This window comes from Caretta caretta, chromosome 11 (genome assembly GCF_965140235.1).
Source record: "Caretta caretta isolate rCarCar2 chromosome 11, rCarCar1.hap1, whole genome shotgun sequence".
Classification (NCBI taxonomy): Eukaryota; Metazoa; Chordata; order Testudines; family Cheloniidae; genus Caretta; species Caretta caretta.
Genome location: NC_134216.1, coordinates 33,947,183 through 34,008,130, shown reverse-complemented (window position 1 = coordinate 34,008,130; position 60,948 = coordinate 33,947,183). Strand labels below are relative to the sequence as shown.

At 37.4% G+C, this 60,948-nt stretch overlaps 1 protein-coding gene across 1 annotated transcript; it reads right to left on the bottom strand.

Annotated features, from left to right (window-relative positions):
* Positions 1-241: 241 nt before the first annotated feature.
* Positions 242-58,620, bottom strand: PSMD14 (proteasome 26S subunit, non-ATPase 14). The gene is made up of 12 exons (XM_048869569.2): positions 58,489-58,620; positions 50,368-50,481; positions 47,520-47,571; positions 30,642-30,713; positions 30,135-30,254; positions 28,837-28,907; positions 27,668-27,818; positions 12,568-12,675; positions 8,900-8,974; positions 5,082-5,207; positions 3,585-3,647; positions 242-663 (listed from the first exon to the last, which is right to left on the bottom strand). The coding sequence occupies exons 3-12, from the start codon at positions 47,565-47,567 to the stop codon at positions 565-567; spliced, it is 933 nt and encodes a 310-aa protein (XP_048725526.1). The 5' UTR covers positions 47,568-47,571; positions 50,368-50,481; positions 58,489-58,620; the 3' UTR covers positions 242-564.
* Between the last annotated feature and the right edge of the window lie 2,328 nt (positions 58,621-60,948).

Genomic DNA, 60,948 nt, shown 5'->3' with positions numbered 1-60,948 from the left:
GCATTATAAAAAAAATTGTATGTCAATGTTCTTTTGTACTCATCACTATTTATGAAAAAAGTATGTTTTCTAGGATACCTCATGATTAATGGAAGTCATATTTCATTTGTGAAGTTCTGCTAGCTCATCGATGTTTCACTTAATATGCACTAAAAATGCAAAGGAAACCAGATTTATCTGCATGAGTTTTCTACAATGTTGTCCATTCCGTATATTGACAAAAAACCTTAAACAAACGAGAGACTGTAAATGTATTTTTATTATGTAGCAACAATCAAAATATATATGTACTACTGATTTCCCCCCAAATATTAAATGAAAACTTAATACAATTTGCCCACTCTGTGTTCTTGAACTGCTTTGGAATCTGCAAAGACCCTGACATAAAGAAACAGAAGTAATTGCACAACAGAGACTGAAAGGTGTTATAGTGCTGCTCTTAGACTGCAAATGATGCCAGATGTCTTCCATTTTACCAAATATACTTTCAGCAGTCTCTGGTTTCCAAGTGTTAAAAACAATAGAAGAATATACACAGAAAGCACCACATTAACAGTAAATGCATTATTTAAATACAACTGTATCCAACATAGCTGCTAAACACTGGACAATATTTGAGGTCATCAGCACATCCACATGTTCTTCTAAATGACGTTTGGGGTCCTGAAAAATAAATATTAAAGTAGGCTATTAGAGGAATGACAGATTTCAACTATTTGAGAACACAGTGAATTAATAGACACTGAGAGCCTATTAAAGCCCCCAAATTTTCCTTCCTTCAAGATACTGCATGTAACTTTGATTCTAATTTTCTAAGACCCTATAGCTCTTCATATTATTCATAGATGTTATATGTAGGCTAATAAGCAAATCGGTCTCTTCAAATTCTTGATGGATACAGTGACAGCAAATGTTTTTATGCAGTTCCACACACAGGTGAAATCCGGGCTCCAATGAAGTCAATGACAAAACTCCTCCCTGACTTCAACGGGGCCAGGATTTCACTCACAGTATCGTAGTTGCCTCAGATTTTAGAAGCTAGGTCAATAAAAACTATACTGTAGTCAAACACTACTTTAGAACTAACCATGAAACCTATACATTGGAGAGAGAGCGAGAAAGCACGTGTGCGCGCATGTTCTGGTGGCATGCAGCAGGGTTCAGGGCAGGGCATCTAAACCTGGTAGAAATGGGGGTGTCATGTACACCCTCCCTTCCCACGCGTTACCTTTGATTATTATTCTGTAAACTCAGCTACAGCCAAACAGAATATGCTAGGAATGCAATTTTAGTCATGGCTTTAACCTTCTTGTTTTTGCAAGGTTAAGACAGACCTTCAAATTTATTTTTGTGGTTATCCTCATTCCCCATATTAAAAAGAAAAACCTGAGGGAAGTCTGTAAAAGTTGAGAGTAGGACAACTTCTTTTGAAGCTATTTTAGCCTATTACTTAAATAGACATTTATATCACTCAAATACCCATTTTTGAAACTATTTTTGTGGAAGTGAGATTCATACTATTTAAAATGAAAAACAGGGTGTTTTGTCAGACTTCAACAAGGCCAGGATTCCACCTTAGCAATACAAATGTGGTGCTCTGTATTTTCAAAGCTGTATATAATCTTGGGTCCCCAATCCTGTAAAGATTTATACATATGCTTAATTTTACACTTGTGAGTAGTCTCAGTGGCTTCAAGAATATTACACAGTGTTTAACTCTTGCTGAGTTCCCAGACTTCAAGGGAATTACTTAGTGTATAAAGTTAAGCATGTTCTCAAGTCTCCGCAGAATTGGAGCTTAAGTCTGTACAGTGCTTTGAAAATATTAAATACTACATAAGTGCCAAGTATTATTAAATTACCTACATAAAATGGATCCATTTCATGCATTCACACAAGTTCACTCTCAGTGGTAAAGCTAAGCACATACATAAACTTCTGCAGCATTGGGGCTAACTAAATTATCCTCACATTATGCCATAAAGAGCACATTTGCTCAATCTATTATGTCATTTGGTTGTGCAGAGCCCACTATACAGATATTACAATAGTGGAGACAAATTTAAAAAAAAGAAAAAGCATTTGCACACAGTAAAGGATCAATTTAAAATATTTATTGATCCTATTCCACATACAAAATAGTTCTGATGGCCACAGATGTCACAAGTCTAAGCTGCTCTTTTGTATAATCCATTTACAAAGTCCTGTAGTTCTTTAAGATTTCTCCATTCAAACTAAGGACCTTTCCAAACAGAGGACAAATATTCACATCAGCAGCTGTGTGTCTACAGAACTTGGTGTATAAATGACAGAGGAAAAAAAACCTGAAAATAAAACTATTTCATTTAATGATTTTACAAGATACCTTTGACAGTTTCTTTTAGAAAAAAAGTTGGATGTGTGAGGAAAAAAATCTGACTTTTTAACTCTGTATTAACTTAAAAAATCTGCACCAGCTTTTAAAGAATTGTTTAGATTGTAGATTACACTTGGGTTCAGGCTCACAAGAAGGGATATTTACTACTGTTTTAGATCTTTGAAAAAGATGGTTCTTCCTATATATTTATTTTTGATTGTTTCCTGCTACAGATTGGAATGCTACAAAAGTGTACGACTCGAAGAAAATTACAGATAAGTTATAACATCAGTTTGTTGGAAGTTGAAACAAAAATATTCCATAATCCTCTGAAATACAGTTCAGGTTCTACTACAGCCAGCCATATGAATAAATCCTGCCTCTCCTTTAAGGGAAAATAGTTTGGAGGTTTTTTAAAGCTATCCATTGTTCCTATTGCCCCCCGAGTCTACTGAACTCTGAGAACAATATGTTTTCTTAACAATTTTAATCTTTTTCCATTTCAACACTTTTCTTTCTTTGGCTTTTAGGCTAAAATAAAACATATCGCTAATTTAATATCTGTCAAGTCCTCAGTCAGAAGATTACATCCTGCCATGACAGAAGGATGGACTTCATTTAATAGCCTCCCCTCCGCCCCCCAAAATATTAATTATGGTCCTAAACTGTTTTTCTTATGGAGCAGAAGGGAACACGAAGGTGTTTAGTGTACTTATGTGTGTATTGGCATCAAGCATCAATTTTTTCTGAATAGTGGGTGAACTTACTCCCCTTCTACTGGCTCGTCAGCCACAGTGTAATGCACCAGACTGACTGACGGACTTGCCTCTTTAAAAAAAACAACATAGTATAACTCCTTCAGAATGCAATAGTGTATTTAGTTTTTTTGTTTGTTTCTTTTTAAAAAGAGGAAAGATGCAGAAATTACAGGATATTCCTCAGTAGATTAGAACAATTTATCCACAATATACCTTTAAACTTCATTATAAAAATGTTGTGGCAGACCCTTGCTACCAAAGGACAATTTTGTAACCACTCTGCAGATTACCTAAAATCAGAGGCCTAAATAATATTCTCCATTAGGTGTAAATTCAACTCCTGTAGGGAATTCAGGACAGCCAGACTATAGCACAGAAATCACCTACAATGCATGTGACTAAAATAATATTAAAATATATTTTAAAAAAAATCAGGTTATTTCACCTCACAATAATTCATTACATCTCACCTGCTTGCCAACATTTTTTATTGCCAGCTGTTCAGGTGTCATCTTATCTTCTTCTTCCACAGCCTGTGAAAAATACAAAAAAGGTCGGTGTTTCAGATTTTGTTTACTTTTTTCTAGAGCCACAAGATTATAAAAATATAATTTCTTCTTAAAAATCAAAAGGACAGCAGTGTTTCAGAAGCCTGTATTAAGTCAAAAGGAAAGGCACTTCAATTGCTCAGCAAAGGTGGCACAAATTTGTTAAAATGTCAGTGCAAAAGATTAAGGGGAGGATTCATGAACAGCTTTATTGTCAGATATTTTAGATTTACTCAAACTATATTAAAGAAAAATACACTTAGAACTGATAAAATGTTACACAAGGGTGGAATTTTGCACCTAATAATCACATCAACAGCTAGATAAAACAGGTTAAAAATATAATGTTCAAAGTACAGCATTAACCTTGTTGTTTCTAACAAAGGGAAGTTTGATTTTTTACTATGCATTTTTGTATTCTAGTTTAAACAACTTCTATATATTTCTTTAAATAGGTTTTTTTGTATGTAAAGTTCCCTGTTTATTTATGTTTAATGTTAAAATGTCTGATCTGGAGGGTTTATGTCCTTGACAAACTATTAAATAAAATATTCACGTTTAATATTTTGGGACTTCCAATAAGCAAGTTAAAAATAGACTTTTTAAAACAGTATGTTTAATACATACAGTACATTTTCCTAGTAAGTATCTTCACAAGTAGAGCAAGTCTCAATCATTCTTTTATTTAGGAATGTCATTATTACAGGTTATGAATAAGTGTGAGCCTGATACTTTTTCTGCCAATGTAATGGAGTGAAGAATCAGGCTGTATATATTTAAAAAAGAGAGTTCCAAATACACACTACAATAGAAGTATATATTTTTTTAAATCTTTGATCTAGTAGTCTTTGATGGCAGCAATGAAATGAGAAATCAAATTAAATCCAAAATATTCTGAATTAAGGTGCAACTACAGGATTTCAAGACCCATCCACTTCAAAGAGTTAAATACAATCAATGGGACAGATTACACACATCCTTAAAGCTACATATGTTTAGGTGCTTTGCTAAACTGGGGCCAAACTCAGGTGCCCACAGCATTCAGTACGAACAATGGTTAATCTTTAGTTGGTTAGCAATCAGGAACTCAATGCTCACAAAGCTTTGGTCTACAAATTATAGCCAGAGTTATACCTTATTTGCCAAATCCATGGAAGTTACTCTACTCAATATATATATCATACAAAACATGAACATTCCCATACTGCCCCCAAAAGAGAGTGTTAAAATATTAGTGATCACTGAAGCCTCAAAAGTTATTTGCTTGCAATTATTCAGTGTTCTAGTTAGTGTTTATTTTCTAGGACATTACTATAAGCGTATACAAAGAGATCTGTAATCAACTTCTTATCCAATGAAATTTGCTACAGTCAGTTATTTCATAAGAGCAATTTCAACTTTATTGTTGAACGTGAATACCTTGTTATAATTCTTAGCTAACTCCAGCATCTCTTTCACTACTGTTTCATTGAGTTTGCAATGTTCACTATAGTCCTGAAGTGTCAAACCTTCCATCCAACTCTTCTTATGCAAATTTAGCAACATCTGCAAAATAAAGTCATACAGTTTAACATCTACATCAGAACATAAGTTTCCAGCTCTATAAAGGTCCACTTGATACAGAAAGTTAATTTACTAAATGTACTTGTAGAGGTGTAGATAAATGAATTCAAAAAGATTAGAAATGTTCCAAAAGCATTTTTGATCTTGAACAGTTTGAATATGGTAAGTGTACACAGGAGCAGCTTTTAGCTGGTGTTTATACTCAAAATCGCTGGATTCTGTAGCATTCTGCTGCAGCAGACTGGGAATTTTGCAGCAGTTCTTTTAAAATGAAAATCTTTTAAAATGAAATATGAAAATTAATAATACACAATCAGTGCAGTAGCTCGTCTTATTTAATTTTTATAATAATCTATTTTACCCTGTCCCAGATTTTCAGTTTGTTGTAGATTTTGATATTGACAATGCATAACTGCATTATAGAAGTTGTCAGGAGAAAGGAGGCTGTTTTAACAGCTAGGTAGGGGACATATGAAGCTTTTGGCCTCTAGACACACTCAGGAGGAAATTTGGTGTTGTGGACTAAGCACATTAGCTACTTATTCTGCACTCATGATCCCTGTATTGGAGGACAGTAGGCTGTTGTAGTTGAGATGGACTTTACTAGTAACCAAACCAAGTCCTGAGTATGTCTTTTATAAAACAAATTGTCCCAAAAAATGAATGACAGGAACACATGGACTTTTTTGCATTTTACCACATCTTAGCATATCTCCATGTAGCTGTCTTCCTAGGTTTCAAGATAACGTGTTGCACCTTAAAAAGAGCATTCAGGTTCCACATCTAATAAGATGCCAAGATCCATGTTGTAAGATTGAGTGAGTTTGGGTTTGGTTTTGAGTCAATGCCCAGAAGATCCGGGCATTTAAACTGATAAGCCTAAGTAAGTGCTATGAAAATTATCTGAGGCTTGTTTTACTTTTCTGAAAACCTGATGGAGCAGAGGAATTGGAGAAAAGGCATTCCACTATGCAAAGACTGCCTTTATTGGGGAGCCACTGCCCATTACAGATCAGTACAGGAGGTATCTGGTGTTCTAAGCAAATAGATCCATTTTGTCCCCACTTCTTCAATATGAGGTTTACTGCTGAAGTCTTGAAGGCCCCTTATTTTAACTCTAATGCCTGAAATTCACATCTGCAAAGGAGTTGCTTTTCCATGTCAGGTGGCCATGGAAAGAAACGATGAATCATGAATCATTCCCACAGAACCCTCACTTTGGAGGGCAGCTAAAGGAAAGAGACTCATCCCTACAACGATTGATGTCTTTGGTTGTAATGTCTGTCAGGATTTGTACTATTAAGTCCTTAGTGACTGGAAAGTTTTTCATAGTTGCTAAACTACTCTGAAAACTATTGCTTTGCTGTGAAGTCTAGATTAACCAGGCTTCCACAGATCTTAAACTCAGATTGTGTAGATGCACTCCCCAACCCAGGCTTTCACTCCAAAGGGAGATGGTTTGATAAGAGACAAAAGTGGACATTACAGACAACCATATGCAGGATTTTGGAATGAGTGGCTACCTTTATCAGAGACCTGTGAAGAATAGTTAAAGCACTAAGAATGATTGTTTACTTGCTCAGACAAGTTCAGGTATGCTTGCAGGTTTTCCTGCTTTGAGCAGGGGGTTGGACTAGATGACCTCCTGAGGTCCCTTCCAACCCTGATATTCTATGATTCTATGACAGTTTCTAGTATATAATTGATACTTAGTCAAGGTTGCAAAGGTCTCATTCTCAGTCTACCAGTCATTTATGTAAAGGAAGCCCTTAGAGCAAAGATATTTGAACTTTAGGAACAGTTTGATCATGTTACATGGTTGTATTGTAAAGTTTTTTGAATGTCCATAAACATGTCAAAAGGCTAAAAAAGATAATCACCCCTGAAGAATCTAGAATTGCTTTTCTGAAAGTATGCCTTTGCATCAGGATGAAGATAGATCAGACTACCCAAAAGGGAGAGACCTATTGTGGGAATCTGGTTCTGTTGGACCTGTCATCCAAATACAGGTAAACAAACAAACACATTGAGCCGTTGAAAGTGTGATTCTGCTATGAAAAGGGACGCTAGCCCAGATCCACAAAGGTACTTATGTGCCTAAGTCCCAGTTTTAGGCATCACTGCAATCCACAAAACCTCCACTAGGCCGCCACCTAATCTTATAGGCAGCTATACTCACTCCATGGTGCCTAAATTTCTCTCTCTTGGCGTGTGCACTGCTGTCTCACTCTAGGTGTCTGGATGCCTATCTCCCACCTATGCCCCAGTGCAACCCACGAATGGGGGAAAGATAGGCAGAGGAGACCCTCTCCTCCCCACAGGGCCTGTTCCAGTTGGTGTGCTCAGATGCTCCTTCCAGAGCAGGTCCCATTCAAAATCAGAGGCTACTGGATGAGGTGGTAGTGCCCACTTTATGCCTTTTATCCCAGTGGTTAAAGCACTCATCGAGGGTGTGTGAAATTCAGGCTCGACTCATCTGCCTGAAGGGAAGAAAAGACTTGAACAAGAGTCTCCCACCTCCCAGGAGACTGCTTTAACCAGTGAGCTATGGGATAGTCTGAGGTGGGGCTCCTTTACTCTCTCCTGTTGAATCTGTTCCACTTTGGATAAATACTTAGTCACCAGATGAAGAGAGAGAGCGCAAGCGAGAGACACACAGACACACACACACTATGACTCACTGGGAGGAGGGAGACTCAGTCTAGTCACCCTATTGAAAGATTAATTATTTATACACACTGGAACGGCTTCAACAGAAGAGAGTGAGGGGCCCCCACTTCAGAATATTCCATAGCTCAGTGGTTAGAGCACTCTCCAGAGAGGTGGGAGACTCCTGTGCAAATGCTTTCTTCCTCTCGGGAAGAGAGGGAAAGCGGGGGAGGAGAGGAGAGGGAAGGGCAATAGAACCTATCTCCCCCATATCAGGTGACTGAGCTAAAAGGTATAATGAGGACACCACCTCCACCTTCTTCTGTTTTTTGTGGAATGATGCAGGTGCCTAACTTATTCTTGCATGAAAAGTACTTAGGTGCCTAAGCCACCTCCTTCCAGGAGATGAGTTCCTGGCTGTGGATAGCTAGCAGAGATAGGTGCCTCCCTGCAACCTGGATTTTGGCTCTTATCTCCATCAAAGCGGCAGGGCTTAGAATACACCCCTTTCATCAGCGTCTCACACTGGCTAGCTTAGGTGGCTCCTCACGTAGCATGCTGGCTTTTGTGGCCTGCATTCTCAGGCACCTCTCTCACTCCATTCATTGTATAAAGAGTCTAGGTGCTAACTCAGGCTTTGTGGACTGCACTGTTGCTCCTGTGATTTTCTAGGTACCTACTTCCCTTTGAGGTTCTGGGCCTATGTGAATTAGCAGCCTCTATCTCAACAGATACACTTCCTGATCTGCATGTTTTATCATTCTTTAGTGATAAAAAATTACTTTTTATTTCTACTCGCCAAAGAGTCACTAGTTGAGCTGGAGTCTGTTTTGACTCATGCATTATCAGCAGAACCAACTGTAGTTCCAACTGTAGAGTCAAAGTCTGGCTTTAGTTAAACCCAATCAACTCTAATGAAGACAATGAGCATGTACAGATGTAAATGAGGCAGGAATCTGGCCTTGAGAATCTTGACTACTTTTGATTATGAATAAGCCAGGTAGAACTCAACTTGAATTTCTTACCTTCTGTTCTAGTTCATTCTTCCTATAGTTGATGGTAATGGAGTAATAATGCCTGTTTAGTCCATGAATTAGAGCCTATAAAAGTTTATAGAAAAATATTCACACTGAAGTTACTATCATAGATATGAAAAATATTAGTAAGAAAGTGACTATCTAAAGCACTCAACTTGAAATAGTTTTGAAAAAATGTTATAGGTAGTGTCAACCACTATACCTGCTCCTAACAATCTTATTTTCCTATTTTTAAAAAATGTTGCTCTCTCTTCCGTTTCCACATGAAAGGTTCATACAAACAAGGAAACAGTACAACTATTTGTAAACTGCAGACAGATTCGGTAAACAAAAAAATTAATTATTTGCTCTCCAATCTCTTGTTTATGGTAAACTTAAGTCGTACTTAAAACAGGAGGTAAACGTATTTCAGACACAGGTGTGATTTTTATGTTGACACTATCACTTATAAATCTAAAACATGTGGCAAAGGTTTTAATTTTTAATCTTTAATAATTTGAGCTGTATAGCTGTGGTTACAGCTGAAACAGTAATTTACATTTCAGGTGCTGGTTAGACAGGATATTTACAGAATAGACCTTTAGCATTAAGACTGTTTTAAATTTTCAACATTAAATGCAATATTATCTTGCCAGTTACTGGCATGACCTTTATGGATGCAACGTTTTTACACTAGCACCTCACCAACCAATAAGAGGTTTACAAGAAACATATTAGGTTATATGAAACCTTTATATGTATGCTCCATATCTTGCTGCTTTGTTGTAGTATCAAAACAATAATGGGCACTCTTTTGAAATGTACATCTTAAGGTATGGCTTGGATTAAGATGTAGTTTGTAGAAATAATCTGTGTATGAACATAAATCCTTGTCAGATGTTTTGTCCTCGCAATGTAAAAAAGATGTGAAAAATTATACCATGCAACATTTAAGAAGTAGAGAAATATTTGATATTCCAAATTATATTTTGATCATTTCACCTATTTATTGATGTCTATTCCTTAACGCTATTCATGGCTAGCGCTTGTTCCACAAAATGCAAGTACAGCTTTTCATTCTAGTGCTTCAAAATCCTACCACAATTAAAATTTAATAGATATCATAAAGTTGAAAATAGATTTTTTGCATGTATTTGTATGCTATACAAAGAAATACCTAAACAGTTACATTTTTCATGAACTGACTATATGTTCACTAGAGTTTGTTAACTGCTGATTGTCAAAGATACACATTTAGCTTTACTGTAGTCAACAGAATCTCAAAAACAAACACTTGCCTATTTATTGTTATAGTAATTTCAGCCTTAAATTACTGAAAAAAGTTCTGTAGTTTCTTTTGAAATTCTCGCTCTCCCCTCCCCACCCCGAACTGAAAATCTGTATCCTCTTGTTTTAACTTAACTGTAGATAAGCGGAGACTTTTAAGAGCTCCTAAGGGATTTAGGAGTACAAGTCCTAAATAGACTGACTATCTCCCCTGCAATCATTTCCCTTCTAACAGCAACAGTTAATTCAACTTAGGTGTTAGCTGAGCAAAAGTGCAAACCCTTAAAAAAAAAAAAAAATCCTGCTCCACTACTCCTCCCAACTATCTTGAAACTGTACTAATAGTCACTGCAACAGGTTAATTGGAAACCTCTAAAATGTACACCTATTTGCTCTCTATATTTTAAAGACATTGTTCCTCAAGTGTTTTGTTTCACTGAAAGATTAGTGTGTGTCGTGCAATACTTAAGTCCCGTAATATTAAAGTCTTTAATAAGCTTGCCTTATGCTTCACAAAATGACTTTGATAAAATATGGGGGAGGGGACATGTGAAATCCTAATCCCACTGAAGTCAATGGGAGTTTTGCCATCAACTTCAATGAGGTCAGCATTTCACTCAGGGACGTTATAACATGTGTGTATCTACATTTGTTCTCCGTGGAAAGAATAAGTCTTAAGAACTTGTATATGTATACACTTAATTTCAAACTGCAATATTTTAATGTAATAATAAAATATGTAACTGGTCATTGCTGACTTGCAATTAGTGAAAAAAACTTATGTCTGAAATATGCCATGCTACAACAACAATGATCTTCGACTGTGAGATATTACTTAACCTTTTGCAAAAAATAATGAAGCAGTATGATACTATGGGGGTTTACAAGAGAGGTCATTACATAGAGCCTAAAAAAGCCCAGTAATATATTCTCTTGAAACAGGCAAGCATGGGCTTGTCTGTATCCAATCAAAAACATTAGTAGGTTATTTCATACTCATACTTCGCAGTTTTCACAGATTTAAAAATCAAAAGCAAAACACTTCAACCTTTTAAAACTAACTATTTTACTAGTATGAATATTTTTGCTCATTTTTCTTTATAAAAAAGTGTTTTAGTGCATAAAATAATAAAAGCTACCAATGTGTTGAAGGTAGAAGTTTAACAATGGCTAGCTGGCATCTCCCCAAAGATAGCAATCTGATAATAAAAGTTGAAGCATCTAATTTCAGTTCTACTGTGGCTACTATACTGTCTTTCAGTAGGCCGTATTTAGCAACATACATTAGTATTACTGTTCATGTAAATAATCTTCAGAGAAGAAATTAGGCTTCCTGGTAGCAACTATTCATGCCTTTTACAATATATTTAAAAATAAAATACATTTTTCTTCATGGGGGGAAAAACTGAGGAAAAAAAAAGTCAAGGCACAAGAATACGGATAAGGCATTAATCACTCAGGAGGATACTCTTGTTTTAGAACAGAAGAAGCTTTCTGCAATGAAGGTTTGGCTTCACTGAAGACGAGAGTATTGGCCTTAATCGTCAACACCAGAAACCAAATAGAGTAAATATTCAAAAGAGAAATTCAATGTTATAAACTTTATACATTCTTACAAAGATATATAAAAACAATACACTCAAGTAAAGAGGATTATGCTTGAAATGGTCAATTATACATTCAAATGATCTATTCCATTTCCCCCCCCCACACACACACACTTCATCAAATTACAAGGTCACCAATGTAATAACCAGAGTTGGAGATGGAATATTTGTTTAGGACACATTAAAAAGTTGAATATATATATTAAAAAAAAATGTAGCAGTAAAGCAAGTGGAAAGAGACCATAATGATTAATGGGTAGGGCATTTTTCAATGGTTGCTTGAAGAGTAATTTATTCTTTTATCACATATAATTGGGATGCTTACAGTAGATAATAAAACACCATTTACTCATCCTGGCTTTAGGAAAGCTCAAGCATATGTTAACAGGAGCAGTTTTAAAACTGTAATACTGAAAAAGGATACCATTTGCCCTCTCTTGTATCACTGGTCTGATAAAGCTAAAAAAGCTAGAGTATTGTCCTCCTAAATTCACACAAAAGATTTATTTTAAGTTTTTCATTTTATAAATCTGTACCAAATCTTGACAGTATCTACTTAAATTCTGTGTTTACATCTGACGAATTTAGAGCTCAATCCTACACTCATAAATTAGGAGTAGACCTATTCAAATATCAAGTTAATTTTATATGCACATTAAAATATTGCAATGAGGGATAACATACAAATTATAGCTGTAACATTTTAAGATACTTGTCGCATCACTGTGATTAAACACCACTCAATACAAAACAGAGTTTATCATCATCAAATACTGACTTTACCTGGATAGATGGCTTGTTTAAGTGACCCAGATTTGAAGTTGTTTGTCTTGGTTCATGTCCCAAGACCATCATATTAGCATTGATCAATCTGAAGGCATCAATAACAACCTGTAAAAACAAGACGTCAAGTCAATTCTTTTTAGAAAATGCAAGCAATGGTGCCAAGCAACGGTGGACAAGGCATGATCAACTCTCATCTGTTTTTGGCCTTCTTCCAGAAAATCTTTTAATTATAATATTAATAAAAAAGAACCTCCTGCTGACTGTGCCATCAGCACACAATTCTTTACTTTGTATTGTAAGGTGACACCAGAACTACATTTTTCATGGAACTATTAAGTTTTATGTACTTTTTATTTTACAACATTGAAAAGATCACTAGATATACATACTATAAACTTCATAGGTATGTATGTTTGTCACCTAAATCTTATCTAATCAAAATGAATGACAGAGAGAGACAAAAACTGAAAGTGAGCACAAGCTAAGGGACTGTGTCTAAAGCCCAGTCCTGTCACATCAATTACACCACCACAATACTTGAAATGACAACAAAATTATAGCCAGCAAGGAACTTGCCCCATGTATTCCCTTCTAGTCAGATGCTTTTTGCTTCTTGTGACTAAGAAAGGGTCTATAAACTGTCTGATGGATTAAAAAGTCCTTGTCAGTGTCATGCTCAGGAGTAAGAAATAGAGTAAAAGACGACCAAGGTCATTTATGATTTAAGGAACATGGAAGGTAGTATATCCAGTTATTTCATTACAAATGGAAGAAAAAAAAAGTAGAGCTTCCATCTAGCCTATTTCTATGCTTTGCTGTAATTGTTCAAGAAACCTTTGCAAATAAATATTTAGTGGTTTCATATAATAAAAATAATCACCTAACCTGCTGCTAGGTGAGGTGAGATATAACTTAGAACACATCACAGCCATGCAGCACAAAAACTATCCTCGTCACCTCCAACTATCATTATAGATTCATAACTACAAACGAAGATTTTGATTTATTTAGCCCTTAATCCTACAACCAGACCTCGCACCTATGCAGAGCCGCACTGAAGTCAATGGGGTGCCACACTGATGTAGGCATCTGCCCCGCATGGTTTTGATTGAAGTGTTGGGGCCTTATTTTTTAAAGATTCTAATTCTGTCATGTTCTTAAACTGGATTTATGCTTCATAGTTTTAAGAGCTTACATTAAAATGCCCGAGAAATTTCCACCGCAGTTGTATTGTAATCTGTATTTCACACAATACCACATGGCACCAAGACACCAAGGTCTAATATACTGAGAAGCTAAATATCCCATTGTTTTATAATAGCTTATTCCAGGTAAGCAAGAACACAAAAATTGTCCATATTTTAAAAATTAAAAAAAAAATATTTTAAGTGCTTCCCTTCTAGTTAAACAAATTAGGATACTACCCATAAACCTACTTAAGTGGGAATGTAATGCAATTATGATGATATGTTAAAGGGCACAGAGAGGTAACAAATGAACTGGCAGAGATTAATATGGAAATTTTAAAATGTAACAATTTACAGTATTTTAAACTGAAGGCAGACTAATAACGATCTCACATACTGTACATGTCAAAGAAGCTGCTTAAGTCACATCAAGCAAAACACAGCAATGTTTGATATAAGTATCAAAGACAGATAATGATACACAAAGTAGTGGAAGATATTTGTACCGCTAGAAGGACCATATTTTTTTCCACTTGTGCATGTGTGTTGACTGCATGGTCCATATCCAATTTAGGAAGAGTCCATGTCTACTGCTAAATGCATACAGCACCAAGCACAGCAATGATGTTCACTAAATAAGCAGTTATAAGTAGATTGGAAGTTATAAACTTCTTTTAAAGATTAAATTTCTCACATGGTTTATCCATTAAGCAGTTGTAAATTAGTGCCTTGTACAATCCTGGACTCTCAACTGACTGGCCAGATCCTTCTCCAACTTGTCTTTTAAAGTTGCCTTCAGCAAATAGGTCATTGTTCTTCACTTCTTATTAGAATTTCAGTGACCCAATTTATGCCAGATAGCATGGTGATAGATAACAAGAATTTATAAGGTAAAGACAAAAACCCCTAACATTCTCCCCTTCCCTGTGACACACACACACACACACACCCCTTTCTTCTCTCAATTAAACAGATTAACCGGTTTAACACAGAAAGAATTATTATAGCATATGGAATTTTAATCTTGCTAAAGAAGAGTTTAATTCCTTTAATGATTTTTTAAACCATTAAACTTCATTCACCTATAAGACATCAACAATTCTCTAAAAGAGTTCCAACATATCTACCTTTTCGTCCTTGTAATACAAAAAGATCAATTATATTCTTAATGTTCTCATCAGATTTTACTTTAACTCAGACAGTTTTAAGACTCATGTTTGTATATATAAAAGTATATCTTATCAGTTTTCCAACTCCTGAAATTCCATTTTAACCAGATGTCCTAATTTAGAAACATCTGCAAATGCCCAACTATAGTAAGTAAGGAGTACAAATAAAGCAAAGCAAAGCAAAGGGGAGATGGGGGTGGGAAGAAGACACATACTGTAGTCCTCCAGAGACTTCTAGATAGGAAAATCAAGCAAATAAAAATTTACTCTGAGGAGCAAGATACATTAACTTGGCAGGATACCATAACTTAGTGCTTCATCATAATTTAACTTCCTAATGGCTACACTTCTCAACTGCAGTTTAAATGACTGCTCCACTAGAAACCATGGAACTTATCCAAAAATGCAATGGCATTTTTGTCTAATAATTGTTCCAACATTGGATTCCATGTTTACTTTTCAAGGTACATTTTTGAAAGGAAAACTAAAACTCCTAACATATGAGGCATTGCAACACCGCTTTGATAGTAAATCAAATATTTTAACTACTGTTCACAGTGTCATAGTTGGATAACTTTCATAGCAAAATATATTGGACAACTAGCTGCTGAAATATTTAAGAACTCTACTCAATGTGATTTAAAGTTTGCAGTCCTTACTCATGCAAGTAATTTCCATCACTTCAATGGCACTACTCACATTAATAAGGATTACAGGCTCTCTCTGTGCAACTCTGGAGAAACAAAACACAAATATTTGCTAAAACTGTTAGCATCCTTCTTGTTCAAACTCTAATGTGAAATCCTAAACGCACAATACTTATATGTTCAAAAAACAAGGGTAACTAATCTAGACAGAATACAGAAAGTATGAATTGAATGACATTTTTCTTGTTAGTAGCATTATGACAACCAATAAAAACTAAATACTTTAGCTACACCAAGATTAAAGGAATTCATTGCCATCACTATAGCAACTGTCTTAAGGAAACCAACATGCTCAACAACCTGCAATCTAAATTTAGATCTAGTACGCAATAAAAGCATAAATACAGCAATATACCCTACATTTACATTTCTGTGAAATCTTCTAATTGCTTTTTGCACAGTGAGAACAAATCGGTTCCTCCTTTAGAGCATCATATCAAAATAAATAGACTCATTAATGTCCAGTGCACTAATGAGCAATGGGTGAACTAGGTGTTAATTATGCCACAGTAAGATTCAAGGAAAAAGCCCTTGTGAGCACTTGGAGGTGTGCAGAAGCTAAAGTCTTTTTTCTGTGTTTATTTTGAAGTACAGCACGATGCAATCAAATGACAGCAACATGGTCACCTCATATTTAACAATGGAACTTTAGAGAGACTGTAATCCAAGTAGAGAACCTCCCAGGATTAATTAAAGCAGAGGAAAAATCCATTTTTCAGAGTTACTTAAAGAATTTAAGGGATTTACAGTAGTTCCAAATTTATAGTTTTCATTGTACTTATTACCTCACTACAGCATGCACTGTATTAACAAAAATAGTAACAGCTTTGCATGAGGCTTTTAGACTACCTCTCTGAAAGCCCAACTCAAGCCTATGGTAGTAGGATGTTTTCCAGATTATGATGGTAGCAGTTATAAATATGCTTTTCCACACTGCAACTCTTTCACTATCCTGACCATTTAATTTCTTCTGGTACAAAGTGTCTCAAGACTTTTCAGAGGTCACTTCAACATAGACAGCTTATAACAAAACCATTAGCAGTTTGGCTAGTTTAAGAAAACCTCTTACTTTCCTTTTTTTTGTTTATTATCACTGCATGAATCTGCGGCATATGATAGTTTATAATTTCTCAGGCTTGTTAAATTCATGTTAAAGGTCTGTTTTCTTGTTGAATAAATTTTGTTCATATAATGCTGCCTATTTCATACACTAAGTCTTTAATAGCACCTTTGGTCTATGCACAACTCACAGATCAAAACAGAGGACTAAAATAGGGGTTGATGATGCTATTTACATGTGTGATTCCTGCTGTCTTCTTGTTAGTAGCTTTAATATAATAGAAGACCCTGTCTGTTTTGTAATTAACACATCTTTACTGGAGAGATATTTGGAAGTGATTGCTGTGAATATACTGGTTAGTAAAATAAACACAATCACACACCACTTTCTGTTATCAGACAAATTTGTGAATTGTACACATTATACTCCAGATCAACAAACTGTGATATAACAGCCAAGTAGAAGAGACATTTATATAACCCTTTATTTTTCTGAAAATATGTATTCAATCTGACCTTGCAAATATAATTAGCTTGTGGGATGTGTGGATTTCAGTACCATGGATGCTTTACTAATTGCAACTCTTGGAAATAGATACTAAATATTTGGAAGCTGCCAATACAAAATAAAAACTGTATCTTTTTGTACATCTGTCTTAGCTACAAGAACCATAATAATCTGAAAAACAATAAAGATGGCATACTTTTTTGCAAGCATGTCGCTCGGTCAATGACCCACAACAGTTTGAGTAATACATTTTGCATAGTCAAAATTCAAATAATCTCCAAACTCAATGTCGTCTGTAATTTTTTGGCTGTATGTATATAGCTATGCTTAATATGATCCAATATGTTATTCACTTTTTTCATGCTTCTATCCTGTGTCTGGCCAATGAGAGCAAATTTTTGATAATGTTAGTTTAAAAAAATCTGTTGCTTTTTTTACTTTACTTTTGTACACTTATTTGAAAAGAAACTTTAAAAACTAGATTGATTAAGATGTTTGATGTTTAATACAAGGACTTTAATTTACAAAGTACTATATAGTCACATAACTGAATATTTTTTAAAGAAAGACATTTTCTATTGCTAATGACAATGAATCTAGTTTATGCAGTGGGGCCCATTTGAGCACAGCTTTGGGGGGTTGGTTTTTGGGGTGGAATTTTTAGTCAAAAGTTCTATATAAAATATTTTAAAGAATGACATATTTCAATTCTCCAAGGTTTTGCAATAGCAAATCTAAAAACTCATTTTATGAAAGCATACCTGTATTTTACATGCCATTCCACACACAGTGACAAATTGCAGACAGAGATAAATTATCCTTGTTATTCAAACTTAAACTTTCCTGACATCAATATTTGTGCAGGAAAAAAAAAATCTATGCAATATGAAAGCTATCTTTAAAAATGCATTGTTACCCTGAAATTCAAGAATCTTGTTATTGTTTGTGGACAAACCTACCAGTGCATAAGAAAAAACTGCAAAAGATATAATGTGGCTATGCCAGGTGTGGAAAAAGAAGTAATGTCCCATCTAAAATATCTTTTATCACCTGCAACTGACCTGTTATCAACTGCTTAGTTTGTTTCTAGATTCTTTAAAAATTAAATTGAACATGTGACCTTAGAAGTGCAGCTAAGGTTTATGACCATTTCGTTATTTATGCTGCCATGCACTGTTAGACAACCACAAGTGAAGAACATCTTCTGTCCCTTGTAAGCCCACAGCATAAAAAATTCAGAGAAATCTTACTTTTTATGCCATTTCCAATGAAAAGCACTAAGAACTGAAACTGACTCATGCCAAATTCATATCGCTGAATTGCTGTGATTGTGAGTTTGAAGTTTGCAACATGGAAATTATTTATAAAATGTCAATTTTATCTCTGGAAAAGATTCCTAGGAGTATGTGCATTTTCTTTCTTCATCCTTGGAGAATTGCTTACTGTGGTCAAATCTGCTGCACAACTTGAATATCCATATTGGGAGGGGGAGACAACTACGGTATAATACATTTATCTTGACAAGTGAGGGCATGCATCCATAACTCAAGTAGCAAAGCCACAAGTTTTAAAGCTATATGCCTTAATGAAGATAAATGGACTATTCCACATTCACCATGGTAAAAGGTATTTAAACATTTAATACTTTTCAATGAAAAGTATACTTGGAACTTTTTTGTTTCAGGAAAGGGAATGAACTGAAATAACCTATAAAAACAGTTTACTAAGCAAGCATTTATCACCTGATTGAGAGCACAGCATATCCAAAAAAAAATCAGAACACTGACACTCACATTAACAATGAAGGCTGTAAATGCAAGTTTTTGGATTTGTAATATTCTATTCAGAAACGACGTTATTTGTGCAAAATACATGATGCACTAACATGAACAAAAATGTTGAGAATGTATAGTTATAAAATTTTCGCTTGCTTTACAATGAAACAGGAAGGAAAAATGGTGATGAAGTTGGAACAATAATATAATTTGTACTTTGTCTAATATTTTGAAAATTTTATTCTGAACGGAAGTACAAATATTAACACAGGTACCTATATCATAATTAAATATGCAGGATCTACTATTACAAAAATGTGATGCTTAAAAAAAGGTCATTCTCTAATAATTCAAGTTATCTGCTTCCTGCTTTTCTTATAAATCAAAACCAAGACAAATTCCCATTTCCCTGTAAGTCAGAGTTCAAGGCTGAAATTTTGCTTAGCTCAGATTAGGATGCCTCAGCCTTTCACCTGTAGGTCACTGCAATGAATCCGTGTTTCACTCAATAGTGATTGAGTTGCTACCATTTGACAGATCTTTGTTGGTTATTTGGCTATTTGTAAAATAAACTGGTGATCCCATTCTAACTCATAGTGGACGGATATCCACATCACAAAACACTATCACAACTGACATTCTTGCTGACAATTTCACTGGGCTTGGTCAATGATTGATCAGGCATGCAGACTGAACTACTCTGACCTCCAGGGACATCACTCTAGATCAGAGTTGAAGTACATTGGTGTGACACTGTTGGGGAAGCCGGTACCAGGTGTAAATAAATGACTTTAGTTTCAAGTTCTCACAATCTGGCCATTTATGGATCTAAAAAGAAAAAAAAAAAATCACAATTACAGAGCAGCCAAAATCTTGTGCTCTGTTCATTCTTGTGATTATTTACTACAGGATTTAAAATAGTAAAGATCACCTAATAAGCAATGCAAAGGTAACTCAAGAAATACCAAGCTTTTTCTTTGGTTGGTTTATTTCTCAACCATTCAATTTTTCTCTCTTCAATCTCTGCAGCTATAATACATACAAGACCAAAAATACTCAAGATCCCTGCAGATTCTTTTCTTTTCAAAAGGGACTATTAGGTCAATAACCTTGCACCTAGGCACCTCCTTTTCAGTCTGTGTGGTGATGCTTAAAAAAATGGATTAGGCCCACTGAATGTGGCATTTTAAAGTAATTTTTACTGAAGATATAATGGGTCTGACAATACAATATCAACAGAACTAATACATGATCATTGACAATGCATAACACTTCAGTGGAAAGGTCAACAATATTTATACGCCTATCGTGCCCAAAATGTGTTAGGCACCGTACAAACATATTGAAAGGCATAATCCCTGCGCTACTACTTGTAATAGTTTCTACCAAAGTTATACATTATAAGGAGTCCTTAATACTTGAGTGGTATAAATTAAAATTTCTAAACAGCAATGTTAGTAAGTCAAACGTTAATAATGAATATTGCATCAGGAAAAAGTAGTCTTGTCACAAAAACAATCAATAGCATGTATTTTTACAAAGCAACAGAAGAGTAATTTACTGTGGAAGTGGTATCAGCAAAATAATTCACAACAAATAGCCACAGAATTAGTATTACAGCCAAGTTGCTAGTGTTTATGTGTTTGGGTCTTGATTTTACTTGGCTGGTTACTTTTTTAAACTTTGGAGGGCCATGGGCAGAGGGGAAAAAAAACAACAACAGACTGCTAGATTAATACTTCCAAATTATATTTTTAATGGCCCATAAGGGGACCGAGAACATAACATGGATGTATTCTTATTCTTCTCTAAATGCACACATATAGACTACCAAAAACTTATCAGATGACTCCAGACTACTTACCAAAAACCAAAATAAAAAACACAACACCAAAAAACTCCAAGAGGTGATTTTAAAGGGCCAATCTCAATTTCCAGTTTCAGGTACTATACCTGTCCCTCCACCAATTCTAATTTTACAGTCATATTATTCTGACTTCTTAAAAATATTCTCTCTTCCATTGCTGTGTGGACACTCCAAACAAACAAACAAAAGGGAAAGACACTGAATATACATAGGAAATGCTAATCCTTACATAAAATAGTGAGGAGCCCATTGAAAACCCTAAGACAGACAGCTATGGCTAAAAGGATGCAGCCTTTCAGGAAACTAACAAAAACTGAGCCTTTAAATTCAGTTGAAGGAAACTATGTTGGAACGGTCTTCAATGCCCTTATTTTATGTAAGGCATAATTGATAATCATTTGACTCCATTAGAGCACTGGATAATTTTCCCAAGTTATTAAGACTTTTTATCGGGGTGGCCAACCTGTGGCTCCGGAGCTGCATGCCACTCTTCAGAGGTTAATATGTGGCTCCTTACTTAGGCACTGATTTCGGGGCTGGAACTATAGATGCCAACTTTCCAATGTGCTGGGGGGTGCTCACTTGTCAACCCCCTGGCTCTGCCCCAAGCCCTGTCCCCACTCCGCCCCTTCCCCTGAGCCTTGCATGCCCTCATCTGATTGCAGTGGGTGGGGGTGGGGGGTGGGAGGAGTAGGTGCTGATTGGTGGGGGCTGTCGGAAGGCGCTGCAGGCTGGGGAGCGGATGTGGGGCTGCTGACATATTATTGTGACTCTTTGGCGATGTACATTGGTAAATTCTGGCTAGTTCTCAGGCTCAGGTTGGCCACCCCTGCTCTATATGGCTATGGAAGATTTAGACACTGAGCTGTTGATTTGCAGCAGAAAGGACTGTCTTGGAGAGCAGTCCAGCTTTCTTTCTTCTTGTTTGGGAAAGTATGTGTTAAGGAAGTCTAGTCTTAAAATATGAAGTTTGAAAATAGCAAAATAAAGTTATGCTATTCAATGTGCACTGTTCAGTGCTGAGAACGAAACAAAGGAAGACAGTCCTGTGCACCAAAGATCTTAACATCTAAGTCAGAAAGAGGCAAAATAATATAGTTCAGATACATAACAGACAGGTTCAAATCAAGATCTAGAAATATATATATATGGCAGAATCAGAGTTCTAGGACTTGATGCAAGAAATTTGTTTTTTAGGAGAGATCTCCATTAAGAAAGGGAGGTCATTTGGCACACACGCAGATGAAGTTGTGGTTAAAGAGATGACATACCATTAGTTTCTGTGTAGTGTTTTATTTCATTTAGTTCAAACTAACCATGACCATTCTTGAAAAGATTAAATCTCATTTATGCAGGATAAAGCAAGCCAACAAAACTCTAAGGGACACAGTTTAATCCAATGTTTTCTATGATAGCTACAGTATGCTTTATCATTCTAAACTGAAACCTGAATAAGCAAACCAATAACAGAGGGAAATATTATGCTTATGATGATCTTGTGGTTAACGCTCTGCATTAAGACTCAGGATATCCGGGTTCAATTTCCATCTCTGCCACAGACCTCCACTGGCAAGTCACTTACATTCTGTGCCTCAGTTTCTCATCTGGCAAATGAGAATGTTTTCTTTCTCCCAACCTTTATGTATTGAGATTGAAGGATATTCAGGGTAGGGACCATGCCTTTTTTCAGAACCTAGCATAATGGGGTCCTGGTTGAAACTTCTAGGTGCTACTGTAAAATAACAATAGTGCATCTCTTAACTCTACTTTGAAAAGAATATGTATCTGGCCTGTTTCATAGCTAATTTGTATAGATTATCCCTTTTCTATGAAAAGAATCCAAAAAACATGAAAGGACTATGCAATTTAGAGTTCATTAGAAACAAACTGGTTGGATGAAGAGCTTTTTGAAAATGGCAAGCTACCCAACATCCTGGGCACAACTTCTGAGGCATCTAAAACATTCTATTTTTGTATCAATCCAAAAACCAGTTTTTTTTCCCCCCGGGCTCTCTTTAATGAGCAATAAACAACAAAATTGCAGTATCTTTCAAGCTCTCATGAATTATCTCAGGTAAATGACAGAAGCACAAGATACTTTATAATATTTGGTTTACCTGACAAGATGCCTAATAGTTTTGTATAATACATGCAGTTTATTTACAAAAGAAGTTTCCTCTCAAAGAAAAGTTGATCCCTTCTGAAAATGCAGATTGCTCTTCTGTTACAAATTATAGGTATTTTCTGTCAGTCAGTCATTTTGACAGTGTCGTTACTACAAGGACTACTACAATGCAATGGACATTTAAACCACTGTTTTCAGAGAGATTTTTATATGTACCCCTGTTTAATATATGAATAATACAAAAAACCGTATTTTGATTTGAGAAACAGATTTCTCACATCAAATATACACCTAATAACAGAAATACTTGGTAAAATACCCTGGAATAATGTCTTAAAGTATCAATCACAGAAAACCAGTAAAGTGCCTTTGGAAAAAACTCACCAGAACTGTTTTCAGTGGTGCCATGGCTTTTAGGTTGCAATTTAAAAATACACTGCAAGGACTACCTATCTACCAGACTTTGGGGGAAGGAGTGACCTGATAAAGACTGATGTTTGGGGTGGGGGGGAAAAGAGGAATTGATTATGTTGGATTTATTGTAGTTATTTTTTGGTTTAGGGATGAGGAACAGCTGCTGATTTTGTAGTTTTTAAAAAAAAAATCTGACAATTTTTGGCAAACACATAGTGAGCTCCGGAGAGACTTAAAAATGTTAGAAATTGAAACAAAAATGTCAATATTTAGCAATTCTACAGAGCTTTTAATGCATGTATTACAGAATGTTCTACAAAGGTGGTTAATCCCTGTTACCTCATTTTACAGATTGGGAAACTGGGGCAAAGAGAGGTTAAATGACAGGTATACAATCACATAAGCAGATCAGCGGCAACAATTAGGAATAAACCTGCATGAGGTCACTTCTCCCACATCCTATTCTGGTGCCTATGTGGACTAAAATGAATTTATTTTCAAATGAATTCAACCCCAGAAATTAATGTAATACTTTCCAAACTCTGGTAACAGTAATCAGCCAACCTTAACCAGCTAACTCAAGCTTCACTCTTGTGCTTTATGTTATGATAAACCTGCTGGGAATTATTATTTTATAGACAGGATACCATTAGACAATACATTAGAATTGCTGGTACACAGTTATGGGGAAAAGTTGTGATAAACATTTAATGATATAGATTTAAAGTAATGAAAATCCCACCGCACTTTATGAAAGATATGAATAAGTTGGAGAATCAAGAGGATAGCAACAAAAATTATAGGAAGTTTAAAAAAATGTGACCCATAAGGAAAAGTTGTAAGAATTGGCCACGGTTAATCTAAGGAAGAGAAGGCTGAGGCTTCAAATACGTAAAATGTTGTTGTAAAGAAAACAAAGTGATCAATGGTTTTCCATGTCCAAAGGTAGGACAAGAAGTAATCGTCTTAGTTTAGAGCAAAGGAGATTAGGTTAAATATTAGGGGGAAACGGTCTAAATACAGGGATATTTAAAGCACTGGAGCATGTTGCCTAAGGAGGTTGCAGAATCCCTGTTACGGGAAGATTTTTAAGAACTAGTTAGACAAACACATGTCTGGGATGGTCTGGATATACTTAATCCTGCCTCAGCATGGGGAGATTGATTAGATGACCTCTGAGGGTCCAAGCCCTATATTTCTATTATTCTATGTTTTCAAACAGCACCTTTAAAACACACCCTAAAAGTTAAATTTCAATTTAAGCCATGTCTACATTAAAAACTTCTGCTGGGTAGCTGTGTTGGTCAAGGGTATGAGGAGGAATGATCTGTGATCACAGTATGATCACAGCAAAATGGTGGGTTCAGTTGATTTCCATAGGCCAAATATCTTTTAATATGAGCAGCACTGCAAACTTCAACTGTTTAAAAAATCATGAGATAGGTGCCCCCCGCAAAATTATGCAACTGGTTTAAAATAATAATGTGAAGAGTTATTTTTATGTGCCTTCTGGTTTTGCTCCTTTAAAGCACACTCTGGTCATGTTTTCAAGCTTTTTGCCACAACCATGAGGAATAGAACCATTTTTTTTTTTTTAAATGAAGGCTGAGACTTATTTAATCATTTGACTTCAGGAGATGGAGCTTTAAGATAAACAATATTGCAAGACTTGCAATATAAATCACAAGAGTTGGTAACAATGACCTCACTGCATGTTGTGCAGTGGGAATTGTTGTCTGGCTTGTAGGAAAAGGTGTCTCCCCTTTAGAGGCGAAATATCTGAAGAGTGATTTGCTGCAGGAGCTTCAAACCAGATCAGCATGGGGACACGGACCCATGCCCCACACAGGGGACCAGAAGAGAACAGACTATTTAGGTCCATGCCCGTGCAGGAAAAGCCCTCTTTTACCTGGATCAGGGATAGTAGCACCCACACTCCCACCCATGAAAGTAGTTAAATACCAGGTTTCGTCATGATTCACTGTGGGCATAACACTAGTCACGCTCCTTTCTCAAAGATCTGGGGAGGAATTTTTCCCTCAACAGATTGGCAGTTTAGCTGGTGTGAACATGAAACAGGGATTAGGCTATGATGTCGCAACTCATTACGTAAGTGTGGGGCAGATGTCCAGTGCAGGTACTCCGTAGGGAAAAAATGCAGCGATCAGATAAAATAGATTGGTGAAGGATTTAAAGGAGTTATTCTACAAAGGAGAGGAATTTGGGGGTGGAGGGTTCATGCATCTATAACTGGTATGGCAGGGACCCAGCCCTCTCCATCCTTATTCAAAGGGGGAGTGAAGTCCCAGTAGCTGGTTGGCTGGCAACCAGAATGGGTTAAGGGAGAGCGCTTTTAGTATTTTCAAGAGCTCCAGCAGCTCGCACACCACAAGGTATATGTAAATTATTATGGAAATACTGACACTGTACACTTTTACCTGCCAGATACTTCTTGACATTTAGGAATAAAGTTGCATAATAAACCACATCCAGTGTCTCCTATCCTCCCTTCTAGCATAGTCGGACAACGTCATAAGAAAAGTTGTGAACTATTTTTATATTTACAAAAAATACCAGACTACACCTGCACTACCTCATATTCAAGATTAGGAAAAATAAAAAGATAACAGAAAAAGTCAAAGTCTAGTTTCTCCCCCAAAGATGACATTCACAGTTACAGCAAAGAGTAGATAATACACTTGGTCTTAATAAGTGCTGTAGAACAGCAGTGTTATTTACTGTGAAGATAACATATTTAGCAATTAATTTAATATTAACTCTGATCTAATTTAAAAATGCAGCAATAGAATACATGTTATTTGACTTTGATACAATATAAAGCAACCTGTCCTGATTTTTATAACACAGGAAGAAACAAAGAGAAAATACATACTGATGACTAAGGAAATCTTGTACATATTTTATCAAAATATTTCACTTTTCCCTCCAACATATCAGTTATGTAATCAGGAATTTAAGACATTTGGGTCAATTTAATTTCTTTTTAGTATTTTCTAGAGCTCCAGAAGCTTATTTGTTTTTAAATCACTTATATTTTGGTTTGATGAATACTTATATAGGCAAGCTTTTCGCTTTGAAAAAAACTAAGAATAGACCCCAAATTTAGAATGGACCCCAGTTTTGCTCAGTCATAATGATCTGATGTCAAAGAGTTCACATATAATTTTATAACAGATGAGCACTCTGAGGTAATGGTAATATTTAGATGAGCTGGTGGGTAGCTTTAATATAATCTTGCTATATAACTACTGTATTTCATATACAGAAAACAAATATTTTCAAACTATTTATAAAATTATATTAATGTCATACATCTATATTAGGATTTATTTTAAATAATTGGTCTACAGTACAATGGAAGTGCATGCTCAAACAAAACATCTCAGCAGTATTTTAAAGCAGTAACCACCTAGCCAATTTCTGTACGTTCTGTAGTTTTTCTAATCCACTCTCCCTGTGGTTGAGCAAAATCGAATTGCCTCTCACATTTGCAGACAGCTCTGTGAAGGTGATAATAGAGCTGCTCCCTGCTGTCATGAGGCAGGAAATAGGAAAATGGCATATGGGGCTAGAAAGAAATAAAAAAAGAACTAAACAAGAACAAAAGAGATTTCAACAAAGGACAACTATAACCCAATGTACTTTGCAAGTTAATCTTTTCATAATCATTTAACATACTTAATCATTCATCTGCATTTTTACTCAAATATCTAAATGGCTGAGACCAAGTCTTTAGGGAAGTTTTTATTGTCTAAAACATTTGGAATGCAGATACCACCAGAAACTGTCATGTGCAATGCTTATAAAATAAAGCACTATTTCTGCTCATGTTAGGGGCTGAACCCTTCCCAATTTGCGATTAGTAAGCTTTAACTATCTGTCCAAAATTTAATATCTCAAATTTTAAAACACTATAGACCGGGATTATCTGTTTATTCAGAAAAAGGCTCAAATGGTAGAAGTGTTGAATGGTTCTTGAATAGCAAACAGATGACTTGGTTAGAACTGATTATTCCAAATATATAATATGGCTTACGGCTACAGGCTTGCTCAGGGACTTTTGATGCAAGTGTTGGAACAAATGAAAATGGTACACTTTCAGTAGAGTTTTTTGATTCATTTATAACCAGACAGAATATTTAAATGAGTCATTGAGATTTTTTGAAATGTGGGTCCAACATTCAAGAACTAATATGCATTTTATAGCGTTTTTATTTTAAATCTTAGTTAAGTAAATTAAAAAAATTTTAAAAAACCTACTGTACCTTTCCTTTTACGCTCTGGATAGGATCCACCACCACAGCTACAGCTCTTTCCGATAGAGCTTCAAAGCTCTGCTGAGTATTGATATCCACACCAGACAGCCAACAGCCAAAGCCAGGATGACTATGATACCAACCAACAACCATCTCAGGCCTGAAACGAAGAGGGCATTTAGAAATTCCTAGCAATAAAAACCTATGATATGAAAAGAAACATTGAAGTAACAGGGTATCAATTAGGATGAGAAAAGACACACAGGTGTGAAAAAAGCACCATTAGAAACATTTAAATTACTCACCATCGTATGGTGAAAACATGGAAATGAATAAGTGCGACAAAGGAGTGTTATCATTAAGGGATGCACATTAGCAGTGGTAGATCAAGCTTTCAGTTTTTCACCCTGTTACCACACCTTCCCTGAACCAGTTTTTACCCTTTCAGCTCAAGTAAATATCTATTCTTTAACTCCTTGGAGTCAGGAGTTGAATTTTCACGGCAGAAAGTCCATTTCAGACATGGACGGCAGGAACAAACGGCGGGAAAGGATTAATATCAATTAAACCAGCAGTAGAACTAGAAACTCAGTCAAAAAGCAATTTGCACTGTTCTGCTCAGCTGCTGAGCCTTTTGCTAACATTAATTTTGAAGTTTTTTCCACAGTAAAAGAATTTGAGGAAGCAGATGACAACTGTTGAGAGTTAGAGTAAAATAAAAATTTGTTTAAACACGAAGATGCTTTTTATCAAAATGTTTTTTCCCCCTTTCTTTTATATACTAAATGTAACTGTACGCCTGTAAATAAAGCTAAAATACCCAAAGTAATAATGCTTTCCTATTTATAAAGTACAAACATTAGTTCCTTTAAACTGAGTTATTTTCTAGCAACTCCATATACTAACTAGAGGGGCATTCAAACCGAGGCTTACTATTATGATAATAAGAGAAGGAAGTTTATGACACTCATCTGGATCTGAAGTGTATCTCCTGAAAACCATGGGGAGAAGTGGGTTGTATAAGATGCGATATTCATCATAATATTAGGTCAATTATTACTGTTTAACATTAACAAACACCCCACAGATCACAGGTCTTGCATGTAGTATATGGAATGTGAAGCCTAACCCACACAGTACGCCACTTAAACTTTCAGATGTTGCTTTGAAACAGTTACCTTCCTGTCTGTTTCAGCATATCCAACATTTTGGCTTGAAATACAGGATCAACTGCCTCTACACTGACACCCTGATTTTGGAAGAGAGACAGCATTAGTGTATTTACATATAAAGTAATTTAAAAGATAAACATGCATGCAAACAGAAACAAACAAACAAACTCTTACTGCTCTGACATAAAATGATCTAATAGCTTCACTAATGATGAGACATTACTCTTCTCAGTTTTATTCAAGTTTGTCTACTCGGATTTTTTGGAAATTATGTAATTTTTAAATAAATCAAAGTTCTAGCAGAGCATTATTTAAATATAACAAATCTATTCCTGTAGTTCCTTGAAAAAAAAAAAAAATGTTGAGTTTTCTGTTTAGTAGGGTATTTTGGGTGAGCACTACCACCAACCATGCAAAAAAACCAATTCATCTGTTCTCTCCATTTCTAGTTTGTGCACACTGCTTCCTGCTGCTTACTGCCAGCCCAGTTTCAGGTCCGTTGCCACTGGTAAGGGTAAATACCCTCTTGCAGAGCCTGGCAAAGGGCATACACCATCAACAAAGGCAGTGAACTGACTATGTAGAACATGCTAGCCAATGCATAAAATAAACTCAGAAAGAATTCTTTAATATTTCAATTATATGTAATCTTGATGGCAATTAAGGAAACTGCCTCTTTAATTAAGACCAATATTTCATTCAACCTACACACAGTGCCACTATAAATTTCAATTCCAGCTCCCAGTTCATTGCCCTCTTTTAATAAAATTCAATTTCTTAACCTCAAGTAAAACCAATCACCTTTCCACACAAAGGAAATATCATCTAACAGTCGTGCCACTAGAGTACAAATTCTGCCCCAGAGAAGTGATTCAAATTCACAGTTTCAGCAGTGCCACTACAGTTAAGGGCATGGCATCATTTCCATCAAACTCTTACTTTCCAGAGTTTGCAATGTGGCCTTAATACCTCCATCAGTACTGCAACTGGATATACAGGTCTTGAAGTCACCAGTTTACAAACTTTAAACACTGGGGTACTATAGCTATGGACAGCATAAAGGCCTTAGTTAAGGACTTAGTGGGAGCCATAGGTTTGACTTAAACCCCTAACCAAGTTCAACTTAAACATTTTCTTAACAGACTTTAGACATTTAATATGGGCATAATCCAGACACCGATATCATTAGTAGTTTTTCATACCTTATGTGTGTTGGGATGAGGGGAAGGAAAAACATAACATGATGTACAATTATTTAATGTGAGAGAAAACATTTACTCTAGTTCCTACTGAAAAGTACTCACTGTTCCTGATTGTGGCATAGCAAACACATCAATCACTCTGACGGTATAATCATCAACAAATTCTCCAAGCATCAGACCCATAACTTCCATAGGAACACCAGCACGACCATGTTTCAACATCTAGAAGGGAGACCAAAAGTTACAATGACATACTATGGTATTATTTACAAGAGATTCAGGGTTTGATTTGGGATAGTTCTGCCTCTACCAAAATGCCACTGTTCTTATTTTTATTTTACTCATTAGTTAACAGCATGTTGCGTGTTTTGAAAATGTAAAGCTTTGGAATAGTGCTAAGAATAATACAAGCAATAAAGATTGGTGGCAAGAAAATAACTGGAACATTTACAGTAAGATTCTATAACTACATTTAAACAAATAATCCAGTCAAAAACCAAGTTGTCCACACTACAAGTCTATAAACTTTTTACACTTTATGGAATACTAGACAAAGATAATGCTTTATATCTTAAGTGCTATTTTCAGTAAAGACTGTAGAATACTTACTTTCAGCAGTGCAAGGGAAGAGATATAAACCTGTTCTGCTGTATCCACCGCAGGAGCATCTGTAGGTGGCCCCTACAAAACAGAATAAATTATTAACTATTTACTCCACATTTATTGCATCATTTTCCAATTATTTCTATTTTATTTTGCACAAAATTCTAAGACTAAGAACACTGTGCACCTGACTGTGCTTTTATGTACAGTAAATCCATTGGTTGCAGTGTTTACAATGAAAACATACAGCACTTTTTTTACACTAACCTATTTTGCAACTTAGGGGAACTTACCTATGATATCTAGATACCTAGCCAGAAATCAAACAAAATAAACTGGTAAATATTGTGCTGGGTGCAAACCAGTTACAAAACATACGGAATCAGTGACGAGTTTCCATTAGTAAGAGTTAAGTCTTTCAGCAATGCTAACCTTCCTCAGCTGTAAAATATCTCCAATTCACCAATTAACTATGTGTTTCTTACAGTGGTGTGAATGTAAATGCTGCTGGGCTAGCATGATTAACTGGCACCAACACAAACAGCAGTTTCCCTTTGCTTCATCTGTTTTCAGTTAAAGACGACTTGCAGATAAAGGCAACAGGAGCACTTTTCAGATACACTGGTACAGTGAACATAAAATGGATCTCCAATCCCTAGGTGGAAAAGCTGTGAACAAAACACTTCGCTCTTTGCTTTATGAGTTGTTATTCAAAAATTAGCACAATTGTCCCAGGTGTGAATGATTGGTTGAGGAAGGTATTGTGTACTGCTGAAATGGAAAAAAAGCAGGCTATCTGAAGATAAAACTATGCAGTTTTTGGGAAGTGAGGGACAAGATGACCTTCTCTAGACAACCACATCTCATTTTATCCCTTTACCACCCAAGTCATAGTACTTCATTAGTCAAATGTGTTTGTATTACAGTCTTCGTAAAAGGAGACAACAGGGTACATTTACTCTTAGTAATGCTGTGTAAATGTGGAATAACTAGAAAAAATTCCAATGAGGAAAAAAAAAAAAGTCCAGTCCATGATGCGTGAAGGGAAAAGAATTATATGAGACTGTATGTTATAATTTTGGAAGGCATTCCAATGCCAAAGTGATGAGCACTGTTTAAAGACTAGATTTAGACAACTTCATTAAATAACTCCTCACTTTTAGAGTGAAACAGTAATATTGGAACGACATGCTCCCAACACAGATCCAAGTGAGACCTATTGACCAGCCTTATGGGCCATAAAATCTGAAGATAAAGTCAAGAGCTAAAACTACTAGTAAATTCAGTTTGTATAAAAACCACTCACCTATTGTATCTACTTTCATTTGTGTATGTACATCTCTCTCTCTCTCACACACACACACCCCCACCTTGGCATGTTATAAGGTAATTTATACAACAAGAAGGATTTTTTTCTGTGGAACATTTTAATAATAAATCCGGATGACTTCCTCCACTACAAATTAGTTTTCTCCTCTTTACTTCTGCCATCTTTCTGGTCAACCAGCAGTAGTCCTATACTCCTTGATCCCTGCATCCACAATTCTATATACCTATTTGCCACCATTGACTCTTTACTCCAGTTTCCTGTCCTGGCTGGCATTGTTCCCCAGATTAAAAAAGATAAGGTCCTGGCCACACTACTGCACACAGCCAACTATCAAGACTGCTTACTTTACAATTTCATCTCAAAGCCACATCAGAAACACCAGCTAAAGTCAAGACTCTCCTTTTCTGAAACAGTTGAGCTTCTTGGGCAGTATATCAGACACCACTTTTCTAAGGAATAGTAGCAAAAGGTGGTCCAGGACTTCATTTTGGATTGCTGGCGCATTTCTTGAGACAGACAACTCAGATTTATGTTCCCCACTCTCTCCGACTCAGCTCTCACATGCCCCTTAGAACAATCAAAGGGCATAAAGATCCTTCTTCGTTACAACAGGATACGTAATAGTCATGGGTGGTTTAACTTACATTTTTATAGTTGAGCTGCTTAAGCTCCCTGTCTTGCCCTTCTGGAGATCAAGAATAAACAGTGTGCTACCTGGTAATGGACTGCCTTCTTTATCATCTTGACTGTGGATGAATGTGCTTGATGTCTCTGGATGATATTGCCGTGATAGAGTAGCTACATCACTTACCCAACATCTAACTCACTGTTTGTGTGGTGCCACCAGAAGAAGTCTCCTTCCTAAAACTCTCATCCCTCCCTCTTCACTTCTAGCCTGTTAGAGGCTACAGTCAACAGTGTCATTCTTGAAATTTTGTCCTCCATCTTTCACAACTCCATTCTCCCCTCTATTTTTTCCTGTTACCTCTCTGGCCATTCCATCATCTTTCAGTGGGTTTTCCCTAGGTCACCCAGTAAATCTTTAGTCTGAAACTTATAACTGAAATTATGTGAATGGGTGATCTCACTTACAGAGAAGGGTGCTGAGGAAGAAAAGTAGTGGACTAAGATAGGACCTTGTGGGGACCCCCACAGAAAGTGAGGGAGTAGGTATTTTTGGAATTAGCGGGATGAATTTGAGAAAGGGAAAATATAGCTTGAATAAGTCTTTTGCAGTATGATTTATTAGGCTGTGGAATAATAAATATCTAGCTCTTGTATAGTGTTTTCATCAGCAGATCTCAAAGTGTTTTACAAAAGGTCAACATCGTTATCCCCATTTTATAAATAATGAAACTGAAGCACAGGGAGGTTAAGTAATTTGCCCAATAACTGTTCCAACAATACCTTCCCTGTCTCAACCCTCCCACAGGACTAGCCTAAATAATCTGCCTCACCCCAGGTACAAACCTAAATATTATTTACCCTCTCCCCCATAGGCATTACTTGGCCAAGTTGCACATTAACATTCAATCTTTCCCCAGGAAGGTCCCGATTAGCAAGGCATATGCTTAACTTTAAAGTGGGGCTGTCAATTAATCACAGTTAACTCACGCGATTAACTCAAAAAAAAATTAATCGCAGTTTTCATTGCACAGTTAAACAGAATACTAACTGAAATGTATTAAATATTTTTGGATGTTTTTCTACATTTTCAAATATATTAATTACAGCACAGCATACAAAGTGTACGGTGCGCACTTTGTATAAAATGGTGTTGTATAAATGGTATATTATATTAAAATTTTATTAACAGTGCGATTAATTGCACGATCAATTGCAATTAATTTTTTAAATTGTGCGATCAATCACGATTAATTTTGTTAATCACTTGACAGCCCTACTTTAAAATCAATAGGACTTCAGCATGTGCTTAACTTTAAGCACATGCTTAAGTGTGGCCCTGAGTATTGAGGTTTCCTTGAATTAGGGACACAACCAAAAAAAAAAAAATCATTCTGCCAGCCCCTTATCCATTTTCGCTGTTCTTCCCTGATACCTCTTGAATTAGCCTAAGCTTTTGGAAAGGAGTTGGCCAGAAACGAGCACAAGATTCCATGTGTAGTCTCTCACCAGAGCCATATAGGGAGGGATTTTTACATCCTTGCTCTGCAGTGTGAATCCTCTCTGTAAATAGCCCAAATCTGTACTGGACATTTTGCTAATACATTTCATTGCAAACTCATGTCTAATTAGGTTCCCACCATCCCTACATGCTATTCAGCATTATTGCTATTTTCCAGTTATCTGTGTTTTTGCTTTATTTGGCAAAAGATGTTTTACCTTGCATTTTCCCTAGAATGAATCTCATGTTACTTTCTAATCAGCGTTGGTCCCTTTGCACTATTGCTTTGTCCTCCGGTGTTCAGAGCTCCACAAAACATACGATCATTTGTGAATTTCGTTAATATGGTGTTTACTCTCTTCTAGGTCATTAAAAAGATGTTAAACACTGGACCTAATACTGATCCCTGTGGTACCCTACGTGACAAATTGCCATGTATTACTTTCTACATGTGGTTCTTTAACCAATTGACAGTGTTCTGATGCAAGTGATTCAAACTAATTTTGGGAGCAGGAATTAGTGATACAGAATATCAAATACTTTATTAAAGCACAAACATCTACTTTTCTTTCATCCACTAATCTTGTAATTCTATCAGTTTGTCTGGCATAATGTATTCTTAAATCATGCTGCTTTTGCACATAGTTTTTATCCACTAGATGTTGTGGGAGGTTGTTTTTTGTTTTTTAAAATCACTACATACTCAACTACTGCATTAAGAAGAGAAAGGCTTTTGACATGGTGACTGCAAGGAATACTTTAAAAAAAATTGAAATAAACTAAGGAGGTACCAATCCTCTGGAAAAGTAACTCTTCAGTTCACCGACTTTTTCAAAATAGCCTTTAAGGTTTATAATGTTGGTTTTCTAATTCTCTTAATGCTTCCATGTGTTGAAAATTAAGTCAATTCAGACGCCAGAGTGTGATCCACAAGTGGCTGCCATTCTAGCCTGTGCACTTGAATAGTGGTCACAAGTCCATTGCATCTGGTGTCTGGGTGAACAGTTCAGATTCCAAGGAACCCTCCTCTGGCCCATTCACACTGCAGCCTTCCAGAGGCCTGTGTACCCCTTCTGTGAGCTCCAAGACTGAGAGCCTCACGGGAACCTTCATACCAGGTGCAAATGTCACCCTTAGTAAATTTAACTGCCTGCCAGCTTGAGTGAAGGGGCACTATATTGATGAACCTTACTGCTAAATTAAATGGTGCATCAAACCTGAACTTTTAGATATTTACAACTTCATTATATAAGCAGATAATCAGCAAAAGAAAAATGTGCTTTTGCTCCTTTTTGCTGTTTAGAGATAGCCAGAAGAGTCCCCTCCAACACCCTAAAAATTCTTTATTGTATTTCACATGAGAAATAGGAAATATTACCTTCCCCTATTCCTACTGGATAATTTCTTGGGAAAACAGGAGAGTGAATGGGGGTTATAACATCACAGGAGACATATATGTGAGAAATTCCTTCATTTGTTTTTATAAATAAGGACAATACAATCACTATAAAAAGTCAAAGGAAAACAGTTTTTAAAAAAAATCTTTAGCTACCAATACATACGGCAAGCACAAAGCATTCCACAACATTAAAATCAATCGGGGGGGAGGGGGGGAATAGATGCTGCTACCTCTAAACGGAATCAGTGAACTGACTTGCCTTCAAGCCAATCGTCTCATCCATAAGCACAACCAGTCTTTTTTTTTAATAAAAGCTATCACTTAGAGAAATTAGGATTACTGGTAAACTTGCATCATGAATAAGCATTTGTTTGGTCTCTTATTTAAGTGAAGCAAAATTAAGTTTTCAATAAGTGTTCTATGAACAGAACGGGAGGATAAACTAAATGAGGGGTTATTTTTCTTTTACATGTTTAAAATATGATCCAGTATAAGAAGCTGTGACTTTTACTTGGACAGCCTTTGTTGATTAAGTGTTACATAAGGCATTTGCCATTATAACAGCAAGAAAACTAATGCCTCAAAGTGTTATCTATTCAGGCCTTTTAGCAAATTTGTTAACACTTTTAGGTATATTAAACTCCACCTTTCTCTTAGTGTGAACTGGTATCAATTTAGCCTATTTTATTACGTTATTAAAATACCTGCTGATTAAATGTGAAGTGTCATTTTCGAGCACTACCTGTCACTTATACTATTTGTTTTACATTTCTTTAAAATATGTATATAAAAGTGGACTTGAGATCGATAGCAACTGTGAAAGAAATATTTCAGACATTTTCTATTGTTTAATTCTATGTCAATACTGCTCTATTGTCACAATAATTGTATAAAAGTTGGATTTTAAATGTGTCTCATTTCAACAAAGAAGGGATTTCAACAAAAAAGCCCCATTTGACCAAATGGGTACAGCTGTAAAAAGATGCAATGAGGTAAGATCATGATGTACAATATATTTCTTTGAGGTGATATCCAACAACGATGAATTCTTACATAAAATATAATATCTGATGCATACAACACCTCAAATTTTTACAACTGGCACCATTTAAAATACAAAAAACAAGACAAACACACAAATATCCAAAGCTACAGTGTTTATTTCTTAACCAGCAAGGTAAGAAAACCTTTTAATACTTTAATTTTGTGAGTATTAAACAACTAGTGTGAAAAACAAGCGGCATGTAAACTATTTCTACTGCCTCTGCTTCAATGACTAGCTGAGGACACCTGTTATAGGAGGTGTTAATTGGCAATAGGAGTACAAGTCAGAAGCATGTTCCCCATCGTCCTAACCCAGCAAGGCTAGGTCATTAAAGTGGAAATGAATTCTTTCATGCTGACTTAACCCTTTGGAGTACATAACTTCAGCTGTTACACCTAAAGACAATTGAGGGAGATTAATTTAAAATCTGTATTACTTCTGAACGTGGACAAAAGCATTTTCACCACTCGCTCCAAAAGAAATCCTCTGGACAAAAGTCCCTGTGCACGTTATATAGGAGGGAAAAGTCACCAGGGCACAAATGCAACACCTACTACTGTGGAGTAAGAATTATTTTGCTTTTCATATTGAAGAGACTCTTGAAAGAGTAAGCATTTTAAATGACTTGGAACTACTATATTTTCTAAATGTAAATCAAACAGACTAAGGTTCAGAAACAGTGAGTAAAATGTAACACGTTGTAGACCGTTACTTGCCAAAAGTGCATAGGAATATGACAATTTACAGAGAGATGTACTAGTGATAGTACAAAAGCTACATATAATTGGTTAGTTGGACTTCATAAATTCCTTTTAGGTCTGCTAATGTACACTGTACACTCTGATGATCAATTGGCAAAAAAAAGCTAAGACTCCTTTAATGGTGTCATCTCACTTACACAGTAATTCCTAGAATTAAAATATAAATCCAAGAAAAATAAAAATGAAGCTTGAACCCAGGGGTACAATTTTTGCTGTGAAATAATCAGAATATGTATTATATGAAAAGGTAATAGAATATACTTGAATTAAATATAGATGTTTTATTCAGTCCCCATGATAAAGGGTAAAACTTCAGATTTCAACAGTTCCCTTCATATAATGCACCAGAACAAAAAAAAAACAAAAAAAAACATATATTGCAGATCCTGCAGTATAGCAAATTAATAGCCCTCTAACACCAGTGAAGTCATAGAATGAAGACTTCTGGAATGAACAACAAATCAGGAAACACCAGAGGAATTTACAGAGGGAAAACAAATTTTAGAAGTAAAATTAAAATTCATGCTGAACCATCCGCACAGTCTGCATAGTGGGCATTCAGCATATTTCATTTTTACCTCTCTCGTTTCTTGCAAATACTTCTTAATCTACCAGACAACTTCTGCAAGTAAGCACTATGTCTAGAAACATTTTGTACCAAACAAGCAAACAAACATGCTATAGCTATAAAACACTACATATTTATAAACAAACCATGGTCTCTCTAGTTGATTCACATACTATCAGAAAGAGAAAATTATAGAAATGTTTGCAGTTAGTCATTTATCGTATATTGATCCTCCAACTGGAGCACTAATCTTGGGCAAACATCAAGGCCTCTGCTGGTGTTTTAAAGCACGTACTGTGATGAACCCAAAACTAGCTGGGATAAGATAAAACTGCACAAGAAAATCCAGTGTCTCTCAGTACATTTGCCAATTGCCCATCTCCTCTGCAAAAAGATAAACCTCAATAATTCAGGTATACCCCTAGAGCAAAACTAAGGTAACTAAAATTAATAGCAACTCTAGCTGTACTAGGAATAAAAAGTGTCTCATACCATCAGTCTTGCATATAAAGAATGGGGAATATAACATTATGTCAGGAAGCTTTGGCAGGCTTCAAAACATGAGCAGTTAAACTGGCCTGCGACAGTAACTCAAACTCGTAGAAGCTTTGGGTCTAAAAACAGCAGCTTTAAGAATATTAAGTAATTTTTCCAAGTGTGCAGTCTATATCTCTTACGGGGTAACTGCAGAGAGAGAGCCAGGTCAGACTTTTTCCATAACAGAAGTATAAAAAGGTTAAAATGAGCACGAAAAAACATGCAAATTATTTGGTATCAGGTGCTAGCTGATCAATCCAAAGTTTTTAATTTTGACTAGTTTGCACAAAAATTCTTCTTTGCCTCTGCTAATATCTTCTAAATGAGAGTTTTAAGGAATTGGTTGAGCTACCCTTTCAGAAAGGCCTAAGTACAGATTCTATTTCCTATAAACCTTAAGAATTCAATTAGGTTTTGTTCAACTGGTGACCAAGAATTTTTCTTCTTTTGAATAGATGTTAAAAGTTTATCTTACAAAAAATAGTGTTCATATGTCCTGAAGCTGCTAGACAGACAAGATCTAGAAAATGATTTTACTCATGTGCTTTTTATTCTTCATTACAGTTTAAATTACTGCCTCATGCCCTTCTCACTATAGACTAAACACTAGGGGATCCAAAGGTCCAATCAGATTAAGCAATGCCTTTGTGCCTACGGGATCAAAGTTAAGCTTGAAATTTGATCTCAGTACAATTTATTTTAAAGATGACCAGCCAGAATCCCAATTAGCCTGTTTTATTACAAACAAACAGCTTATTTTCAATCATTAAAAATGTATCTATACTGCAGAATTAGTTATACATATACATTACTTTAAGGGAGTCTATAATCCTTAAAAGATATTTTTGAATGTTGTTAACAAAATGTATTCAAATAAAGTATCCACCTGACTGCAGCTATTTCCAGTTTTCTTGTATTGTTCAAATCAAAAACTCAAGTAGTCACTAAAACAGTGTAAGGAAAGTAAGGCCAGACAACGGTACTTGCAGTCATTACTGCCTCCTACTCATTTTCAAAAATGTAAAGCAAATTTCCAGAATATAATAAAACTTCATTAAGATGGAATTAAGGTTGTAAATATCAGAGGAGGGTGGAGGTGGAAAGAACCCCTGAGAATGCCATAATTCTCACACGCACAACACAAGATCATACTCCTCATCCAAAAATGCTAAAAAGCCTGGAAAATTCAGAGTTAAAGTTCTGGATAAAGTTAAGAAAAATACAAACGATTTAACAACTGTTAGAAATTAGTTTTGCAAAGTTCCTGTATTCCTGCCTTCAAGATTCCTCCCTCACTGCCCAAAGGGATTGTGTGTTTATTTCTTGGCTAGAGACCACATCCTCAGTGGGTATGGGGAAGAGAGCCTCAAGGCAAATAATGGAATTTAGTGTGTATAAACTTATATCCACGCAGAATTTCAATAGGTAAACCCAGGTTTTCTTCTACTTTATCTGGACATCACAGCTTAATTAGGGGACTCTAGTGCTCTGTGGGTATTGATATTGGGTACCAAATCACATGCTGTGCAGGGAAACATTTAAAGGGATTTAAGGCAAAATACAGCATTCCTACTCCAAAGAGTTTCCAGTGTGAAAGGACAGGATGCACTTTGAGACTCTGCAAGAATAACTATCAATTTTTTTTTCTGTTTTTACTTTATTTGTTATGACTGAATGCATTGTGGAAGAAGTGCATCTTTAGGAAGAATCTGAATGAAAAGATTCTTCAGGTAGGACATCAAAGCACAAAATAGGTGCACCACATCTCTTTGCAACTTCCAAGCAAAAGAAATTTGTCAGTAGGTATTTGAGGAATGTATAGCAAGGAAAAAGTAGGACTGGATAACATTAAGATGACTGTTTCCTCAAGCACTTCTTATGTGTCCCAACCACCTCTGCTAGCATATCTGGAGAGATAATAACTCAATAGTGCAAAAACAAATATTAATAATTAAATATGGATGAATGCAAGGACACAGAGTAGCACAACCCTTGCCATGAGCATACAGGCCCAGGAAGAGAGGGGTGGAAAAAAGATGAAGCTGCTTAAGTGCCTGTGGATACCAAATCTGAACAGATGGACATTAATCTAAATAGGCAGTGGTGCTCAGTAAAGTTGCAAACTTCCTCCAATTTAACTGAAATGTGTTGTATCCCTAAAGTGTGCTATTAACCAACAAAACTTCCGACAAGGTGTGCCATTACATATGCATAAATATCCAGGAGCATGCAGAAAGGCCAAAGCCAATATGCCGTTTATTTAGAGATGCAGGAATATCTAAAAATCAGTTGCTCTAATTAGTATAAAGGAAACTTGCATTTAATTTGCAAATTGGAAGGGATCTGCACTGAACCTCACCCACCTGTGCCTGCCAGATCACTAACCCCCATTCTGAAGCTCACAAAAGAAACTAGTAACATTGTGTTTAATCCTTGCACTGATTAGATGAGCAGATTATGCAGAATTTTAGATCAGTGGCAGGTCTCCCAAGTTCCCCTGGTGCCACAGATTTCATAAATGGGATCACTGTGTTCTTTTAAAAAAAAATATATATATAAGGAAAAAAGGTTCCACAGCATCAAACAGTGCAATGCATGAAACCTCATAATCAAAGTGACAGTTTTCAAGTGCCATTTATAATGCCCTAATCTGGAAACATCCCAGCTAACCCATCTGATCAACAATTTCACAGATGGAAGCACTTGATGGCTAATTGGCAAGTCCATTATTCAAATAAACTAGCTATCTGCACTTCTATTTTCTTTATTTCAAGTCAAGGTGCAAACACTTTGCATAAGACACAGCTCACCCCCCCAAAAAATTGGATTACTCTCTACCCTCCATCAAATGGATTACTTTAAAGCATCCAGTCAGAATAACGATCGTTTGGTTTACTGCAGTAAAGCACTTACATGCATGAAAAAATAATGAACAGTCAAATAAAACTAAAGTTTTTAAAAATACATTAAAGTAGTGAAGATTGGTTAAGAACAATAAGGTATATTTTTAAAACGATCTCATTGCTCTCTACATCAGAGCTTTGTTAAGTGTAGCACATATATACAACACGAAACGTAGGCCTTTCTTACGTGTTATTGATCACATTTGGGTGGAGAAAAATAACTGGATGGGATGTGTCAGCATGGGTAGAAAACAGCTGGTTTCTTACCATTTTGAAAGCCTCACAGGGAGGACGACACCAACAAAAGCTCTTATTAAATTCATCTTGTGTACCCTCTGGACAACAGGAAGAATAGTGGAGGTAGTAATCAATAGGACTAACTAAAACATGCATATGCAGAATTGACATCACTACACATCCTGTGGCATGGAGGACAATGACTAGTAAAGACAGGTGTAATGGATTCAATTAATATCTCAGCAAATTGTGTGCAAAATGAAAAGGGGTGTTCCTCCAAGTCCCAGTGATACTGATTCTCTTGCTGCCCCAATAAAACCTAAAGCTTGAGTTATACTCCCTAATTTGTCTTTTGCACACAATCTAGGCAGAACAGGGAAGTGGCGTACCAATCAGCTGTGCTGCAGGCACAGCTCTCCAACACTACAGAAAGGGAGGGGGGGAAATAAGCATAGATGGAAGGAAAAGAATAGCGGAAGGAAAACAATGACATGAGTGGTAGGAGAACCAGATGTTAGGACAGACCTCTTTTTTTTTTTTTTAAATTCATTAATCTTTCCACCTCCTGAACACAGAAGTATACTTCACAAAGGTAGCTTTGCTTCTTGTTGGGTCCGATATCACTTTTATTGAAATCATGCTTCCAAAAAAGGATTCATGCCATATATTAGCTGTACACAACGTATAGATTCGTTTAACATATCTAATGTTAGGAACGTCTTCAAATTCTAAATAATCTCCTTGGTATTTAAACAACTAACAGTCATTGACCTGAACTAAATTCTTCAGGGTGGTTCTTTTGCCCTCACAGGCAAATGATGGGAAAAGTAAGATTTAAATATATAAGAGGATTCCTGTAAATCAATTCCTTGGTCTCATTTTTTATCTCAATTCATTATTAACTGACACAGAGAATTACTTATTCCAGATCTCCTGTTTGCACAAAGACCCAATACTGGGAAGATTATTTAATTGTAGTAATTTGTATTATGTAGCACCCAAAGGCCCAACCAGGACTGAGACCCCAACGTGCTGGGTGCAGTACAAATACAAAAGAGACAATCACTGCCATGAACAGTTTACAGTCTAAAATCATGTAGACACAGCAGAGAATGGACATATGACATACAAACACTATATTGAAGAATAGTCAGTTTTGTTAATTACACATACCGTAGTTTGTTTTAAATGCGGGTAGGGAGGAAAGGAGTAGGAAGAGTCACAGCTAGTTACCTGCCTACCCATGGTCAGCAGAGGTGATTCTAAAGAGAAATCTGACAGAAAGTATTCATTTTATCAGGGAGTTCTTCCCCTGCAAAAGGTGCAATGTGGAAGAGAGCCCAGAGATGTTTGAAGCAGAAACTGACTAGGGAATGTAAGCAGCATGATGGCAGGGGTTGACACTGCAACATGTTACTAGATAAGTGAGGTAGGGGAAGTAGAGATGGTGTGTAGGAGGGAAAAGAGATGGGGAACAAAGACAAAACCTTGAGGGACACCCACAGAAAAGGAAAGAGGGGAGAAGGACTGCCCTCCAGATGAGACACACAGAGCAACCAATGAGGTCAGAGGAAAATCATGAGGGGACAGAACCACAATGGAGAACAAAATTTCAAAAAGTAGGTGTCAAAAACCACCAAAAGGTCAAAGATAATGGATACAGATTGTGAGACTGGGCCAGAAAAAGAGGTCATTAGAGACTTTAATAAAAGCAGTTTCAGTGGAATATGAAGGCAGAAGCCAGACTAGAAAGCATCAAGAATGGAATTGGAATAAGAACTCAAAACAGCAGTTGTACACAGCATGTTCAAAGAGATACTGAATGACAGGAGAAGTGGAAGGTAGGGTTAAAAGTTTTGTACTTGTGCTGTTTGTTTTTTTGAAGATGAGGGGACCAACACCGGCTTATACTGATAAGGAAAGTAATCTGATGAGTGTGTGAGGTGAAGAAGTGTGAGAAATGGGATGAGCAGAACAGCAAGAGAAGTTAAAAGATGAGAGGAGATGGAGGTTACTTGATCATGAAGGGCTGGAGTTGGACAACAAGCAATAAGTCTCACTGTCAGTGATGTGGGAGAGGAGGGAGGTAATGATTTTTCTTTGAAGAAACCAGCAAGATCCTACATGGAAAGGGAGGAGAAAACAGGCAGGCGAAGGGCTTGAGGAGAAAGTCAGAGGAAGAAGAAGCTGCTAGAGTTGAGCATAGGAAGTAGGGCTGTTTGGCTAAGAAGATGACAAAGTTAAAGGAAGAAAGAGTGAAATTGTAGTTTTGATTCAGCATGGTCATGAGACTTTGACCAGAATTGCTCAGCAGCAGCAGAACAAGAGCGTAAAAACAGATACTGAGGGTTTGAGGGATTGACCTTGTGATGGGAGCATATACCACATTTGACTTTTGATACAGAGTGGAGTAGAGGAAATAGAGAGATGAGAGGAAAGGGCTGAGAGCAGAACAGCATATGTGGATGCTGATGGATTGAAGGTTATGGAAGGAATAGGTGGCAGGGCAAGGTGGAGGGGAGAAGAAAGGCAATGCTGAAGGAGATGAGGTAGTGTCGGAAAGAGGGAAATTTGTGATGGAGACACCAAAGACGGAGCAGTGCTCGGTTAGTAAAGATTAACTGAGTGGCCATTTGTTGACTAAGAGTTGATCCATTGTTACATATCAATGGAAGTGGGCTATTGTCATAGACCAAATCACCCATTTCAACTGCCAGGCAATCAATCAATCTCAAAGAATGGTTCAAGAAAGGAGTTACCTACAGCTATTTAATACTGCCCTCAGAATATGTGAAGAATTGTATAAAGAGCAGCAAACTTAATACATTCTCATATTAGCAGAGGAACAAACTTGAATAGTTGACTTGGATAAGCTTTTTTACTATGAGGTTTAACTTTTAAAGTAAAACCAACAAAAACAAAAGTCATTTGTAACAGAATGATTAGATGGAGGAATGTACAATAGTTTCAAGACTAGTCCAATTTAGGGGCATTACTGGCAGAGATATCACTAGTTTTGTAACAGGATTAAGTATTTCTGGGGAATACCTGCGTTTGTTTTCAGTTTAACAGCCGTCTGATTCAGTCCGGAGTTCCTCTGCTACCAGCAAAAATATCCAAGATAAAAACTGTCCATCTCCAATTCAAATTCAGGCATATACCAATACATAAACTATGGGCATAAGTGACTTTCTTTTGTACGTCTCTATCGATTTAATCAACCAAAGAGCTAAAAAAGTAACCATGACATTACTCAGCTCAAGCTGCAACCAGCAATAGCAGCAATGTAGTTCTCCTGAGATCAGGGGTGAAAGTAAGGGGGTACAGGCCAGTACGAAGTACCGGTAAAAAGTAGCCGCCAGTATTGGCCCTACCGTTGACTTTAAAGCGCTGCCATGGCACTTTAACATTCCTGCCCCTTTTGCGCCCACCCCTTACCTGCAGGGCCGCCAATGCGGGGGCGCAAAAGGGGCAGCGACAACCCGGCAGGGCCACTGATAGGGGGCGCAAAAGGGACAGCGACGTTAAAGCACTGCCGTGGCAGTGCTTTAATGTCGTTGTCCCTTTCGCCCCCTCGGCCACCCACGGGGGGTGGGGGGGAAGGAGCAAAAGAAGTAGCTGCCCAGGGGTGCAACTTTAAATTGCTGCTGGAGCCCTGGGTGACGCGGGCCAGGCAGCGCAGATGGGCTGGCGGGGGGGGAGGGGGGGGAGATGTGCTGATCCCAGCCCCGCCCCTTCCACCTGAGGCCCCGCCCCTTCTGGGGGAGCCAGAGCTGGCCCCGTACTGGTAAGAGCTGCATTTTACTTTCACCCCTGCCTGAAATTTAAAATAAATAAATAAAATTCTGTGTAAATCCCCTCACTCTCTCACAAGTTTCTTCAGGAGACACTTCTATATTTAAACATGGATAGAAATTCTGTAGCCAGGTGCTGGAGAGTTTGTAAGGCTTATTTTTGAATGTCATTTTATTGTCTCCTACATTTTATATTTGTCTTCAGATTAAAATTGGGAAATTCTAGAGAGTTAGGCTAGAGAGTTAACTGTAAATCTGAAAAACAGCTTTGATGTGCATCAAGTTCAGAGAGGACTAAGAAGTGAAAGCTTGAGTGATTAGACTATGCATATGTTAGAAAAATGAAGAGTCATGAAGCTGACTGGCAGCACAGAGTAACGAGAAATCTCAGAACTGCTTAAGAAAGCGAAGCTAAAAATAACTGAGTACTGCTTGAAGTTGCACTAAAGGAGCGTGAAGAGAATTTTAGCTGAAAAAGAGAAAATGGAACAATCACTTAAAAAAAAAAATGAAGGTGATCTGGCCACCCAACTAGCAGATGTAGTTCTACATGTTAGATAAAGCACATCATTGAATGCTTCAACATGTTGTACACCAGTGGTCCCCAAACTTTTCACACTGTGCCCCCCTTACACCTGTCTGTGCACCCCCCCAGAGCTGGGGCCAGGAGCAGGGCTGCGGCTCGGGGGGAGGGGAGTGAAGAGGGAGAGGGGAGGTGTGGCTAGGAGTAAGGAGGCTGAGGTTGGGACCGCAGCTGGGGTTGGGGGGTGGGTCTGAGGCTGCAAGCAGGGCCGGGAGCCAAGACTGGGGTCAGAGTGGGACTGGGTGGCGCTCCCTCTCCACCCTGTGAGGGCTGGCCCAGGGGGCGCCCCACAGTTTGGGGGACTACTGATGTCTACTTTCCTGTTTAGGGTTGGACACTTAGAAACACATTACAGAAAAAAATTATGAATCTGAAGGATTTGCAACTATCCCAGGAATTATAGCAATGAACCAGGGACTTCAAAACATATGTTACTATGAACACGGAGGAGCCAAATATGGATGGGAATTACAGACTAAGTTAATGTTTGCAATATATTACAAAAATCATTAAGGGGGAGTAAACCCAGACCACCATGCTAAGCTGAGATTGTTGGGTGTGGCCGAGGGAAACTCCACTGGAGTCATGAGAAGCAATCCTTCCAGTAGACCTAGACAATGATGTAGCTCACAAAGCTTTACTTACCCACACTATTTGGAAACAAGACTGGCGTATCTACATAGTAATGGTTCCACCAACATGTCCCAAATACATTCTTCTTAGACTCCAGGTGTCCTGTCCACCCTCCCATGGCAGACCCAAACTAGTTCCACTGCATCCAGGGTGCTAAACACCCAGGATGAAGCTGCCCTCATCTCTCTGAAGAAAACGGACAGACACAAAAGAGAGATGCACATGCATACACACAAATATTAAGGCCTCTGGACAAATCAGCTGGAAAAAAAACACAACAGGTGGTATCATCTGGTGAGAGAAAATGGAGGAGGCCACATATTAGTTGAAAAGTTTGTGATAGGAACTGGAAAGCTACCAGAAAGGCCCTTACTCCATAAGCAGGACGGTTACTAAAAAAAGCAACATTACTGTGTTTAAGAACTACATATGTGTAAGCAAGGCTACTTACATGTGTGATTAATTCTTTTAGAAACAATTCAAATAGCCTCCACAAATCCATATGAGAACCTACCCCCATGGTATCTCAGGTGTTATGAAATCTACTTATTCACTGCATCAGATGAATGGTATTTAAAGGTATTCTTATTGACTAAACCGAAGACTGCAAGGTCAGTTTTATTGAGCAGTTTAATTTGCAATTTGTTTTATTTAATGTTTAATTTTGCAGATACATCAGCATTCAGTGGACTACATTGTTTAGACATCACATGAAATATTGAAACAATCCTGTATTTTTATACACAGCATGTTTGCAAATTCTGTAAATTTTGGAAGTTCATCCTCAGTGTCAATGCAATGCACATCAACAAAATTCATGCATAGACTATACAGCAATGCTTTCTATACATTTACATTATTACAGAACTGAAGTCAGTTGTTTGCTGCTAAAAGGTTGGGTATTTTGGTAATTATAAAAATAAACTATGATAAATGTAATAAGAATATATTTGCAAGTTGTATACTAACCTGTCCTAGCCCAGGCATGCCTCCTCCAAGTCGTAGAAGTCTGTCCATATTTCTAGAGAACAGAAACAAAGGAAAACGTTCCTAAGCTCAGAAGTATTTACTAAATTGCTATCTATATAATTCACCTTCAGTCACTCAGTATGTCAAAAATATTGGTGGTAATTACAACACAACATCAGACTTCCTGTTAATTAACACCACATATTAATTCAAAAAGCTGTCTTCCTCGCTAATTAACAGACCTTATTTTATTGCTTTGGTTATGGGTTATCCCAATATCTAAAGATAAGCATTTTTGTCATACTTTTCAAAACTTTGTTATCATACAATAATGTTTTACTTATCTGGAAAGAGCACCTGCATGGGGGAAATGCCTGAAACATATTACAGGTATGACTGAATTTCCTTCAATTTTGTCCAGCATGCATCAATAAAAGTTTAATTTAAAAGTAAGGATTTTTTACATCCTCATTAGTAAGTTCTGTGCTAATTAACTTACAGCTTGTCAGTTATTGTAAAAACTGCATGTGAAAGACACTGAACAGATTATGGATCTCTGAATTAGCATCTAAAGCTTTTTTTTAATGAACTCATTATACTTAAAGAAATACTGTAAAGTAAACATCAAATGCATTTAGTTTGAATACATGGGGCAATACAGTCATTTCATGCATTTAAAATGTTGCATATAGAATACCTTAGAAGGAGACTATTCCAGCAACAAAATTTAACAGCTCTTTCCATTAGAGTATTTGAAAAGTATTACTTCAATAACTGAACTTCCCCTCTTTTCTGATTTCTATGACAATGAGATAAATATTTTATGTAGTTTTATATGGCCTCAACTGACCATTAAACCATGCCACTGTTAAAGACTTGAGCTACTATTCATTTCACTGACCAAATCATTTTCTTGTTCAGAAATAACATACATATTTTTAGATAGCATATATATACACATACACACACACAATTTCAATATAAGTGTACTGTCCCAGTTAGATTCAGGAACCTTTCGCGGCTCGCCTGGTTTACCTTACAGTTCTTATTTGCAAGCACTTACCGTGCAAGCACTTATTTGCAAGCACTAAAACCCAGTTGTGGGTTGGCATTCAATAACTAAGAAAAGCTCACTTTTCAACAAGTTCTAAGCCTTCAATTTTAACTTGAAACATGGTTTTCATTTTTAGAGTTTTAAGACAAATTATGAGTCTTGACTGCTTTATCACACTTACTTGGAAGTGAAAGATACAGTACAAGGCCAAAAATGGATTTCCTTAATACCACAAGACTATTGAGCAAACCCCATCTTGCACAACTTTGGCTCAAGACTACAAAGTCTGTTCAAGTTTACCATCATACCCCCACATTATAAAAACAGAATGAAAACAGCAAGTGACCATATTTACATGGCAAATGAGTTTGTTCCCACCACATGCAATATTCAATCACAAAACACCATCAGCGATCACAAACAAAACAAATTCCAGAACTTGCTTTATGCAGCCACAAGTACAGACAAAAAGGGACATGAGCAAAGGTATATTTGAGAACTGGAAAAAAATGGTGAAGGATCTTAAAGACTTAAAAAATAATTTTAGTCTGTATATTAAAACGAAAACAAATTTGATCTTGAAGTTGTAGGAATGATGTTAGAGACAACACTATTGATCTTTCAAAAGATGTTAACATTTTTATTAACTAGCTATCTGTCAAGATCTATAAATTTGATTTATCATCGAAAACCCAGAATTTTGAATTATTTTTCTTCCAGCTTAAGGGACACAGTCAGATTCAACTGTCTTTCCCTGCGTTACTAGCACCCTGTGAGATGATTAAAATAAAATTCAAGCATAATAGTTTTTACCATTTATGCCATTTACTTTTTGTACTTCAAACAACTTGGATAAAAATAGTCTGGTCAGCATCACTTTTTTATGTGGTCAGTTCCACTTCCTAGTTCTACAAAAAGAAAAGGAGGACTTGTGGCACCTTAAAGACTAACAAATTTGTTAGTCTCTAAGGTGCCACAAGTCCTCCTTTTCTTTTTGCAGATACAGACTAACACGGCTGCGACTCTGAAACCTTTCTAGTTCTAGTGCACCAGCAGAGTGGTGCTGTGTTTGGATTCCCTTTTGGTGTTTTTAAAATATTATTTTTAAAGAGAACACATCAAATCCTACATTTGGGACCTACATTACCAGAAGACATCCCTTTAAAGGTATCTTGGATAGAGACTACATCATATTAAGACTGAGGAAATAAAAAAGCCACAGATTAATGCCTTCATTTTCAGGTGTGAGTTTGGTGCTCATGAAAAATGTCTGACAGCCATAGAGACCAAAATGCTCTATCTGCAAAAAGAAATTCAGCACAGGCATAAGCTTCTCTGTACTGTACCAGCAATGTCTCAACACTGATCTGGGGGAAGCAATCCCAAAGTGGGTGTGGAAAGGATAATTCCCCATACAGTCATTGTTTGGTACTTCTGATGAAACGGCAGTGTATGCCAATTAACGCCAACTGTGCTGGGTTTTTTGTGAGAAAAACCACTACTTGTCCACTGGGACCTACAATGACCACATAATTTATTTCAGGTAGGCCAGGCAGATATCAAGGATTACAGTTTTTATTTACTGCTAACCTAGGCTGGATAGTAACTTTCAATTAAGTGGAGAAAAGGTCCACTCCATGAGTTAATACAGCTGTAATCCCCCTGATAATGCTTTTACAAAGTTAAGCAAAGTGAACCTGTTTTGTTTTGAAGTTATTTATCAGAACCCATTATCTTATCAGGTAACAAAGTTTGAGATGAATATATGAAGTGGAACAAATTTTAGTTTCTCACCTGGCACTCAACTAGAGTTTTCTTGTTCTTGTCAACAAGTCAGATAGTAATCCTTATCCCAACTGCAGCTCCCACTTTTTGGATGTCTATGAAGAAGTTTATGATGTCTTCTTCCTAAAAAAGAATACAGTTGTAATTTAAAAACAAGAGTACAGAGAAAGGAATAGTTTCATTACTAGGGTTTTCAAGGGACTATGCCATTGGAGAGGCACAAATACAAAAATGAGTTACCCCAGCACTGTGTTTTGAACTTTTCTGAGTTTTAACTACTTAACCTCTATTTCAGATTTTTCATATGCCATCTGGAATCTCTAAGCTAGAGAGCTCCATGTACTACATAAAGCCTACACAATTATCACATGGCTAGAAATTTCCCAGAGTCTCGCTGCAACATGGAAAGGTAAAATTCAAGTAAGCATTTTAATAGCCTCTCTTCTCTCCAGAAAGATAAGCAGGTTTAACCTTGGATGTAACTCCATAAATAGGTGTTATATGATCATCGTAAACATGAAAATATTTGTCCCTAATTGTTTGTCTTTAAACTTGGAAATATTAGGGAGGCATCAGCAGTTCACGCTGCAACAAGTTTCTCAAATTTATAGCAGAACTGAAACCTTTCACTGATTAAATTTAGTCTCTGTATCTAACAAAGTTATTCAAGATACATCTGAATTTTTTTAGGACATTGTCCGCTTAGATACTGTCAATATCCCCCCCCCTCCCCCTGAGAAAAGTGTCAAACACCCCAATTTTAAAATTTAGTCTCACTTTTTTTTCCAGCTCACCAGAGCTACACCAGTACCTATACTCATCACAAACTTCAAAGGCTATGTTTTTCCACACCTCAGTCATAGACTAGCTAAGTTTGAAGTTTTAATAATAAACAGGATAACAGTTTTTATTCCTTAGTTTTATTTTCAGTAAGAACAATAGACAGAGCCAGGGTGGATTGATTTAAATTAGCAAGCAAGCAACATCAATTTAAATAATTCATTTAATCTTGTTTTGCATTTGAAGTTGTTTTCCGGAAAAAAAAAAAAAAAGGTTTATTCTCACTGATTGGTCCATAGCTACTTTACGAACTACTCAACACAGATGCTCACACATGACATCAACATATTTCCCAAGGAGCTCTACCAAACCCAAGGAAATTACCGTTATGTTCAGTGAACAAACTTAGCCGATGAGTCCCAGAAAGCCAAATTATTCTTTGCAAGAAAGAGGGTAATTGAGATCAGACACGCAAGCATATTCCTCCAATACTGGGTTTCTACATTAATAATGCACTGGTTTTCTGCGTCTATACATTTATTCAGCTTGAGCCTGGACTCTCCCTCCATCCATTTGGAATAGACAGTAAAATGGCAGAGTCACTTTTTATATTGCTTCAGAGTACCAACTAAGTTAAGCCAGTAACTGTATCTTGAAAGCACAAGCAACAATTTGGCATTCTTGTCAAATATTTTGCAACAAAAACAGAACACTTTGTCAATTGATCTCAAGTAAATCGGCCAACACCAATTCAGTTTTTTCACCATTCTCAAGCACTCTTTTGCAATGTGACTTTGAGAAGTGTCGCTTCTGCTCATTTACTGGAAACGTCATATCTTCAATTTTGTCCTGCCCATTCAAAACTGTATGATCAATATCAGCAGAGTTTAGGATAGTTGGCCATAAAGCAGGATCTGATTTATCAATTTGTGGAGTACAATTTTTCTCACTGCTGTTTCTGTCATCGTCAGAGGCAGATTTTTCGTTACCGTTTCTCTCCTTTTCACATTAACCAGATTTTTCTTTGTCATTACTCTTCTTTTCATGTGAGCCACATTCCTCTTTATCATCACTCTCCTTTATGCCGCCAGGAAAACTGGACAATTCTCCATCACTTTTCTCTATTTCCATTTCTTATCTTCAAACAAATCTGCTAATTCCTTAGTAATAGGACTTCCACCATTTACACTTCTTTCCTCAATTTCTTCTGCACTAGGACAATTGCTATTGCCTAAAGTCCGGTCTATGTTGTTCTGTTTCAGATATTTTCCCATCAAATTTGCCCATTGCTGCAAACTAGATTGCAACGGAGCTTTTCGCTTCCTATATTAAGCTTCTGAAGGCTTCTTTGGGAATACCTGATACATTTATCTATCTGAAACATTTTACTTCAAACATTCTATTTTCCCTGCCCTGGCACCCCAATTCCCATACCTCTAAGCCTGGCACCCCACACGTTTGCCTGGGTAGCCCACCCCTAAATGCAACCCTGCCTGCACATCATGGCCCCAGAGGCAGCAGCGGCTGCTGCACTGCCTCCTTTCACTTAGGGTTGCCACAGGTTATTTATGTATTTATTTATTTTTTAAAGACATCCAGGCTTGTCAAATGGTACCCTGACACACAATGTAAAACCCAGGCTGTTCAGGTGAAAACCAGACAGGTGGCAACCTTAGTCTTCAGGTGCCTAAATTCCTTTGAAAATCTCGCCTCATGTCCTTCACGTTTTTCAAAATGGTAGCTCTCATTCACTCCCATGTGGTTTTTATTCATAAACTGGAAAAGGAAAACAAGCTTTCCCGCTTATTCAAGTACCAATCCATTTCTGAATTTTGAATTAACTATTAGGCCAAGTGAAGAAAAATATTCTCTCTGCACATGCTAGCTGAACTGACACCAAAAGTAATTAAACCAAAAGCATTTCTGTGCACAGAAACTTACATTTAGAAAAAGGTAAATACCAGCATTTGTTTTACTGAAAAGAGTGAAAAATAATATACCTAAGGCAGTATGACATTGTGACTTTTTCAAGCCAGATTTAAAGATTGTTTCCCCCCTGATTCTGTATATAATTAAAACAGCACTTTATAACTAATTAAAATTTGTTGAGGGGTCATTTATGCAGCATGTTTTTATTATTATTCTAAATTATTTTAATAGATTATAATAAATTTAGGCCTTAATATAGGTTGTCAGTTTCAAATTTAATTTTAAAAAGATTTTTAAAAAGAATATATTCAACTTAAAACAAAATCCAATTTAAATAAAAATATCCGATTTTTAAAAATAAATAGATTTTTATACACTATGGGCAGGTCTGTCAGAACATGCTGTACTTCTGTTCTGGCACTGCCTTCCAGCTCTGCTCTTCAGAGTTCCCCAGTCAGTCCCTGATGCTGGGGAGGCAGGCAGGGCACAGTACATAGTATATGGCCTAATCTTCCTCCCAAATGCTGCTCTCTACCTATCCCCAGCACCACACTAAATTAGAAAAAAAAAAAAACTTAACTTTTCCCATATGAAAGTATGAGGTCAAAGAAAAGTTACATTTGTTTTCCGTTTGAGAGTGATTCTGAGGAACTGGATGAGCACACTGAATGATTCCAGGTTAGAAATTAGAATGCATGTGGGCAGTCCATTTACCTGGTAAGGTCTAGGAGTAGGTTAGTGTGGTTGTGACTGCTGATTTAGCAAGCGATTTCTTTGATTTTTAGTAATTGCATTAGTTGAGTGTGTGCTTGACTGAACTAGTGTAGTTCAAATATTGTTTATGCCACCTCCATTATTGTAGTTTTTTCACTGCCGAACCTCAGTGAGGAGGAATGGGACACAAAACGTACATCTTTAAAAATCTGCACTGCAGGAATTCATGAAAATTGCGGATTGACTTGAAACTGGAAATTCCTTAGAGAATCTTCAGTACAGCCACCTAGAAAGTACATCAATGGTTAAATGTAACTGGTACAAGATACCAACCACCAAGAGCTCTGGATTTCAATCAGCATAACCAACCCAATTTTTGGTTACAGATCAGTTAATGTTTATAAAGTGCTTTGAAGATGAAGCACTGAGTGGTATTACTACGGACTTTTTTCCACATGGCCCAGGAGAACAGATATGAGCAATATAATCATCTCTCTAAGATGATGAGAGTACTGTGTTTGTGCCTAAGACCTAGTGAATTTCAGATCTTTTAATCAACTTGAAAAATTTATGATTTCAGTGTCTTACTATATACTTGCAGCTCAGAATTACATTTCATGCTATACTGCCCATTATTTCTACTAAGAAACCAGGACTATACAGTGAAGTAATTTCTTTTTAAAAAAACTGACTCATCATTGGATCCTGGGATGAGCGGTTGGGTTCATTATGAAGGTTGATAACTTTTTGAGATAGAGTGTTAAAGTTAGAATTAGAGTTATTTTTATATACAGAAAAAAAATCTTAACAAAGATGAAATTTTGTAGCTAAGTCAGTAATTAGCACATTTGAAAAGTCAGTTTGCAGAGTGCTTTGGGATTCCTAGAACATTTAGGGAAAAGGTACATACTCAGAAAACAGAATAGCAATTAAGGAGTAAATATAGGTACTAGACAAGTGGTCCCCAAACTTTTCCTCTCATGCCTGCCCCCCCAGCCTCCATCAGTAATAGAATGTGTCACACACACACACAGCAGGCCGGGAGAGGAGGTGAGGCCAGTCTGTGGCTAGGACCCGGCAGCCAGGAATGGGGGCTGGCAGCCGAGATGCAGCCAGGAGTGGAACCAGGGCTGCAGCTGCAGCCAGGGGCTGCGCAGAGCAGAGCTGGGAGAAAAGCAGAGCTTGGTAGCACTCCATCCCTGCCCCTTTGTGGGGGCTGGGCTGGGCCGGGCCCCGCTGCACCTCCCCCCTCTTTTCTCCATGCCCCACCCAAAGGGATGTGACCCACAGTCTGGGGACCACTGAACTAGACAATGTAAGAGTATGAAAAAAACTGGCAAAAAAGGAACACTCACTTCAGATTTTGCATTAAACACAATGATAGGGGTTCTAGACAACTAACTTTATTCTTAGTATTCTTCCACCTGTTTCTATTTAATACCTCATTTCCATTCATTAGGATTTTTTAAATCTTTCCAAAAGACTGCTGCTAAAACTTTGTAATACAGTAACAAGGTAACAAGTATTCCACATTATTACTGCCTAAGAAGTCACACATTGGAGAGATCCACCATTCTTCGAGGAGAACAGGAGACAGCTGGAGTCACTAGGTAGTTTCCCACTGCTTAGCACACCCAGCATGGAAATAAAAGGAAGAAACTCAGAGCAGAACACAGATTCCATGTGTGGCAGCAAGCATCTATTATAGTACCATGCTAAAACTTAAACTCTTGTTTATTTGCATCTTATAAGTAAGAATACGATTTTGTCAAGGTGGTCACAGATTCCATGACTTCCACCTTCAGTTTCAGCCCCCCCACGCTGGCAGGGCTCCAGTTTGGGCAGTCAGCCTCACCCCCACAGCTTCAAAAATATAAAGTAAGCACTGTACACTTTGTATTCTGTGTTGTAACTGAAATATATTTGATAATGAAGAAAAACATCCAAACATATTTACAGGTTTCAGAGTAGCAGTCTGTATTCGCAAAAAGAAAGGAGCACTTGTGGCACCTTGGAGACTCACCAATTTATTTGGGCATAAGTGTTCGTGAGCTACAGCTCACTTCATCAGATGCAACGAAAGCTTATGCTCAAATAAATTGGTGAGTCCTCCAAGGTGCCACAAGTACTCCTTTTCTTTTTGCAAAGATATTTATTAATACATTTAAATTGGTATTCTATTAACAGTGTGATTAAAACTGCAATTGACTATCTCACAATTGCAATTTTTTAAAATCATTTGACAGCCCTAGAAGAAAAAGTTCTGTGCTAGTAGTTTATATTTGATTATGCAGTTTCTATGAAAGATTAAAAGATAGAATGATCAGACATTGTTAGTGTTTCGATGGTCTACTGAATAGTGCCTCTTAACTGATTACTTCAAAACTTTTACAAATCTGTGTCTAATTTCCATGTGATTCTTTTAAAGTGATAAGTTAGTCATAGTAGGTGTCAGCATGTTAGAGTAACAAGGATCTACACAACAGTAGATTATCACAACAGTAGATAAAGGATCACAAGTTTTTCATGAACACCTAATAAAGTTATTTATGTGCAAAGATTAACCCGTTTGAGGTCCAATCCATCCCAAACCATTCAGGAAGAGTTCTAGCCATTAAATATGTTTGCAAACCAATTTCTTGACTGCTTTAGAAATCTATCAAGAGATTCTCTTTCCATCCTCCCATATTACAGGGATCACAAATACTACTGTTGTCAGCAGAATCTTCTGCCCAATCAAAAGCTTTAGAGCTAGAAATGTGATTCACAGCTCAGACATGCAGCACCTCACACCCCTCGAGAGGGAAGAGATCATTTTCAAAATGCTGACAAAACTATGGCAGATTTCCCAATAGAATGCCAAATATAAATACATAGCTTTTCAAACGGAAATAATTTAAATCGCAATCGGAAAATGCATGCCTCACCATTGATGTTTCTATATACTACAAATATATTTGATATAAACAGATTGAACAAAAAACCAAAGATACCTATTTGTCAGATATACTAGACAGTTTTACCAGTAGCCAAATACTAAAAATATTTAACCTACAAAAACTGGTGAAATCTATTGAATAAAATTAGCTGAATTCTATTCTGTACTACTACTTTTGCTCATTATACCTGCTTTCTTAGCTTCACTCCACTTTCTTTCCTATATAGATTGTTTTTTCCCCACTATCCCTCACCTGCCTGTTACCTTAAATGTCTTTTTCCTGTTTTTCCCTTCTCTTCCTTAGCCCATTCCCTACACTGTGTTCTGCTTTTCCCCCCTCTCTTACTTCTCTGGTAATACATAAATAGCTGCACTGAAAGCTGCCAAGACAAGTCAGTTTTCACTCACTGCTGCTACTGCTTGACAAAGCAGTGAGTAAGTGTAAAGTCACCGGGGATAGCTGCAGACTTTGAAAGACAACACATGACCAAAAAGAAAAGGAGTACTTGTGGCACCTTAGCGACTAACCAATTTATCTGAGCATAAGCTTTCGTGAGCTACAGCTCACTTCATCGGATGCATACTGTGGAAAGTGTAGAAGATCTTATTTTATACACACAGCATGAAAAAATACCTCCTCCCACCCCACTCTCCTGCTGGTAATAGCTTATCTAAAGTGATCATATGACCAGTTTATGCTCCACTTGTATTTGGAAGGTTCAATATCAAGGATAAGGGCACTTTCAGAGGTTTGTTTCTTTAAATTCAAGAAAGACTAAACCATAGGGGTATGCTCACCAGGAACATTTGTTAAATACAATCCGAGAGTGCTACTGGACACCATTGGGCAACTGCATGCTTCACCCCAGAAGAGCTGCATTTCAGCTGTCAGTAGAGTGAGTATTACATATAGTTAACATTGCTACAGAACCAGAAAAGGTCACTGCTGCCAGTTGACATGAACTTGCAAACAGGGCTGCCTATAATTATTTTACTGTGGTAGTAGTGTCCCTATTAGCATTGAAAACCATACAGTCTGTGTACTCCAAGAACAGAACATGACAGCAATAGTGTTATAGGAGCATTTGAGCGTCTTGCAGCAGTTCTCATTCCTTGCACCAGGGCCAATAGGGCACCATGGCGTTAAAAACAATAACAAATTTATAATAACCATCAAGCTGTGTACATGCTTTACTGATTAAACACATGAACTAGTGCAGCTCTTGTCCCTCCTCTCCTGTTCACAACAAAGTCATGAAGTCCAGCTGAATGTAGACTGCAAGCTCTTTCATGCGGTGGTAATGCACTCACTTGTTTTTGCAAGCTACCCAAGGCACGTTTGGGTGGTTGGAAATAATAAAGATCAGCGCAGAATATTGGCCATTAGCGACTCCCAAGAAGAGGCGCAACATGCTGTCACCTAGGCCCTTGGGACAGGCTAAGGCACCTCGACGATAACAGGCCTGGGGCAGGGAAGGGGTTAACGCTCTCCACAGAAAGGGGAAAGCCACCAAAAGCCGCGACGCTTCCCCAGCGGGCCGCGTCCCTAACGCTTGTCCCGCAGCCCCTTCCCAGCTCCCTGGGGCCTCCCACCAGCGTCCGGCAGCCCGGTTCTACCCCCGCACCCGGCCCCGCTCATCACTTCCTCGCCCAGTGCCGCGCGGGCCCTGCCCCTACAGCTCGGAGCCGGGGCCGTGGGAAGGCCCAGGAACTAGACCAAGTCGCGGGAGGGCCTACGACCCACACCCCCGAGCGGCCTCTGCCCTCACCTGGGGCTGGGACCCTTCTGCCGCTGTTCCACCTCCGCTGCGGGCCGCGATGAATCAGCCGGATTTCATTCAAACCCAGTCCGCCCAGGCCTCCCGAAAACACTTCCCGGTTCAGAGGGCACCTCCGGTTTCCGTTCCCATAGCACCAGCCAATAGCTTGGTAGGGTCAGACCCATGGTAACGTAGCCCCGCCCCCACCGAGCGTAGAGCTTCCATCCCCCAGCTCCCCTGGAAGAACCTGAGGCGCGGGGCGGGGGAGGCTGCTGGCTCGCGCCCCTGCCGGTGGAGGGGCCTTCTCCTCCCGCTGCCGTAAGGTGGAGCCAGGACGTCCGTCCAGGCAGCACTACTGCGGGCCGATGGGGACAGGCGGGGGCTGGCACCATGTAATGATGTTTCGCAGGCCCCAGGCGCTTCTGTTCTGGGGCGAAAGTAACTTAAAGGACTTACCAGTGGGCAGGGCCCGGGTCTTGGGGAGGTGGCTCTGGGCCCTTGGAAGGCGCGGGGCTTCAGGCAGACGGGGTGGGGCTGGGGCCAGACTACCGCAGCCAGCCCTTCTGGTGCTGCCTGGCCTGTGCTGCCCCTGGATCCAGTGGCAATTTAAAGGGCCTGGGGCTCCAGCTGCTGCCAGGAGCCCCAGGACCTTTTAAATCGCCAAAACCCAGGGCAGCTGCTACCTTTCTCTCACCCCCCCCCCCCCGCCCCTCATCAGAGGCCCTGCTGGTACCGTTGGCTGTGTACTGGCAGCCACTTTCTTATGGGTAGACAATACTGGACCATTCTGGCTTACTTTCACCTCTGTGTGGGGGGGCCACTGATTGTTCGCTCCATACCCTTCCCGCTAGAAAGGTACAGCTGGCCTTCCACAGCCAAAGCCATGGCATCAATAGTGTTGGGCATCTAGAAACGCCTGACAGCGAAAGGAAGCAATCAGTTCCAAAACTCAGCGAGAGACACATTTCACAAGTACCTAATCCACCTGCTAAAAATGTGTAGATGTCACCAAGTTATTTAGATTAGTCAGGACCACGAGGAACTTCACAAGCTAGGTGAATGGGCAGCACATTAAAAGTGAAATTCCATGTCAGTCTATGAAGAGTGATGCATGGTGGAGGGAAAAATTTAAACTTCTCAAACACTTTGTGGTGTTCTAAATAAATTTACTGTATCAGCACAAGAAAGGGACGTGGGCATTACTGTATATAATTCAATGAAAAGATCTGCTTAATACGCAGCTGCAGTTAAAAAAACCAACAAGATGCTAGGAAGCATAAGGGGATGGTAAATAATGCAAAGAATATGTTAATGCCTTTATATAAATCAATGGTGCAGGTTCATCTGAAATACTGTGTACAGTGTTGGTCACTTCATCTCAGAAAGAATATTGCAGAACTGGCAGGAGTTCAGAGAAGAGCATGGAAATGATAAAATGCTTGGAAAAACTCTCATATGAAGAGATAATGAAGAGATTGGGATTGTTTACCTTTAAAAGGAGACAAATAAGAGGGGACATGATAAATTATATAAAATAATGAATAGTCTAGAGAAGATAAATTGGCAATTTCTGTTCTCCTTATCTCATAAAACAAGAACAAGGGGACATTCAATGATATTAAAAGGTGGGAAATTCAGAACTGATAAAAGGATTTTTTTCACACAACGTCTAATTAACCTGGAACTTGCTGCAACAGGAAGCTGTTGAGGCCAAGAACTTAACGGGATTCAGAAAGGCATTAGATATTTACACAAATATCAAAAATATCTGGAGTTATAATTAATTACAACAAATTTTGAAAGAGATATTAAACCTTACACCTTCCTCTGAAACATCTGGTACTGACCAGTGCCAGAGACTGGATAGTGGACTAGATAGATTTTGAGCCTGATCCAGTATGGCAGTTTCTATTTTCCTATGGCTGTCCCTGAGATCTCTGCAGTGGTTACATACAAGGCTAGTATTATGATTTGTGGGGTCCCAGGCTATCTCAGAGCCCGAAGCAACAGTAGTTGAGGATGTTCAGCAACTCACAAGAGGGGAACTAAAGAGAAGGAGGAGAAGAGGAGTAAAGCTATAAACTGTACTTAAGTAGCCTCAGCAACACACATTCTGATTCTCTCCTTTTAAGGCCCTGTAACAACCTTATCTGAAGTCTTATACTGCCATGCAGACACAGTAGCTCTAATACTAAGTGCTCAAAGTATGGTGATGAACATGGTATAAATGAGCAGAGACATGAATTAGATAGACACATGTTAATTAGTGAGATAATCATTATTTTAAAGCAATATTCTTACAGTTTTCCACTCTATTCCTTTCCAGATCTTTCCCACTCCAAAAGATTTCAGTGAGTTAAAATGTATTCTTATTTTTTCCAAATGTCCTCATATATAGATTTCAAATGTTGGTTGATATCCTGAAGTGATCATAGAATCATAGAAGATTAGAGTTGGAAGAGACATCAG

Excerpts from the sequence above, each read along its gene's own strand:
- PSMD14 (XM_048869569.2), bottom strand. The coding sequence starts at position 47,567 with ATGGACAGACTTCTACGACTTGGAGGAGGCATGCCTGGGCTAGGACAG. Across the intron at positions 30,714-47,519 it reads GCATGCCTGGGCTAGGACAG|GGGCCACCTACAGATGCTCC; the intron begins GTTAGTATACAA and ends TCTGTTTTGTAG. Across the intron at positions 664-3,584 it reads TAAAAAATGTTGGCAAGCAG|GACCCCAAACGTCATTTAGA; the intron begins GTGAGATGTAAT and ends TTTATTTTTCAG.